The 62912-nt window shown below is 49.9% G+C and overlaps 1 protein-coding gene and 1 long non-coding RNA gene across 2 annotated transcripts in view; one reads left to right on the top strand and one right to left on the bottom strand.

The window, feature by feature from the left end:
• The first annotated feature begins 4780 nt into the window (after nt 1-4780).
• On the top strand, nt 4781-15713 carry CD34 (CD34 molecule). Its single transcript, XM_049770759.1, has 12 exons — nt 4781-4846; nt 7404-7595; nt 8563-8813; nt 9384-9497; nt 9915-9995; nt 10652-10750; nt 11696-11812; nt 11910-11969; nt 14088-14229; nt 14329-14381; nt 14483-14647; nt 14896-15713. The coding sequence occupies exons 1-12, from the start codon at nt 4786-4788 to the stop codon at nt 15052-15054; spliced, it is 1494 nt and encodes a 497-aa protein (XP_049626716.1). The 5' UTR covers nt 4781-4785; the 3' UTR covers nt 15055-15713.
• Nucleotides 15714-54902: 39189 nt separating this feature from the next.
• Nucleotides 54903-62912, bottom strand: part of LOC126003653 (uncharacterized) — a 12161-nt gene continuing 4151 nt past the window's right edge. The window contains exons 2-3 of the long non-coding RNA XR_007493822.1: nt 57932-57979; nt 54903-54941 (exon numbers count right to left, since the gene is read on the bottom strand). This is a non-coding gene — a long non-coding RNA (uncharacterized LOC126003653). The remainder of the gene's footprint in view (nt 54942-57931; nt 57980-62912) is intronic.

Here is a 62912-nt window from a genome sequence, read left to right as displayed (position 1 = left end):
AAGGGTAGAAGCCACCATCTCCATCTGGAAGTTTCTAGAGCAGCAACAGGTACTGGGGTGAGTGCTGGCATGAAGCCCTGAAACGTGAGGGTCGATTGAAGCCACAAGCCATTTAGAACGCTTAGCTAGTAATCCGGGTGCTTTGTGCAAACAATGTTCACTTGAGTTTACGCAAGATTCTACTAAAGGTGAAACAGATGAAGGGGCATATTTGAAATTCAGCTTAAGGCTCAGAACCCTATGGCCAGTTGGAAGGACCCACCATAGGAGAGGAGCAGTGGGCAAGAGAGGGGAGAGTCCCAGCCTGGGCACAGGTGAATGGGATACTGGCATCTGTCTGGGAGCTTCTGGAGTATCCAGGTACCAGAGCCTGGGAGGCTGGTACAGGGCAGTATCTGAGGGTGCCCCCTAGATCACAGGGACAGAGGGGACACTGGGCAGGGTCCATGGCCCAGAGAGAGAGGCCTCAGCCAAGTTGCCTGAGTTTGCAGGACGGAGAGCAGCCCCCAGGACACAAATGGGTAAAAGCAGATCCTGGAGACCTGCAACCTTAAGCTGCCCCACCCACACCAGGCACTGGCTCTCCCTGAGTTCCTGGGCTCCCCCCATCATGCTGACTACTGCCCTAGAGACCACCTTCCCATGCCCCCCCTTCCCGTACTCCATCCCTCAGCACTGCTGTGGGGATAGCTAGGAGCCAGCACATTCCTGTCTACTTTGATCCCATGTAGGAGAGAATGAAAAGAGAATGACCGGAAGGGACCGGCGGGGGCAGGGGTCCGGGCCCTCCAGAGCCGGGGGCAGCAGGAAGGAGCAGCACTATTCTTAGCCAGAGTGGGGGGTGGAGGGGTGCAGGCACTGCTCAGGACAGACAGGAACCCGCCACCCACTCGGCCGCTTCCTCAGGCTCTGCACAAGGAAACGACCGACCCCCACACATGGCCTAGTGGCGGCTGGGAGCAAGGTTGGCTCAGCTAGGTCACCAGTGCACAGGAAGCTATGCAGGCTCACCTGTGTGTCCCTGTCCCCTGTGCACAGGGCAGCTCTTTGCATGCTCACCTGTGTGCCTTGCTTCCTCAGGTACCTGCCCCTGCATACCTGTCCCCATCCCTGTGCTTCCAGGCTCTGACTAGGCCCATTCTACAGTTGGGAACACAGGATTCCTGAGTCTCAGGAAGTGTCTGCAAGAGGTCACCAGATGTTTGGAGTCTGTCCCCTGCTGCTCCTGGAGGAAGGGGCATGTTTCACCAGGGACTGGTCTATGGTGTCCCCTCCCCACAAGAACTTCTATTCTCACACACATGGTGTGAACCACACCATGAGAGTACAAGCACACTCAAACGTATGCGGACATGTGTGCAGCCATGTTCACATGCACATGTACATATATACAGACTTGAAGGCACATAGAACACATGTATCACACTGCTGTGTGTTCATAGGCAATTCTGTACAACAACATGCATACATAGATGAATATACACACAGACTCACATGTGCCCACACATTCATACACATGTCCCTTCGTGTGCAGGCAACAAAAAATTTATGCGTTTTTTTCTGAGAGGGTTGGATCACACAGTGATGCTCAGGGATTACTTCTGGCTCTGCGCTCAAGGATCACTCCTGATAGTGCTCAGGGGATACCGGGTATCTAACCCAGGTCAGTCTTTGTGCAAGGAACTGCACTCCCCACTGTGCTATGGCTCCAGCTCCTCCTACACATTCTCCAGCTGGCATCCATGTTCACACATATGCACACACATGCCCACACATTCATCTTCGACATGAGCACTCAGTGTATATGCACCTTTGCAGCAGACACATACACACTGAATGTGTGCGCCCTTTCACAGCAGACACTTGGACACGCATTCTGCACAGCACATGCCAGTCTCCTGGGGCCCCAAGTCTGGCTGCCATAAGGCAGAGGCCGAATTCACACAGGAGGTGGGATGGAGCGAAGCCAGGATGCCCAGCCCAGCCTCCACACAGGAGTCCTCAGAGCATCCCTGGCCAGACCCTCATCCCTTGGGGTTCCCTAGAGGAGTCCACATCTGGCAACCAGCTGCAGTTGTTCATCTCCAGCCTCCTCCATCCGCCCTGCAGCTGGGAGGGTGGCGCCCAGACAAAGCCGTGAAGTCTTTCCAAACCAACAGGCCAGGGCGCCACCCCATCTCTGGAAGCAGGCCTGAGGGCGGCCTCTGGGGTCTGAAGACCTTCCTCACTCTGCTGGCCTAAGGGCGGCCTCTGAGCCTGCAAGTGGCTTGGATTCCCCAGTCCAGCTCTGAAGGCCAGATATGCCCACAGCTGGGTGCCATTTGCTGCCCCGCCCCGGAGCTCAATAGAGTTTGCAGTTAGAGAGGTGAGGGGTGAGAGGAGCCACCCTTGGCTCCCAGGACCAGCGTGGGTACAAACCTCACTCCCATCACCAGGCTGAGTGTTGCACACGGCTCCCAGAGCTCCTGGCCTGGAAATTTCCAAAGGAAGCTCAATGCTTGGTTTCCCATTTCCGGCCCTCAGAGATGTTTTGTGGGTCGCCCAGACCTTGAGCCTCCTCTTTGCTCCCTGCTCCCTTGCTTCTCCACACCGGGGCCCAGCTTCCCACCCGGTCGGCAGTGGGAGCAGACCAGCAGGCCAGGGAGGGCCACGTGGCCAGCAGGGACGGGTGGTCCCCCTGAGCTCACACGCTTGGCACAGCCCAGACACATGAGTCTTGTGGGGCTGAGCCCTTGGCAGGGAAGGGGCCCGCCCGCCCTTCCTCCCAGGTCATTCTCTGAAACTCCCCACTCACTCAGAAAACAAAACTCTTCTGCTCCAACTGGGCTGGACCCAAGAAGAGGAGGGAGACTGGCACAGAGAGAGGCAGAGACAGAATGGAGAGAGACAGAGAAAGGGATGGAGATACAGTTATAGAGATAGAGAGAGAGACAGAGATGGGGAGAGACAGTTATAGAGACAGAGAGGCAGAGAGGGGCCTGGGGGCCACTGTGGAGGGCTCAGCAGCTCCTGTGAGGAGCTGGTGGCTTGGAGTAGAAGGCAGAAGTCTGGGGACAAGGGGTCCTGGGACTGTCCAGACACAGGCTTGCTGAGGGGCTGCTGCCTCCCGGCCAGGCGTGTGCAGGGCCTATTCCAGGGCACTGATTCCTCACACACAGAGTCAGTCAGAGGTGGGGTCGAGCTCAGCACATATGCACATGGGAATGGGAACACGGGGTTATGTGCACACACGGACTGTGTACAAGATGAGTGTGAGCACATGTGAACACACATGTGCATGCACAAACCCGTGTGTGAGCCCATGTGTGGTTGTGTTGTGTGTTACCTTTGAGCACATGTGCGTGCGTGTGGACCGTTCATGTATCACCCATCATCACTCCAAGTTCTTCCCACCCCTTCCCAGAGGCACTGGGTGGATTCCTGGCGGATCATCCCCAGGAATGAACCCCTAGCCAGAGATGTGAAGGCCAGGGGTGGGGCGCTGCCTACCCCCTGTAACTCCAGAGTAGGGGACAGGAGAGAGAGACAGAGACAGAGACAGGGAGAGACAGAGAACAGAGAGAGACAGAGACAGAGGAAGAGAGATCTTCTGGTCATGGATGCTGTCCTATGAGATCACCCCTGCCTCTCCCTCCCCCTCCCCTTCCTTTGCTCTGCCCCTCCTCTGTGCTTTTCTGCCTTCTCCCTCCACAACCTCTCCCTGCCTCTGCCTCTCTTATAACCTCCTTTTTCCTCTTCTCCTTCTCCCCTCTCTCCCTTCACCACCACCCCCAACCACCAACTTTGGCCTTACTGGGTCCAGAGCCCTGCAGAGGCTCCAGGGGCAGCAGCAGGTGATCAGAGTGAGATGAAGCCAGGGTACCCCTTTGAACCAGGGATGGTAGCCAGGGTTAGGGTAAACAGCCCAGTTGCAGGAAAGGGGGCACACAGAGAGACCCCAAAGCCAGTACCTGCTCAGCTGACAGCACTAGACTAAGTGGGATTGGGGTTGCTAGGAGGGGAAGGGAGGAGCCGGGGAGGGGAGAGAAGGGGAGAGGAAGGGAGTGGAGTGGAGGGGAGTGGAAGGAAGAGAGATGAGGGATTGGGGAGGAGAGGGAAGAAAAGATGAGGGATTGGGGAGGGGAGGGGAGTGAGTTGAGAGGTAGGGGAGAGGAGGGGAGAAGAGATGAGGGACTGGAGAGGGAAGAGGAGGGGAGAGGAGATGAGGGACTGGGGAGGGGAAGGGAGTGGAGGGGAGGGGAAATAAGATATTGAGGAGGGGAGAGGAGAGGAGGGACTGGGGAGGGAAGAGAAGGGGAGATGATTGGGGAGGGGAGAGGAGGGGAGTGAGGGACTGGGAAGGGGAGAGGTGGGGAGGGGAGATGAGAGATTGGGGAGGGGAGGAGAGAGAAGGAAGGGGAGAGGAGGGGAGATGAGAGATTGAGGAGGAGAGAGAAGGGGGAGGAGGGGAGAGGAGGGGAGGGACTGTGGAGGAGAGGGGAGGGGAGATGAGACCTGGGAAGGGGAGAGGAGGGGAGGGGAGGGGAGAGATTGGGAAGGAGAGAGGAGGGGAGAGGAAGGGATAGGAGGCGAGGGACTGAGGAGGAGAGGGGAGGGGAGGGGAGATGCAGGACTGGGAAGGGGAGAGGAGGGGAGAGGAGGGACTGGGGAGAAAAGGGGCGGCCCCGCCCGCTGCCCGCTAGGGGCGGTTCTGGGAGGCACGGCTCGAGGCGGGGCGCCTAGGAGCTGCTCGGCGGGCTGGCGGGCGTCCGGGCGCAGCGCTGGGGCCGGAGCGCAGCGGGCGAGATGCTGGGGCGCGCGGGGACCCGGGGCTGGACGGCGGCGCTGTGCTTGCTGGCGCTTCTGCGTGAGTAGCGAGGGGCCGGCCAGGGTGGAACGCGGGGCCCCGGAGCAAACTTGGGGCCGAGGGCGCAGCTCTGGGCGCGCGGGAAGGGGGTGGAAAGTTGGCACGCGAGGGGCCCAGCACTCTCGTCACTGGCTACTTTGGATCTGGTTTTGTTGATCTGTTTGGGGGCCACCCAGGGCGGTGCTCAAGAGGGGCTTACTCCTGGGATCTCCCCTGGCGAGGTTCTAGGGACCACGTGGGGGTGTTGGGGATGAAACCCTGCAAGGCAGGAGCCCTCCCCACAGGCTGTGCTATCGGTCTGGGCCCCTCACACAGGCTAATTTGGAGGTGTCCTCCCCCTCATCTTGGGGCCTCTTGGACAGTCTTCTTGGCCTACATCACTGAGCCTTCCTCATGGTCAGAGGAGCCCAAAAGCATACATCCCCTTCCCCCCGACCCCCTGTGCTACCCCACCTTCTCTGCTCCTCTAATCTTAAAGTTGTCTGGTAATGCTCCTGCCCAGTCTTTGGCCACTCTTGACTGCAGCCCCTTAGTGGGACGTTCCACTGAGGCACCTATTAGTCGGGCTGGGTCAGCCTCATTGGCAACCGGGCACCTCTTCCCAGACCTACAAGGCTGTGCCTATGCGCGGTGGGGGTGTGTGTGTGCTGGGGGCAGGTGGGCTGGGGTTCCACTCAGGGCTTGGTGATGATGGGCCCTAGACACTCTCACCAAAATCCCAGCACTTTTCCACAACGAAGCTACTTCTGCCCTGTTGATCTTGCACCTTGGGGGTGGAGGGGTGTCTTGGGTGTCTGAGAGATCTTAGGGGTTCTTGTGGAATCCTGGGGGATCTTGGAGTACATAGGTGACCTGGAGTGCCTGTTGAGAAACTGGGGTGCCAAGGAGTGCTTAGAGATGCCCTGTGGTCCCTTGTGGTCCCAGAGTCTCTGCGCCTTAAAATGCCAACTAGGGATTGGGGAGAAGGTCTGTGTTGTGATTCGACTGGGGGTTCATGGATCTGTGTTCCCATCACTCATGCCCTCAAGACTTTTTCTGTGTGAGGTGGGGGCTACAAAGCCAATCCAGAAGCCGTTTCAGGGCTAGAGACCCCCACTGACCCTCTGGAATCTGCCCAGCCTGCCCCAGCCTACCCCCACCCCCCTACATTCCTCCTCTTCCTCTGGGTCCTTCAGGCCCCACTGTCCCACGCCCATATCCTGTCTGGGCCCACATATCCGAGGGAGAAAAGAAAATGAAAAGGATTTTATCGGATCCTTTCCCGGGGCCCCACCCTTTGAAGCGCAGTGAGGGCACCTCTGCCCAGACCTTCTCAGGGCTCCCCTCAAGGCCCCGTGGCTGGGCAGTGCCTGGCACTGATGAAGTGGTATCTCTTGGCCCTTCCTCCTAGCCAGTGCTCCCTCCACCAGGCTGTGCTAATCAGCAGATAAAATTGCAGGAAAACAGAAGTTCCCTCTTACGTGCTGTGGTATGGGGCCAGAGGATGGAGCTGGGAGGGTTAAGGTTTGAGAACGGCTGTGCCAAGAGCCTGCCCCATCTCAGTTATGTCTGTCTGGGGGGGTTCTTTTGGGGGCTTTGGCCCTACAATCAGAAACCTCCGTTTCCTGAAGCTCTCCCGAAGCCCTCAGCATGGGACCACCTCCTTAAGGAGAAGTGAATCTGCTGCTCCATGGATTGGGGGAGCCCTGGGCCTCTTTAGGGCGTCCTCAGTCTTGAAGAAAAGCTGAGCAGCCAGTACCGGGTGTGGGTGGCCATGCACAGTCTGGGAGAGTCAGGGGGAGCCAGCGGAGAGCTGCGGCCAAGGCGGGAAACGGGCCGAGGGACCAAGTCCTGGGTGTGGACTAGGATCAGATGCAAATGCAGCCAGCCCTGGTGGAGACAGAGTGGGCCCTGCGCTGGGGTGCAACCATGGGAAAGGGGTGGGAGGGAGTAGAATGTGGGGTCCCTGAGAGCCAGGGAGACAATGCAGTGCCCAAGCACTCCGAGATCTCCACTCCGAGTCTCTGGAGCAGTGGCCAGACTTACAGTGCAGGCACTCCTAAAAGATCGGGCTCCTCTTTCCTGGTCCTCCTTGGTCTCCAGGACCTTTGACTTTCCTAGGCTTTCTGGTTTGCTCAGGCCGGGGTAAGACTCTGTAGTAATGGGGGCTCAGGGAAGGTTATACCCCTAAAGAATGGGGGTTCAGGGAGGGTACAGCACCAACCAGGAGCCTGTGTTCTCAGTACTTTCTCTCTCCCCCTTCTTCCCCATGGCTGTGGATATGAGAATCCCCTGAACCTGTGCCCCGCCAGGCCCTGAGCCTGGCGTAATTGAGATGGGCTGGGCTGGCTTCCTCACTGCCTCTTCCTGCAGAGGTGGTAGTGGGTGCCTGTTGCCTGCCCTCCTAGGTGGGGCTTCTCCATGCAGGATCCTGCTCTTTGCAGGGATAGGGGGTGGAGGGTCCTGTTCCTGCAGCAACAGCTTTGTGGTGGCTGTGCATAAACCAGCGTTCAGACCCAGGGCTCAAGGGCAGGTGCTGTGCTGAGTGTCCCCAAGCATGACTGGCCTGTCTCAACAGCTTCCAGGGGCGCCGAGATCAATCCCACCATGCCCGTGGCCAATGGGTCTTCTCTCCTGGAGGCATCTCCCACAGTACTGGTGCCAGAGCTGAAGTCCAGGCCCACAACCCTTTCTCCAACCAGCACTCCTGGGAGCACCAGCCTGCAGCCTGCTGTGGAGGACAGCAAAGGCACCACAGCTGCTCTCCCAGGTACAGGCATCCCGAACTGCTAGCTGGGCACTTCCCGCTCTCATGGGGATGACCCGGGAGTGGTGCCTTGTATGCGAGGGGGAGAAAGCTGATCACCAACTTGGAACTGAGAGGGGCTCAGACTCGGGGTCACCTAGACCCCTCTTAGCCCTTTCCAGACCCTCTCCTTGCTCTTCCCAGCCCCCTCTCTGTTCCTCCTAGGACACCCCTCTGGAGGGGGAGCAGGGTGAGGGGTGTCTAAGCTGCTCTGGGTTTCCAGGCACCTTTTGAAGTCATGCCCACACCTGAGGTTGTGAGTGCGTTCCTGAGTGTTAGCGCACATGTCAACCTGTTCCGGGTTGCCCCTCTGGCATATAGTATGTGGGCATGCACAGGGGCCTGTGCAGTTACAGATGATATGTGCGTGCCTGTGTGCTGCTGTATTGCAGTGTCAGGTTAGTGTGCTTGTACATGCGAGTGCATGTTACCTTTTGCACATGCATATGTAAGTGCTCGTGCATAAATATGAGTGTATGCATAGGCGTGAATGTGTGTATGAGTGTTCTGTTGCATGCATGTGAATGTGTACGCATGTGTGCATTACGTGTTTGAGTGCTATGCATTTGTACACGTGTGAGTATTTGCATGTGTATAGTATGTTTTGCGTGTGTGTGCATGTGTGAGTATGTGCAATTGTGTACACGGATGTGCATTGTGTGAGAGTGGATTTTGGATGTGCATCGTACGTGTGTACATGTGTACCTACTATATGTGTGTGAACATGTCTGTGTGCATGTACCTGATACATGGGAGTGTTGACACGTGCAGTGGTTTGCATGAACATCATAGATTGTGAATGCGTGAGATGTATGCCTGCTGCACTATGACAGTGTGCCGTGTGTGCCTGTACATGTGTGTCATTGTTACTGTAGCATGTAGGTGTGTCTGCACCTGTGTGGCATATGCACCTTTGTCTGATCGCCCTCAGAGCCTGCAGCCAACATCACTGCGGCCACCATGACCACTTCTACTCCTGGCAATGGGACAACTTTCCCTGCTGGGACCCCAGCCACTACCACACTCTCTCCCACCACACATGAGTCTGCAGCCCCAGAGACGAGCCCAACATCCAGCACAGCCCCCACTGATACCATGGTGCCCTCTGAAAATAGCACAAGCCCTGAGACACCCTCGCTGGAGACCCCAACGTCACCATCTCCTGCCACAAACATTATCCAGGTGGGTTGTAAATTATCTTCGCTGTTAAATCCTTTGTTGGGTATTTGTGAATCCAAGAACAGTCCCCAGAATGAGAAATTACTTCCCATCCCCTTGTCCCCTTTCGGGGGGGGGGGGAGACCTTGGTAATATTTATCCGCAGCAAATAATAATCCACACAGACAAGAAGGATAGGGTGTAAAAGATTGGGCAAAGAGAGCGAGAGAAGCCTCTTGCAGCCTGCAGCTTTCGCAAAAGGACCCTTCTCCCCTGCCCATCAAGCTATTTATTGCCAACTCCACAGCGCCCCCACCTGGAAGGGCTAGGTGGGGCAATAGTCACAGAACAATCCTAAGGAGATACTTTTATATACAACAATTCCAAGAATAATCTTATGGAAACTTTTTCATATACTACAGTGGGTAAGTGGTCAGGATGGTGCCTGGTCTCTGCCAGAACTGTCCACACCTCCCTGCAGTCCGCTGGATATGAAGCCTTGGTGCTGGTCTTGGTACAGGGGTCCTGCTGACCCCTCTGCTCTGCTGCTACTGAGAGCCCTCCACCTCCCTGTGCACTGTCTCTCTTGCATAGTTCACACTCGGCTTCCACCCCTCCTGCTGCACTGGCTCCTGTGTTGCCTTGGACTGGAGCAGTTGGATGGGCACTGGAGCCCTGAAGCTGCCCACAGTCCTATTGGGAGGCAGGGTATAGGGGGCGAGTTGGGGCAGGGGTGAGTTGGGGGCAAGGTAGATGGCAGGGTGGGGGCAGTGTAGGATGTGGGGGGAATGGAGGGAGGTTATGAGTGGAGTGTGGGCATCAGGTACCGGGTGGGACCACCTGGTCTACTCATCCCCCCGCCCCCTGGCATTGAGGTTTGGGTGTGGGTCAAGCCCTGGGTGAAATGGGACTAGCCTCAGGCCTGGTGTGGGGCCCTGTGGGTCACCTGAATGCAAGACACTGGGACATGCTGATACCTGTGTGAGTTGGGGTGGGGTATGTCTGTAATACAAACCCATGACAGCCAGCGGTCAGGGCTGCCGCAGCGGGGGAGTGGGGGGCCTCAGTGTGTGTGGGAGCTCCTTTCCTGTAGGGTGCCATGATTAAGCATGTCTGTCCCAGCAGGGAGAGATCAAATGTTCATCTGTGAAGGAAGTGAGAGTGAGCCAGAGCATCTGCCTGCGGCTGAACCAGACCTCCAGTTGTGTAAGACCTGCCCCTGCACACCCCTGTGCCCTACACTACCCCACTGTGCCCCACTGCACTCCACTCACACCTGCTGCTCCAGGGCTGAGACCTGGTCATTGTCCCTCTGGGGCAGAATGTGGTTTTTTGGAACCCCTGAGTCCTCCCAATTCCCTGCCCCAAAGTGCTCTGCTTACCTGGGTCAGGACAGAACCTGGGGTAAACCTCTCTGGGGTCTTGTCCCCTTCCACCTGCTGTAAATCTTGAATTTGGGGTTAATGACACTATGGGAGAAGGGTATAGAACCTCTACTCAGGGCCTTATTGGCTGACTGAGTGCCAGGACCCTTGTGAGGGGAACAGGAGGAGGCACATCCATTTGGAGTGGATGGGAAAGGCCTCCATCTACTGCTTGGTCCCTCTTGCTGTGTGTTCTGCAGCTCCCAGAGCCTCTGTAATGGCCCTGAGGGGTCCCATGATGGAGGGTCTGGCCACCCAGGGGTAAACACAGACGGTCTCCCTGTCACTTCCAGTCACTTCCAGAGTTCTGCAGTCGGGAGTCAGTGGCCCCTCACTCCCTTGCCTGTGGAGTTTGTGTTTCTGAGGATTCAGGAAGGGGAAGGTTAGCAGCTCTGGATCAGACCCAAGACCTGTGTATGGCCTGTGGCTCCTTGCCAGGTGCCCTTCCTCATACCCCAGGCTAAGAACCCAATTGAATCTTTCTGCTCCATCCTGATGGTCCTGTACACCTGTGAGGCATGTCAAGAGTGTCAGCAGGTCAGAGGTCTGGGACTAGCTCAGCTGCTGAGCATCAGGGGCCAGAGTGGCCAGCTTCCCCCTGGGCCTTACTGGTCCACGCACCATGCTCCGGTGCACATACACATGTACACAGACTAAGACATACATGCCTGTCTGAACCTATGTCACACACATGAGGGATGCCAGAATATCCCAGCATCTAGGCACCCTGGAGCAGAGCCCTCATTCCTCAGGAGCCTTGCAGATGCTGCTGAGATAGATACATTGGATGTCCACAGCTCTATTTTTCAGAAGGTTCCAGAACATGACATTGATGGATTTCTCCAGGCTATTCCCTTCGTTCAGCCAAAATCCTAAGGGTGGCTGAGCACCCGGCATGAGAAAATGACCCCTAGCCATGAAAGCCGGTGGGCTAAGGGGTGTGTGTGAGTCTGTGCATCCTGCTGAGCCCCTTAGCTGCATAGCTGTAGCTATACTCAGCCTCCCACCTGCCTGCAACCACCATCTTCTTCATCTGGGACCTTTACCCACCAATATTGCCTCGGGCTGGGTTCTTGTCCTGCTCAGGGCTAAGCAACAGTCCCCATTCCTCTGTCTACACTCATTGGAAGTTGGTGACTGGATTGCATGCCTGTAGTTGTCTCGTGGCCCTGCCCCAATGCACTAAGCCTCGGTGACAGCATCTTTCCAGAATTGCCATGACCTGGAGAGATGGGACTGGAGCAGCAAGCATCTTTGGGTTTGGGGAAAGCATAGCAGGGTGGGCATTGGTTTTGCACATGCTGACCTGACTTTACTCCCTGGCAGCCCATAACCATAGGGCTCCCAGGATTGATTTCTGAGTTCAGAGCCAGGAGTCAGATCTGAGCAATGCCGGGAACCTTTGGGCGGGTACTGACTGATGTTTTGGAGGATGGGGACTAGGACTGGGATCCTGGGACTTAGCAGGAACACCCTTTTTAGTGTCATACATCATCAACTCTGGGAGGGACCCTTGCCAAGCACGGCAAGTGCTTCCTGCTCACATCCGGGGCTAAGCCAAGTCCTTGGACCCTGCCCCCCGCCATGGCTGCTGTTCCAGTGAGCGCTGGACTGGCCTCATATCCAACCGGTCACTTCCGCTGACCTCAGCTTCCTGACACTCTGGGCTTTGTTCAGATGCACCTGGTCCCTTCAGCCTGTGGGCTCTGGTGGTGCCGGCTACAGCCTTGACCTTTGGCCAGCACTGGGCAGTGGGGTCAGCAACCTGTCTTGGATTTATGTCTTATGTCCTGTTGTGCCTCTGGAATCTGCCCCACCCCCCGGATTTGGCCATCAGAGAGAGGGGCTGGATACAACATGATTGTGCCAGGAGGGTGCCCACTGGGACTTCTTAGCCTCCCACACAGCTGCAGCACAAGCAAATATATGCCCATAAGGAACACTTGGCACACACACATGAACACATGACAGACACATGCCCACAAGGGACACATACATGTACATTGTGGCATATGCTCACAAAGACACACATGAACGCATGTCATATGAGTGCCCAAAGGGATGCATGGCATGTGACCACATGACACATGTGTGCCACAAGACACTGGTGTATGCGTGATACAATATACACAACACATGCATATCTACAAGGACATATCTAATAATACACATGGTGCCTACAAGACACCAAGGTACATATGACACACAATATACACATGTAATGCATGCATACCCACAAGGGGCAAATGGCATGAATACATGAACATACGATAAATGTATGCCCACAAGATATGAAGGTACATGTGATATGTTGTATTAAATATTAATTATAAAGTCCTAGTGATGCATGGAGTGGATGGATGGATGGGCCCTTTCTCGGCCCAGCCCAGCGCCTGCAGCCCCTATCGCCTGACAGGTCTGTAGGTATCAGGGTAACGGCGAATAAAATGACCGACAGCATTCAGATTTCAGGAGACATCCAGCTTTATTTACAAGGCCCTAACCACCATGTGCATATTTCACATGGCTTCTAAGCTAAACAGCCTCTGCATCCATGATCTCTCTTTACCTCCTGCTTCTCTCTTCCTGCTGCTTTTCTTTCACCCCTCCCCGAGGCCACTTCAATTACCAACCGCAGCCCCTTCCAGATGTGGGAGGGTCTCACTATTCAGGTAAGATAGGCAGGAAGTTGGGGAAAGGGTAACAGTGATACACATTTGCATGCTCACAAAGGACACATGCACACGAATGACACTGTGAACTGCACTTATGTGGGCAAAATACATGTTTAATAAATGTGCAATGGGCACACTCAAGTGGCACATGCCACTGTGCTTTGGCCCAGCACACTCATATGTGTCATATACAGGGTCCACGTGTGGCACAAGTGTGATACCACAAGTGCATGGTTGCCTGGCACACATGTTCCAATGATGCCTGTGTCGTATGACATGTGTGCAGGACAAATACATAAGTCTTGGGTTGACAATTCACCAGCACAGCAACCTTTGGTCAATGGGCACAGGGTTGTGACCTCATGCTTAGGGTAAGGTGTGTAGGTTCCTCTGCCACAGCTCTGGATGAGGGTATGGCTAGGACAAGTGTGGGGGGCTGGACAGCAGGGCCTAAGAAGGGGGTGGTCTGTGGCCCATGGCCTCATGATCCAGCTCAGCAAATAACCTTTCTCACTGAGCTTCCCATAGACACTGGCCTCCATCTGTGGCTTCTCCTGACTCTAGGTCAGGCACTTCATCCCAGATGGCCCAGGGACCTTTCTCAGCACTGAGTCCAGGCATGGCAGGAATCCGAGACAAGGCCACCTGGACCCTGTGTATAGGGGGACCAGTGGTGCTTTCCTGCCTGTCTGGGGGGAGGGAGGACCCTGATCCTGAGGATCTGGCAAAGCTGCTCACTGTGCACAGAAGCCTTGGGGTGAGAGGGCTACAGGGAGAAGGCCCCTGGGAGCATTTCCTCTGCCACATGCCACAACCTCACGTGTACCTGTGAAGAGCCTGATCTTGCAGTGAGGGATGGGTAGATGTGTAGACCCAAGTCAGGACAGGACATGGCTCTCCATCCGCTGCCATCACCCACAGTCTCTGATCTGTGTCCCTAATTTGCTAGTCTTGAGCACACCCAGTGTCTAGGTTGCCTTAGCCAACAGCTGGTGTTCACCAGCACCCCGATACCCCCAATCCCTTATGCCCCCATTGCCTATCTGCTTCTGGACAATCCTGCTGTTTCTTTCCAGTAAGATGAAGGCCCCATTCAGCATCAGAGAGAACAGGGCCTTCCAGGGGTTGGGGATCCCCAGCCCGAGCCTCGCTATGTGTGATCTGTCCACAGGAGGAATTGTGTGTCTGTCTGTTCACAGGAGGACTTTCTGAGGGACAATGGTGAGGCACTAGCCCGTGTGCTGTGTGCTGGGGAGCCTGAGGCTGGGCCCTGCTCCTGGCGACTGGCCCAGTCTGAGGTCGCCCCCCACTGCCTGCTTCTGCTTATGGCCAACCTGACAGGTGAGGGCTGGGGTCAGTGCGGGGCCTCTGAAGGACACCTGCATCCAGACGGACCTGGCCATCAGTGCCTTGTCCAATCCTGTCACATCTTCATTCCAGAACTTTCCAGCAAGCTCCAGTTCCTGAGACAGCATCAGTCTGAGCTGAGGAAGGTGAGTTCCCTGGGAAGGTGGGTGGGGTCCCACAACTCCGAGGCCACGGCTCTCCTATGCATGGGGTCAGGGTGTCTGAGCGCTGTCAGGGGTCCTTGCAGCTGGGGATCCACGAGCTCTCTGAGGAGGATGTGGCAAGACACCAGAGCTACTCCCGCAAGACGCTCATCGCCCTGGTCACCGCCGGGCTGCTGCTGGCCGTGTTGGGCATCGCTGGCTACTTCCTGATGAACCGGCGCAGCTGGAGCCCTGCTGGGGAGCGGCTGGTCAGTGGTGGGACCCACTGGGTGGATGGCAAGGGAAGAGAAGGGTGGAGGAAGCCGGCCCCATGCTAAAGCTCCCACACCCAACACTGAGCCCCTCCCACATGCCTCTGGGTCCCTTAGCACCCCTCCCTATACTCGGCTGCTCTGAGCTGTGGCAGGTGATCTCTGTGCTCTCCCCAGGAGCTGACCCAGCAGCCTGTGGGACCTCCGCCTGCCAGATAACGCCCCTTTCCTGACGCTCCGTCTAGGGTGAAGACCCCTACTTCAGCGAGAATGGGGGTGGCCCCAGAGCCTCCCCCGAGAGGCAGCCCAAGGCTGCCACCAGCCATGGGGCTCAAGAAAACGGCCGGGCCGCCCCCAGAAATGGTCACTCGGCGCCACACGCAGTGGCCGACACGGAACTGTGACAGGGCCCTGTTGGCCCGACCCTGGTCCCCCACACCTGACCCCATGCCTGACCTGCCTCACCTTCACGGTGAACAGTCCCAGACTCTGGTTCTGCTGGGGGGTCCCTTACTTCCTCCTTAACCTCAAGGTGACCAGCCTCAGGCCCTGGATCTGCTGGGGGCTCCCTGCTGCCCCATGTTCTTTCTGAGGGCGACGGTGGGCTTTCTGAGCTGGAGGAGGGGCAGCGGTGTGGAGGGAATGACTGAGGCCCTGTTGCCCCTGAACTCTACATCAACGTCTACTCCTTGAAGGGTGCTACACCCCTGCAGTCAGGACCCAAGTGTCCTCACACCTGTCACTGCCTTCTGACCTCTCCTGCATCCCCTCTCTGGGATGTAGAGCCCCATGAGTCTGGGCTCTCCCTATGTTGGCCAGGGTGGGTACAGGGATATCTGTACCCCCCCCAGACCCTGCGCAGCACACCAATCCCCATCCTGACTCCTGGACTGAGTCAGTGCTCAGACCAGTAGATTCCACTTGCCCTGGCCACCTACCCCAGGACACCACAGTGCCTCCAGAGTTGGCTTGTCCTGTTCCAATGACTGTTGGAAATTAGAACTTTCCAGACACAGGGCGATGGGGGATGTGTGTGAATAAAGAGCAGCGTGTAAGTGCTGTAGTTCATGTTTGAGACTCCACTCCTTTGTCAGATCAACCTGGTCAGGTGCTGTAGGGCTCCCCATCAGCCCACCCGCCCATCTGTGACATGGGGCATTTGTCTTGGGACCTCTCATTTCCTAAAGGGGAAAACAGGGACCAGGGCAGAGGGGGTGGCAGGAGAAGGCTGGAGGGTAGGGCCAGGCTGAGCTTCCAGCAGCCTAGCACCCAGGGACACAAAACCCAATTCCATGGGGTATCACAACTGAGGGGGCAGCTGCACCTGACCCCTCACCCCAACATCACATCTGATGTCCCCCTGACCTGTCACCCCCTAGTCACACAAATAGCAGCAGGAAGAAGAGGAGCTAATTTCTCGGTCACCTGGCTGTTTCCCCCTGCAGCCCTGGTGGGATTGAATGTGCATATATATGTGTCTGAGTACAGAAACGTGTTGTGGTAGGTGAATATGCGTGTGCACAAGAAATACAAGTCCGTAGCATATACACACAAGAAATGTGTGATGTACACTCAAGTTGTACACATGATTGGTAGGTATATGACCCTGTGTGTATGTATGTGGTGGGGTGGATCTGTGTGGATTATTATTTGCTGCGGATAAATATTACCAAGGTCTTCCCCCGAAAGGGAACAAGGGAATGGGAAGTAATTTCTCATTCTGGGGACTGTTCTTGGATTCACAAATACCCAGCAAAGTTAACAGCGAAGATACCTTACAAGGGCGGCACACATATGCCCATGCCTGCATGAGCACATGCTATTTCATGTGTATCCACAGCACAAAGATGTTGCCTGCTTGTGTTCATGAGCTAATGCATGTATGTAATCAAATGCTATCTGTGTGCCCATGTGCATGAGTGATGCTGTGTTTCATGTGTCTGTATGTCTGCATCAGTATATGCTGTCTTATGTGTATCTGCATGAGCAGATACTGTGTTTAATGTGTCTGCATAAGTGATGCTGTCCCGTGTGTGTGCATGAGCAGATGCTGTGTCCTGTGTGCACGAGAGATGCTGTATCCCATATGTCTACATAAGCAGATGCTATGTCCATGTGCCTGTGTGTTTGCATAAGTGATGCTGTGGCTGTGGTCTTGGATGTTTGATCTGCACACTATCCTGGACTATTCCTAGAAAAATCCCATCCAAGCAGAGCTGAGTGCAGCTCGGGCTCCCCCTGCAGGCCGGCTGCTTTGTGCTGTCCCTCCATCCATAATAGTTCTGCAACCCAGGCTCTTGTGCCCAGCACCTACAGCTCTGTGATCCTAGGCTCTGTTCCCTGTGCCCCATCTGCTCTGTCCCTCTGCACTCTGTCTGCTCTGTAACTACAGGCTTTGCCAAGTTCACTAGGTGACTGGCTTCTATGTCCAAGTCTGTCTCACGTCCAGGTCCCTTCTATCTATAATCCCTGCTGGCCTGGGCCAGGCTGACATCTCCCTGAGATTCCTGAGACAGAAGGTCCAACATTTGTTTGTTTGTTTGGTTTAATTTTTTTTTTTTTTTGGTTTTTGGGCCACACCCTGTGACGCTCAGGGGTTACTCCTGGCTATGCGCTCAGAAGTTCCTCCCGGCTTCTTGGGGGACCATATGGGTCCGTCCTAGGCTAGCGCAGGCAAGGCAGGCACCTTACCTCCAGCGCCACCGCCCGGCCCCCTGTTTGGTTTAATTTTGGGGAATGGGTCACACCCAGTGGTGCTCAGGAATCATGCCTGCCAGTGATTGGGAGGACTATAAGGGATACTGGGAATCAAACCTGGAGAGGTGGCACGAAAAGCAAGCGCCCTAGGCTCTGCATTTCTTTTATTTTCTTTACTTTTTCTTTTTTCTTTAGGCTCTGCATTTCATTTTATTCTTTTTTTCTTTCATTGGGGAAGGGAGTCAGACACACCTAGCAATGCTCAGAGGTTGCTCCTGCGCCCAGGAACCACTGGGGTAGTGCTCTGGGAACCATATGGGACTTCCAAAACAGAACCTGCCTTGGCCAAGTGCAAGGTGACTAGAGCTGTTCTGTTGCTCACTCCCATCTGGTAGCAGGTTTCTTGGGCAGCTGTGCGTGATGTCCCTTAAACAGAGATGGATGATGGAAAGGGCGGGGGAAGGTTGGGCTGCCATGACGATTTTTTGGAACTTGTTTTGGAATAAATTCCCTTTTGACACATTATCAATGATTCGCAGATGGACTTTAGGGACCCTCCTGCCTGGTGAGAGGGAGAAGGTGAAGGAGAGGGTGGACGTTGGTATCTTGCTGCCGGACAGCGAGCTCCTGGGCATAATCGGAGCCCTTGCTAGGCTAGTAAGTTTGGAAACGAGAGGCAGACCCGCAGGGGGCCTCACCAATCACCCCGACAGCAGGCCACAGCCACCGAGTACTCCCAAGGCCCCCTTCACTCTCTTCTCATCCCGGGGTCCACCCCGCAGGCGCAGAGACGGTGCCCGAGCCCAGGACCCTTGCAAGAGGTTCGAGACTTGGGACCGATGGTGGCACGGATTGCGCGTGCGCGGAGGCGGAACGGAGTGCGCTCGGGGGGTGTGGCCAGCAGTAAGGGCGAGGGGAGGGGATAGATAAGAGGAAGCGTGTTCTGAGGCGGGGCGTGTCCGGGGCGGGGCGTGATGGGGGCGTGGCCAGGCGATGCGGGGAGGGTATATAGGGAGTAGGCAAATGAGGGGGCGTGGCTGGCTTGCGCACTGCCGAGGTTATATAAGAAGGAGCGTAGAAGGGGCGGGGCGTGCTCAGGGTCGGAGCACGTGGGGGCGGGGCATATAAGAGGGAGTGTTCAGGGCGTACCCGAGGCGTGTCCGGGGGCGGAGCATGGCATGGATGGGCGTGGTCTAGGTGCCAGAGGCGGGGCGGGCGCCGCGCACCTATGGGCGGGGCTCTGTGTATCTTGGGGCGCGGGGTCCGACTGCGCATGTCTGGGGGGGTTACTCCGCGCACTGCTGCGGGGGGGCGGGCGGTGTAGGCGAGCCTAGGCGCATCTGGGGCGGCGTCGGTGCATCTCCTGGGTGGGCCTCTCGCGCACCTCGGGATCTCCCCGGAGCAGCGAGGTAAGTGGGACCTGCCCGGCTCTAACGGGGGTCCTTCGTGCAGGCAGGACCCTCACCCTTTGGCTGTCCCCCCCGCGTCACTCCACTGGGCCGGGGTGATCTTGGACATCGGGGGTGGGGGGCTCCTACCTGCTCCCCGCCGGGCACCTGCACAGTGGGTGTGGTGCCCTGAGCTCTGCTGCAGAGGGTGGCAGCGGCCTCGGAGACAGGTAGACACGAGGGGGAGGGGGTCTGTCAACCTGACCCAGAAGAAACGATAGCAGGAATCTGGGGGAAATCTGGGGGCTTCTTTCCCTGCAGAGATGTGAGGGGGAGGCTCAGCGTCAGAGGCGATGGCTGCTGCGGGGGCAGGCGGGTGGGATGGGACACTCGCCTTTTGCCCAAATTGTAGTGTCAGGCAGGGCATGAGGGGCCTGACCCATGCTTTGGGTCAATCTTCTCGCTTTCTTGCATGCATCATCCTGCAGAAGGTGGGCCTCCCCCCACACCACCCCCGTGCTGATATGCCTGTTCGCTGCCCTTCCAGCTCTTCTGCTCTGCTGGAGGGATGGCCAGGCCCCAGATCAGCAGACAGCAAGCAGCATCCTGGTGGCCCCAGCAGCCAAGTGGTGCCTGTGAACCCCGAGGACCATCAGCAGAGATGGGTTCTGGTGGAGACGTGCCTGCGAGTGGTAGGGGGGCAGCATAGAGGCAAGTGTGTGTGTCCTGGGTGGAAAGAAGGGGGTTGGGGGTAGGGGGCAGCAGGGACAGGGGCTGGCGCTGTGTTGGCATTGCTCGAAAGAGGGTCCTCTCCGCCCTGACCTGGCGCTGTGCCCCTCGCTCTCTGGCGCTGCGGATTGGTGCCACTGTTACATAACGCTTATGTAACTCTGGGCAGCCACCCCCCACGCGGGTCACCCCGACTGCGAGTCACGTGGGATGCATTTTGGGGGGAGCTTGTAGGCAAGCTGGACACCCTGACAGGCTTTGGAATGTCTTGGATAGGTGGCAGGTGGATTGGGGCTGATGCAGTTGTTCCCCACCCCCTATGTGGTTGGTGTGGCTGGAGGTCGGGGGCAGAGCAGGAAGGACAGAGGATGCTTCCAGAAGTCAGGGAGGGCAGGTTGCTGGGCAGATGCCCACAGGGACTCTCAGGGTGAGGCTCCTGCTGGGCTGTCCCTGGTTGCTGGGCAACTGGAGCAGTGATGAGAGTCAGCCCCCAGGCAGGAGAGAACTGGGGTCCCAGCTATGTCAGCAACTGGGCAGGGCTGAGGGAGAGACGAGGGCTTTCTGGCGTTTGAGGGACTGAGAGGGATGGGAATGGGGGTCTGTGTGGGATGTCAGAGGGTTCTGGTGGAAGTCCTGAGGTTTGCTGGGATGGGGAGACTTTAGGATGTGGAATGAATATGCATAGTCCGGGCCTTGGTGTGAAGTGGGGCCAGAAGGGCTGAGCCCTTCTGGCCCTGGTATCTCTTGGGCCCGTGGCTGGTGGAAGTGGCCATGACCTGCAGCACACAGAGGAGCCAAGAATGAGCTCTGTGCATGGAGCACCTCTGCTGGCCTGACTGGCCCCACCAGGACCCGTACCAGGGCACCAACTTGACTGTTTGCTGTCCTGATAACTGGGTTGGATGCACTGATGGACTTAGCAGTGGGCATATATCTCCTAGGTACATGTTGTCTACTGAGTAAACATACTCTCCTGGGCACAGGCACTCTCCTGGGTGTACACACGCTCCTGGGTACACACATTCCCCAGGTACACCCACCCTCCTGGGTATACACTCTCCCAGGTGCATGTACTTTCTGGTACATGCACTCTTCTGGGTACACGAGCTTTCCTGAGTACATGCATTCTCCTGGGTACACATACTCTCCGATATATACACTCTCCCAGGCACACTTCTCCTGGGTACACCACTCTCCAGGTCCACATACTCTCTCAGGTATACACTTTCCTGAGTATACACTCTCCTGGGCACACACTCTTCCAGATACACATAATTTCTCAATCATACACACTATCCTGGGTACTCACAGTTTCCCTGCTACATACTCTTCTAGGTGTACACACTCTTCCAGGTGCACACTCTCTCCCATCTGCCTCACTGCATTTTCCAGATGCTGAGAAAGCAAGCTCTCCTGGCAAAGGGGATTCCAGCCCAGGGTCCAGTCCACCTCACTCAAACATGCCCATATCGTGACTGACACCCCTCTGGTCCTAGGCAGGAACCAGAACAGCATGAAGGAGAGGGGGGAAGGTAGTGGGGAAGGCAGGGAGGGGAAAAGGGGAAGAAAGGGGGAAGAAGGGAGAAGAGGGGAGGGGGACGTGCAGAAGGGAGCGATGTGGACAGGGCTGGAAGGAGAAGAGAGATGGGGAGAGGAGGGAAGGAGAGAGGAGAGGAGAAAAAAGGGGGAGGGGGAGAGGAGATGAGGGGGGGCTGAGAAGAGGGAAGGGAGGAGGGGGAGGCCCTGCTTTTGCTTTCTCCTCCTTGTTCCCCCACAAACATTTCTGCTTCATCACGCCCAGCGCTCTATTGCGCTGTGGGTGTCCTGAGCAGACTGGGGCCCTTGGCCAGCAGTGTGGGCGTCCAGTGTCCTTGGGCTGAGGCGGTACCCGGCTCCTGGGACTAGTCCTTAGGTGCAGGTGAGAGGATAGAAAAATTGGCTGGGAAGGAAGCCACCCCCAGCTCACGGCTACTCCAGTGCTGGGCCACACCAAACGCAGGCCCAACTCAACTGACTTCACATCACATCATATTCATCGTGGATCTAGTTGAAGGCAATGCCCCGACTACCTTGGGCAACACTGGCCTCACCCTTGGAACTGTCCCGAAGTCTCTGGCTTTGCAGGTCCCTTGCTCCTGTGCTTTTTCTCCATGTCCCCTTGTGGGTTACTGGGTCGTACCCCAGCCATGGACCTACAGCAGGCCCAGGGATGCCCCATCCCCTGTGGTGACTGACTGAGGACATGTGTCCCTGATCACTGCCTCTTTCCCTGTGCCCAGCCCCTGTGGTCCTCTGCCTCCTGATGTGACCTTGTGTGTGGGGCTCAGGGTAGTGGGCAGCCCCTGATGGTGTGGCCCAATGAGCTGGGCTCTCTATGTGTGTGTGTGTGTGGGGGGGCACTATCTCAGGTACATCCCCCAGCCAGGAGGGGGAAGGGCTGCTTCTCAGGGGGGGCAGCCCTGCTTCTGCTCAGTTTGGCTTTTGTGAGTGGAGACTGGACCAGCTGTCCAGTTGCTCGGTCCCTGCTCTGTACCTAGTGGTACACTCTGGGCTTCGGGCTCTGTGCTCCGATCTTTGTGCTCTATGCTCTGTGCTCTGGGTCTGCTCTGTGTTCTGTGTTCTGTGCTCTGTCCTCTGTGCTCTGTGCTTGGTTCTGTGACGGCCCCTGGGGGAGGGATCTGCAGCCCATTTGTTCTCAGTGTTTGCTGTATCTGCATGGAAATAATAGGTCTCTGGCTTCTCCCACTGACAACTGACCACCACAGGTCAACATGGTTCATGTCAGTGAGCCCAGGGCAGACCGGCCAGAGGAAGATGGGCCAGGCCACTGTGCTTACAGCCTTTGGGAAGGCCTAGCACATGGTTTTGGCATCTCCAGGGCTTTGCTCACTGGTGCTCAGGATCCAAGTCACCCAGGCGGCATCTCCTAGCAGGTATGGGTTGAGGCCCTGGGTCAGGGATGCTGGAGCTTTGCCCTTAGTCTTGAGGCACCAAGTCAGGGGTCTCTGAATGCCCAGTGGATGCCAGTAGCCACACAGAAGTGCTACCATGGCCTCATGGCGCCTCACACAGGGTAGGGCATTGCCCTCACACCTGTGAAGCTCCCTGCTCTGGGAACTGAGAAGGCCAGGCCATGTGGGGGCTGGAAAATGCATGTGTCAGTCCAGCCAGCACAGAGTGCCTGGCCATCCTGGTAGGCCAGTGGGGTCTCCGAGAGGCCCTGAACCGTGCATTCAGGAGGTGCTTCCAGACAGGAGACAAGAGCAAGAGAACCCCTAAGTGGTAGGAAACGGGACTCCAAACATGTCTCGATTGGGTACATAGGGAACTGAGATGTGACCCCCAACCCAAGCCCCCTCCTCGCACTCCGAGCCCGAAGCCCATGGTAGGGCCTCATCACCCTGTTGGGCTTGGAATCCTGCTCATCACGGGGAGTTGCCTGGAGGCAGCAACCTCATGAGCTCTGGCTTGAAGCAGCCTTGAGGCAACACATCACATTCTCCTGTGACACGTCAGACCCTGCTTGGAGCTGACAAGGGTGCGGGTGTCCAGTGGCCAATACCTAGGCCCACAGGCCCTTGCCACCCCCAGAAACCCACTTGGGCCTCATCCTGCTCACTGCTTGGGAGGCCCTAGGCTTCTCTGTCCCAGCTGCACGGCCCGTGGCTGAGGCATTTGTCCGGCAGAGGCTTAGATGGGGCCTGTATGCAGTAAGCGGCTTAAGTGGGCAGCTTTGCTGCTGGTGTGCATCTCTTAGACAAGACCTGCCTTGGGCACCCACTCAGTACCCGTGTGACTGCACAGACAGCCCCGTGACCACACGGACAGCCCCTAGCATGCTGGGTCCCGTGTTTCTGTTAGGCCTCAGGGCAAACCTCCTGTCCCACATCTGGATATCCTTGGGGTGGGGCTGTCTGCATCACCCACCAATATCAAGGTGGCCCTGTCCTTGGGCACTGGTGTACCTTGTGGGGGTCTGGAAGCTCCTCAGGCCCCAGGACAGTGCAGGAGCGAGGAAGGTGGTGTATAGTGCCCCCTGCTGAGCCTTCCCTGGGCTGTCTCAGCCTGGCCCTGTCCAGCCAGAATAGCAGTGTCTGCTCAAAGGGTGATGCAGCTGAAACCTGGATCCTGGAGCCCCAGGCTCTGTCTCCCTACCCAGCAAAGGTCATGCTGGGGTCAAGTTCAAGGTCAACAGTGGTAGTGGTGCTGGGGCTAGGTTTATAGTGGCTGATTTTGAGTCTTTCTTCTTTTAATGGTTTTGGGACCACACCGAGCAGTACTTGGGGCTTACTCCTAGCTCTGTGCTCAGGAGTCCCATCTGGTAGGCTCAGGGGACCCTCTGTGATGCCAGGGATGAGCAATGTGTCTGCCTCATGGCTCTGGCCTTTCACCCTTTCCCTGCAGCCATAGTGGTGCCTCATGTACCCTGTGCACACTCTTTCCCTGCTCTGTCACCCAGTGATGCCTGCACACAGGGCTTTGTCTTGCTCACAGCCAGCTGGTGTCCGTGGGCGCACAGTGAGTGGGGCACCCGGTATGTGAGTGGCCTGATGTGCTCACCCAGGGGGCGCACACAGATGCCCCAGAGCTGCCTGCCTGCAGCTGTGGGGCTCGGCAGGCGCTGGCTAACTACGTCCCAAGAAGGAGCCTGCTGCCCACACAGGACACCCGGCAGCTCGTGGACCAGCCTATGCATGGAGTCAGGCCACCTCTGTCCTGGAAGGTCAGCAGGCCCCGCCACCAACCTCACTGGCTGGTATCAAGCTGGGTTCAGCAGAGGGAGTGTGGTACGCCCCTGCTCAGATGTCAGCAACCTCTTTCCAGTGGCCCGGAGCATCCTGGCTGGAACCTCGCAGAGGCCAGTCTGCTGACAGGGTCAATGTGGGCAGCTGAGCAGTCACTATACTGTCGTTCCCCCGTCCCCCTGTGTCCAGGCCTCCTGGGGACCTTGGGCCAATGGGAGTTGAACCCAGTGCCTGCCCCCACCTAGAGTACTCAATGCTCCTTCCAGAGTGCTCACTGCTGCCAGTGCCTGCTCTGTGGTGCCTCCCAGTGGGCTTAGGTTCGAAGCTGGTAGCTTTCACACTGTCACGTCAGGCCAGGGGGCAACTGCTCTGGAGACATGATTGTTTGCCAGGACTGCATAGCAGGATGGCGGGGACTGTGGAGGCTGGGGTCAGTGTACGTGGTAGGGACCATTTGGGCTGGGTTCAGTGTGTATGACAGGGATCATGTGGGTTTTGGGGTCAGTGTGTGTGACGGACTGTGGGGTGGGGTCAGTATGGTGGGGACCATGTGAGTTGGGGTTAGTGTATGTGATGGGGATTATATGGAGTTTGGGGTCAGTATGTGACAGAGATCATATGGGGTGGGGTTAGTATACTTTGTGGGGACTGTGTGATGTGGAGCCATTGAGCTTATGACAGTATCTTTGATCCCATGACCTGTGTCAGGGTGAGACACAGTCACTCAGGGCATAGCAGGGGCATTTAGGTTAGGAGGGCCCCACTGCGGCTGGACAAACCCCCCCCCAATCTCCTGTGCCCCACCTTCTTGCAGTAGATGACTTAGGCCCTGTCCCAGGGTGGGGCATAGGCAGTGGGGCCCATGTCATGGTCTGTACATCTCAGAATGTCCAGGTCCGGACAGTCTCGAGAGCGAGGGAGGCTGTTGTGTGCTGATCAAGGGGCTGGGCTCAGAATGAAGCCCCTTCCCATGGGCTTCTAGGGTGTGTGTGGGGATGGGCGCTGTGCCTGTTCCAGGGGTTCTTGCTGCCAGGCAGGGCCCTGGCGTACTCGGGTCTGGCCAGCCACGGCGCCCCAGGCTCTCTGGGAGCTGTAGTTCTGCTACCACAGCAGCAGGAGCAGAATTTAGATCTGCGTCACAGAGCTCAGAGTGAGTGAGAGAGAGAGAGCTATAGAGAGTGAGAGAGTGAGCAGGCGCTGGGGACAGGCTGAGACAGTCTTGTTGCTGGCCAGAGAGCTGCTCCGCCACTGCTCGCCCAACTGGCCCTGCCCTACCCTCCTGGGTGGCCACGTTCCATGCGGGTGGTGGTGTGGAGAGCTGGGGGGGGGGGGAGGGAGAGGGCTGGGCCACCAGGACCCATTTCTGGAACATTCTGGACTGCGGCAGGGTGTGGGGAGAGCCGGGCCGTGGCCGAGCGGTAGGTGCTGACTGGGTGCGTGTGGGGCTGGTCCCCTCCCTCCCCTGCACTGTCTCTCACTGTCCCTTTGGCTGTGCCCCACCCTGGCTTCCTCCTGCTGGACAGATGGAGGGCCGGAGGGACCGTCGGGCTCTTTGCCCCGGGCCCAGGTGGGGTGAGGCAGGACTGGCCAGGCGAGAACGGGCGCGGCCAGCGGGGTCCCTTGGGCGGGCCGGCCGGGCCGGGAGATGAAATGTCACCCTCGCCGCTCGGGAAGTTGTTTACCTCGCGGGCCGCGTCCGCGCTGGCTGCCGTCCAGCTCCCATGTGACGAGCCCTGATGCTGCATCACTGACCCAGGCGGGGCGGGCCGGAGCCGGGAGCGGCCGCTGATTGGCGCGCGCGCCGGTGGCAGGTGAAGGTCCGCCCGCGATTGGCTACAGCGGAGACTCGGGGAACCTGGAGCCTCCGCTTCCCTCCGCTTCCCTCTCGCTTCGCCGGCGGGGACCTTCCCACTCGCTGGCGGGGACCGGAGGAGCGGGGTGGGGTGGGGGGCCGGAGCCGAGCTGGGAGCCGGCAGCGGCCGCTGCCCTGTGCTACGTGTGCGGGTGTGTGACCCGCTGGTGACCCGCGCGCGCCCAGTCCCTGCCCAGCCAGCCCTAGGGCTGACATGACCTGCCTGACATGACAGCCTGCGGGCCAGACAAGCCCAGGGAAGAGCCTTCTGGAGTTTGGTGTCGGAACCCGAGACTTTCCAGCCGGCCACACCTTATTATCAGCTGCCCTGGTGAGTGAGGCCTCTTGGCCTTGTCTTGTGTCCTGTTCTGGGCCCGCAGCCCTGCTTCGTGGGTTCCCCACCCTGCAAGTTCCCAGCCCAGGTTGGCAGCTCCAGGTGGGACTGGGGTGTCCTCCCGGGTAGGGTAGCCAGGGTGGCAAAGTAGGGCAGCGGCTAGCAGGGTGGGGGGAAGCCTCTGGGTGGGTGCGGCATGCGGCCCTGGCCTCTGCGTCCTGTTACGTAAGGGGGACATGGCTGGCCTTGCCCTGCATGCCCTCGCCTCCCGTCCTTGGGGTGCGTCCCCTCTGAGCTCGGCCCCCCCCATCTTCCTCAAGCCTGATGTTGTCCAGTGCCCTGGGGCCATCTCTGGGGCCCCCTCGGCCTCCTGACAGGGCAGCTGCTGCGTAGTTGCCCAGTTCCGCAGTGGGGCGGCCCTGCGCCTGCGTAGCCCGAGCTCCAGCCTGCCCTGCGCCGTCCCTGCCGAAGGTCCTGCCATGAGTCTCCCAGATCCGGCTCCCAGATTGGGGGCATGTGGCTGAGGGTCAGGTCCGGCTTGGTCTCATGTGGCCTCTCAGCCCTGGTGGCCCCTGTGCAGCAGGCTGGGCCTGGGTGTCGCTGTGGCACCTGCTGGGCCTGTCCTCCTAACCTCAGATCTCTGGCACTGTCCTGACCCCAGAGCAGGAGGTAAGGAGACGCAGGTGGCTGATTGTGCCCGCAACTCTGAGTCCTTGTCAGCTCCCCTGTAGTGGCCCCTTCCCAGGGACATGCAGCCAGGTTCTGGGGGCTTCTGCGGGCACCCTGAGAGCGGCTCTGGTCCTGACTCATGTGGCGTCTCCACTGTCTCCAGGAGTGCATCCTGCATCACTGCCCTAGGCCCAGGTCCCCATGAGGGGTTTGCCGCTTTACTTTTGGCTGGGAGGTGTAGGCAACTGAGTGGGGGGATTGCCTGAGGTTGCACCTATCTCTGTGCCTCCCATCTGTGGGATGATGAGTCATATGCGGGAGACGGAGGGGGTGCTGTCTGCGCCTCGGTGGCCTCCTACTTGGAGCCAAGGCTGTTGGGGGCTCAAGGGGCTCCGTGTCTGCCTCTAGCCTCAGTTTCCTTTCTGTATGGACTTATGTCTCCCCAGGCCCCTGGAGCCCTGCAGCTCCCTTGCCAGATAACCCCAGATATCAGCACTCTGCCATCGTGGGCCTCCTGAGGAGATGTGGGTCCTCTCCTGGGGCTTCCCATCACTTCCTCTCTCAACCATGTGGTGGTGCCCTTGGGACGCCTGGGAGGGTGGGCAGAAGAGGGGCGCCCTGTGCCTCCTGTGGGCAGGCCCCGGAGGACTCTGGACAGCCTGCCCTACCGGCTTCTAGAAGGTTCCCTGCCAAGGTTCTCTGGCTGGTGGGAGTACCGCTATATTTAGCCCACGTCATTCCGGCACTTAGTGCTCCTCCTGGGGCCTGCTGGAGGGTGGCTGACACCGTGTGAGCACGGAGGTCAGCGGGAGTGTGAGGTGATGAGGGTGGGGTCAGTGGGTATGAATGCGGTGTGGTATTAATGGGGTTTGGGGGACATTGTGTGTAAGTGGGGGTTTGAGTGTGAGCGGGGACATGCTTGTGAGTGGGGCTGTGTGTATGTGAGTGGGGTGTGCGTGTACTTGAGAGTGAATGGTGTGTGTGTGGCCACTGTCCCTGACTCCTGCCAACCATGGTGCCCCCCCCCTCCCCATCCTTCCCTGTACTCTGGGGGAAGCCAGGTAGGGGCTGAAGGAGCTTGAGGGGTGCCCAGGTGTTGAGGTTTGCACAGGCTTTCCCTCCTTATAAGTCCTTGTGGTTTGTGGGTGTTCCAGCTGTCCCAGCCCAGGACTGGCTGCTGGGTGCCCAGTGGGGGGCAGTGACTCACTGTTCTGGAAGCAGGGCTTGGGGTGCTGACGCAGACTGAGGCTAGTTGCCATGGTGACGGGGGTGGGCCTATGGTTGGCTGGCTGGCCTGAGGGGCTGTGTCCTCCGGTCACTCACCTGTGGGCCCTTGTAGCAGGACAGCCCCTGAAGAGGTTGACTGATGGAGGGATGGAGAATGAGGCCCTTTTCTTCCAGCTCGGAGCACGTGTCTGCCACCCTGTCTAGCCCACGGTTCTGAGGTGAAACGGCGGGTAAACAGCTCGCAGACAATCAGTCTCGTGGAAATATTTGCTTTATTCGGATGGACAAAACTGAAGTCCAAAGACTCAGATTCAGTTCCAGCCAGCAAAAGCCCCCCGCCTTCCACAGACCCTTGCTCTTATAGTCCAGAGTCAGGTCCCACCCAATGGTGGGATCAGATACCAACCAATGGTGGAAGCAGAATCAGGTCCTACCCTAGGGTGGGGGCAGAATGCCAGGTCACATCCTAGGGTAGGGCACAATCACCTAATCAGATTAGGGTGAGCAACATAGTAATCCCCCAAAATATTTACATACACAACAGGCCCTCAGTCCAGGCTAGCAGGGCTACCCTAGACAAGAGTGGGATGGCAAAACCTGCTCTGGTGCTATTGGGCTCCTGGACATAGGGCCACTGCTGGGGCCAGCTCTCCTATGAGAATGGGGGGCCCTGGCCTCACTCTCCTGTGTGAATGAGGGTCCCTGGTTGGGCCCAGCGAGGGTGACTGGCTCTGGGGAATCAGCAGGCTGCTGTCCTGTGGATACCCTGGCTGTGTTGTGCTTGGAAGCTGCAGAGATGTGTGGGGTCGAACACATCTGGAACAAGCCAGCACTTCTGACCTCAGAGTTGCCCGACTCGCCTCCCTGGTGTTGGGAGGAGCTGGAGAACTGAGTCCTGGAGTGGAGCCAGGTGCTGGCTGCACAGGGTGGTCCCACTCCAGGTGAATGTCCCATCCTAGACTACACAAGACTGCACTAGGCTCTAAGGTGACCCGACTTCCCGATCTGCATTCCCCTCCCTCCTGCTGATAGGCCTCCCTGTCCTAGGAACAACCCTGAAACAAATAGAGACCCTCACCTTTGTGGAGGCTCTGAGACAGCAGAGCTGGGAGTAGCTCCCCAAATACCAGAGGATGATGCCTGATCCTGATCCTGTTGTAGGCCCCCTGCCCTCCTGCGGACCCCCACCCAGCCTCATTTCCTCTGATCTCACTGCAGACCCCCTGACCTTGCATAGGCTTTCCTGCCTGGAAAGCCACTGCAGCTCCATGCAGGAGGCCCAGTGAGCCTTGCTCCCAGTGGGCACTTGTGGGCTCACGAGAAGCTTCTGGAACATGGGCGGCGGGTCATTTCTGAGCTATGCACTGCTGGTGTGCAGGGTAGGATGTGGTATGGTGCAAGGGTCTATTCAGCCACAGGGAAGGTTGTGGGGAAAAGCTGTGCAGGAAGGCATGATCAGTTAGGTGTGTGGAAGGACGGGAGTGTAGGGAAGAGACTGGCTCATCCCTGCTGAAGGGTGGTTGCGAAGTTATACACGTAGCCATAGAGACAGACATAGGGGTCATACAAGCAGCCCTTGGGAGGACAATGGGGTCACAGGAGGCAGGCACAGGGTCACATAGTCCAGGGGAGGACATGGGGTTATGCATGCAGCCTATGGGAGGACTTGGAATTGCGCACACAGTTCAGGAGGTGAACATGGGCACTATCCAGGGGCTCTCTAAGGCCTGCAGATCTCTTTTGTGGACGCTCCCTATTTCTGGGCGTGGGGTCCCAAGCAGGCCCATTCCAGACTCAGAAAAGCTGAGTCTACCTCTTGGGAGATGAGCCATACCTAGGCAGGTCACTCCTGGGAGATGCCCTACAGCAGACCAGCCAATGGAACCTAATAGGTGTAGTGTTAGCAACCCTTCCCATGCTCTCCTTCTATTCCTCACCTATCCAGTGTCCCCTCGCTACATCTGCAGGGTCTGGATGCTGGAATGGTTCCTTTGGTCCGCTGGGTGCTAGCAGCTGTTCCTACGTGGGTGCAGGTAAGGCTTGTTCATCCTTCTCTACACAGGTGAGTTGAGAGCTGCCTGCCCTGCAGGAGTCATGCCCGTTTAGTGTTGCACATTCACTAACCCTGTCCCTATGCCCCCAGTCTCCAGGTACCTTTTTCCTGTCATCAGACCAAGAGACACACCAGGAGTGAAGCAGCATCAGATGTGACAGTATGGAATGTGCCTACCCCAAGCCCTGGCACCCACGAAGAGGGGGCAGCCAGGCAGGTGTCCAGCCAGAAGGGTCAGTCTAACAGGAAAGTGTCATGTCTCCCCTCCCTACCCCTCTTCCTCCATTCTCCCTCCACTCCTCTCCATCCTTCCTCTCTCCTGTTCCCTCCCTTGCTTCCCCTCCCTCCTTATTTTTCTTCCTCCTCTCCTCACCTTCTTTCCCTTCTTCCTCCCTTTCCTCTTCCCCAGTCTCTCTTCCCCTATCTCCTCCTTTTCCTCTTCCCTCTTTTCTCACCACTTTCCCTTCCCCAACCTCTTCCCCCCTCTCCCCTGCTCCCTCACTTCCTCCCCCACCCCTTGCTTACTCTTAACAGCAGAAGCTCACACACTGAGGTATGGAGTTCCCAGGAAACAGTGGGACAGGGGTGGGGGAGAGGGGTTGCTCTTGCTTAGATGCTGGCCTCCATCCACCCAGCCTCTCTGTTCCCATGGGGAAGTGGCCTGAGGTCCTGGGGTGGGCAGGCTTCTAGGTATAACCCTAGAGTGAACCCAAGTGCCCATAGCCCTGCCTTGAGTTGTCACCTTTGGCCTTGCTCTGTGGGGCCTTGTGCCACCTCTCAGTAAGCAGGTATATACCAGAGTAGGTACATGTGAGGGACTCTGCAGGGATGTCCTAGCCAGTGACTGTGGAGGGCAAGCTAAGTGGGGGCTCACACTTCCACCTCCTCCCACCCTGCTCCCAGACCCCCCCCCCAGGACTCCCCATGCTCCAAAGCCTCCTGCCTGCCCTGCCTCAGGGTATCAGACCATTCCTGCTCTAGACCCAGCAAAAGAGGGTACAGGCTCTGGATGCTGAGGCCTCCAGGAAGACTCTGCACTTGCTTGCACCAGGCTGACCCTGCAGGCAGACACATGACGAAGTCAGAGTATTCGGGGTGGCCAAGTGTCCACTTGGTGGCCTGCTGTGGGGTTTGCTCCGCCAACAGCCAGTCCGCCAGGGTGGGTGTTCCTCTGCCCTAGGATGGCAGCATGGTGGCGGCAGCATCCCCTAACTATCCATTTCCAGGAGCTGCAAGTGGAGGCCTGGGAGCTGACAGAGTCAGAGCTGACGACGAGGACCTGATTTCCTGGTGGTGGGGGCCAGAAATACTAGGGGTGGGATTGCTGAACTTAAGCTAACCAGGCTCAGAGCAGGAGGTGTGTAGGGACATGCCAAGAACAGGGGCCCTTGTGGTAGAGACAGTCTTGTGCCTGCTCATGTGTGCATGTCCCCAACAGGCCACAGGGTGGGCGTCGAGCACAGAGGGGCTAGGCGGACGGGGAGGTGCAGCTGCTCTGGGAAGCTCTGGCTCTTCATTTCGGCCTGAGTTTTGCTGTGGTCCACGCCAGCCTTGCCAGCCCCTGAACATCTCCCCCACGCCTCCTGCTGCGGATGGAGGATCTTTCAGAGCAGAAGCTCCCGCGGAGGCGGCCGTCCGGCCACATGGCCCGTCTCCGTGCCTCCAGTGACGCCTCTTCTTCTGGAAGCTGGTTTCACATGGTGGCTTAGATTTTACCATCTTTGTATCTAGCACCATTTGAAATCAGTGTTTTAGGAGTAAGAATTGCGGCGCAGGGAGCCAGCAGGGCAGCTGCGGGGTCACCGTGAGGATGCAGAAGGGGGCTGAGGGTGCACAGAAGGATGGGGGTTGTGTCACAGGGGCAGAACAGGGTGGCCTGGGTGGACTGCCGGTATAACTCGAGGGTCAAGCTGTGCCTCTGGGGGTCGCTGGGCCGTGCTACCTACACGTGTGCCAGGCAGGGCCAAGCACCAAGACTCTCTTACACAGGCTGACCGATCTCTCCTGGTGTTCAGAGTCTGTTTCTGTCTAGCACCATTTGAAATCGGTTATGATGTAGGGGGAAGAGCAGCGGCCTGCAGCCTCCTGCCAAGACCATGGCAACAGCCCGAGGTACCCGTGACGGAGGGGCAGAGTGGGGGAGCTCAGGCACCTGCCAGCTCTCGCTACTCACTAGCTCGGATGCTCTTGCTGTGGAGGTAAGAGTTCAAGGCGGATCTTCCAAAGCAGGCGCTGCATGACTTTCTGAACCCTGTGTGTGCAGGGATACTCAGTGCTCAACCCGAATAAAGAGCTTCTCTTCTCGGATCTGCCCATGCCTTCCTGTCGCCCACCTGATGCCACCTCTTTCTGCAGAAGTTCTCCTTAGCTCCCAGGGGTCTCTGGGGGATGATATGGAAAAGGGCCCAGAATGGGTGGGTGTTCTGGGGTGCTGGGGCTGTGAGAGTCTGCAGGCTGCTAGGCCTCAGATGAATTTCAAGAGCACCCCACTCCCCGCTCCATGCTGAAGCCTATCCCCGGGGGCAGCTGTAATGGACACTCCTCGCCAAGCTCTGGCAGCTTTAGTCTGGGTTCTGAGCCCCAGAGAGCTAGTGGGAGAGAACTGGATCTTTCCACTGTCCTGGGGCCAGGTCAGTGGTACCCCCAACTCTGATTCTGACAAGACCAGGCCCCTTGACCCCGAGTGAGGCCAGATCCTGGACCAGCTTTAGCTCCCCCAGTTTCCTGCTGACAAACGAGCAAGAAGTGGACCATGCTGCATTCTGGGCAGGGGGTATTTCTTCTGTTGGGGGCCTAGGTAGGGGAAATGCTGCCCTGCAACATAGCTAGCCAGCTCATCGCTGTGTCTGTGTATTGCGGCCTGTCCTTGACCTAACCGTGCTGCTGGTTGGCAATTGGGAAGCACAGTTGTTCCCCCGAGACTTCTGGAAGCTGGTTTTGAGGCCACAATTTTCACCTGGGCCCGTCCCAGATACAGTGCCCCCTGTGGCTGCAGGGCTGCCCCAATGAAGACACAGCCAGCTGGGTCCCAGGAGCCCCTTAACCTGGAGAGGCTGCCTGCCAAACCTCAACATGCAGCAGGCAGAGGACCAATCTCTGGGCCCATTTCGGAGGCACCCAGTACCAGTTTGCCCATCTTGGGGACAGCTGAAAAGATTTTCTTTAACAAAGGTTGGTTTTGGGGAGACTGCAGTGGGAACAAGTTCACCTTGTGTTAAGGCTTGCCAGGGGCTCGACCTTAAGCTGGGAAAGGGCCACAGCACTCGTTCTGTTTCCCCAGGAGAGTCTGATGAACAGCCCAAATGTGGCTGCCCCCACAGGGTAGGTTCTTGGGGGCACTAGTCTATCCTTGTGTACACTCAGAGTAGTTTGAGTGCAATATACTGGCTACAAACTCCCAATGCTCAGGAGCCACATGGTGCAGGGGATGGAACCATCATTTAAGGCAAGTGCCTTAACCCCTGTACTATCTCTCTGGACCCTGTTCTTATTGCTAATAAGAAGTTTAGACTTGGAAAGTGGGATCTCAGAGCAGGGAAACAGAAGAGCTAGCAAATGCCATTACCACAGCAAACCTGCTGTTTCTGGGAATCTGTGGAGCACACTTCAAAGCAGAGGGCTGTGTGCTGCTATGAACCCACAGAGGCAGCGGTTGCTTTAGGGTACCCATGCAATAGAGGACCTGGGAGCAAAACACATGTAGCTGAGTCCCCCCAGCTCGTGACTGGTTCCAGCACAGATGATGGTTCACCTGGGTTATAACAGCAGTCATCAGGCATCAGCTGCCTCCAATAGCTCAGAATTGCTCAATAAATTCAGTTTGTTTGACCAGGGCCTCTCAGATCGGTTCCATGGGAAATGGTGGGGATAGGAGCCCAGGTTCCCATTATGTCCCAGGTCAGAAAGACATCTGCTTGCTCTCAGTGGTCTCATATTAGTACATCCAAATATGCATGTGGACGTGCACACACAAGACCATATCAAGACTACATCAGGCTTCGCATAGATTGCTTGTATTGTTAAGAGTAGGTGTCTAGATCAATATCGGGCACAGATCTGACATGTGCTCACCAGGCTAGCCAGCACAGCTATGGAGCTGGTAAATCTAGAAGTCCATGGAAAGGGTAGCATAGCCTCAGTGTGGACAGCAGGCAGGCAGCTTTGGCTGTCCAGTGTCATTAGCAGCTCCCCTGTACACCGGAGGCACCCTCTGCCCCTTGGAACAGGGAATGTAGTGGCCAAGGAGGGAGCTGCTTTAGGCTGTGGAACAAGGGTAGATCAGAGCCTCTGAGAGCAGTGGTCACAGACGATGGACTCAATAAGAAATATTTTTATTTATACCATAATTGAAATTTTCCAGAAAAACTTCTTTACTAAGCATTCTCCTTTTATTGCAAAAACATTCAAATAGGCAACTTTATATCATTTAAACAAATATTTCATGGGAAAAATTGCTTCTCCATACATAAAACACATCATAATTTATATTTACATATATCTCAAGATCCTATAGGTATTATACTGAAAGATAAATTTGAAGTAGAAATGGTTATATGTCAATTTGGTAAGCAAAAGCAATATTTGAAGATGTGTCTATATAGCTAGAATACAAAACAGCACAATCATCCCTTGTTTCTAAGGTCACTTAATTTTTTTTTTGTTGTTTTATGGCCCACACAGTTAGTGCTTGTGGGGCCCTATTTGGTACTGGATATTAAACCTGGTGAGTTTGTGTAAGACAAATGCCCTACCCACTGTACTATGCCTCTAGCCCCAAGGATTAAATTCTTGGATAGGATGTGAAAAATGGGGAGTCAAACTGTAACTAAACTTAACTAGAACCCTTGCCTGCTTGCTTACATTCTCATCTTCCTGGGCAGAACCTGAGGGAGGCTGCTGAGGGCCAAGTCAAGCACTTCTCTCCACAGGACTCATCCTTCCTACAATCAGCAGTAATGAGTTTTCTTTAGGGAAGTGCCTAAGAGAAGACATGGATATTTCAAGGAGAGGGCTCTAAAGAACTTACTCCTTAGACAAGACCTCTACTTTCCAGGAGGGGAAAAGCAGACACTGCCCAGTCTGGCTGGCCACCAGTTCTTTGAGAGTAAACTTCTCTGAAAAAGACAGCTGCACTCCCAAGTCAGAGTCCTCTAGCCCTGAGCACAAATGCAATCTCCTCTGAATTCTTACCCACTCTTAATTAGACTGATTTCTTTTTTTTTTTGGGGGGGGGGGGAGGAAGGCACACCTGGCAGCGCTCAGGGATTACTCCTGGTTCTGGGTTCAGAAATTGCTCTTGGCAGGCTTGAGGGACCATATGGGATGCTGGGAATCAAACTCAGGTCTGTCCCAGGTCAGCCACATGCAAAACAAAGGCCCTACCACTCTGCTACTGTTCCAGCTCAAGACTGATTTCATGATACTCAGAAAAGGTAAGAACAAATGCCATATAAAACTTCACTGTCTTTAAATCATCAAGTAGTTAAAAAATGATTTGTACCATGTTAACTTTAAAAAATATGCTCCAGTAATATTATTTAAGTAAACCTTATTCTAATGGTCAGGTTTTAGTGTTCCTGATTTAATTTTTAAGGGCTAATAGTATACACCGATTTATAGAAGATTTTTACAATAAAAGTCTAAAACACTCAAGTTCTTTACACAATCTTGTGTCCACTTCCTTCCACCAATGTCCCTCTCACCTCCATTGGTCTCCCACCAGTTTATTTCTATAAGAAGCTCTTTTTATATATAAATATGGCTAACAGCACTGTAGCTGACAGGGTTTCATATGTAACACCTTAGTACCTTTTTCATTATCACCCCCTCCTAGTTGAATGCATCCCTCCATAGGCATTGCCCACCCTTCTGACATCCCGTTCTTCCGTTCTCTCAGGGGCTGGTTTACCCCAGTTCTTTTGTTTGTCTCTGGGTATTTGTTATCCCACCAGAATTCTTTATAAAGAAATGAGAGAGATCATTCCATGTTGGTCTTTCTCCCTCTGATTAAGTTCGCCCAGCATACAGCTCTCTAAATCTCTCCATATAGCAGCAAGTTGCATGATCTACTTTTATAGCTGAGTATCTGTGTAGTTTCTTTAGCTGATCATCTTTTCTTACTTGGGTTGTTTCCAAATTTTTGTCATTGTGGACAGTGGCTCACACATTTGACTTGCGAATTATGACCTCCTTGAAGACTCCCCAATACAAATGACAGCACTGACTACTGCTATTCATTTATTTCACTTTCCATTCGGACTTTCCTAGACCACCCCCCACCCCAAATGTCACTAGCTATGGTTTAGGGGTAACCAAAACCAGTGGGCCTGCAGGATTCCTCAACATGGCTAGCTGAGACCAGATCTCAAAGAGAGATTGTTCCTTTAATAAATGATTGCGGCATTTTCTCAAAGTTAGCTTATTGATCATTGCAAACATTTTATTTGGCCTAAATATGAATCTCCCTTATCCTGTACTACATATTTGAGCATTTGTCATGGCCATCTTGTTCTAGACACTTGTGGAATTCTTAGGGTCCCTTAGGGAAAGTGGGTAACACAAAGCTGGTGGAGCGAGAAAAATGACACAGGCATGAAATCTGAATTGTTGTTTACTGAATGCTATAATAGTATATTTAAACATGATTTTTTTCCTTTTTTTCCTTTTTTTTTTTTTTTTTTTTTTGGTTTTTGGGTCACACCCGGCAGCGCTTAGGGGTCACTCCTAGTTCTATGCTCAGAAATCACTCCTGGCAGGCTTGGAGGACCACATAGGATGCTGGGATTCGAACCTCCATCTTTTTGCATGCAAGGCAAACACCCTACCTCCATGCTATCTCTCTGGTCCCTAAACATGCTTTTTATGTGTGTGAAACACCTACATGTTTTCCTGCAAGGTTAGAAAAATTGGATTTTCTTTTTAGCAAAAAGCAGTAGATACTGTTGGATCTATAAGTTTCTTCAACAAACAATTCATAGGCCTTTATTGTGGGTTACAAACCTTCTGAAAGATAAGCTCCAATTAAAAGATGGAGTCTCTGAGCCAGAGGCTTCTCTGGGATCAAAAGGGCAAACCTCAAAGTTTTTCACTCCCAGGTCAGACCCTGGGTGTCAATTCCAATGTAAATTAAAAGATTAACAAGTTGCTAGGTGTTCCTATGAAGGGTTCCTTTCATCTGAGTGGACAGACTGATTAAAGATACCGAATGTTTTATTTATTTATTTACTTATTTATTTATTTATTTATTTTATGGTTTTGGGTCACACCCAGCAGTGCTCAGGGGTTACTCCTGGCTCCATGCTCAGAGGTTACTCCTGGCTCCATGCTCAGAAATTGCTCCTGGCAGGCACGGGGACCATATGGGACACCGGGATTCGAACCGATGACCTTCTGCATGAAAGGCAAATGCCTTCCCTCCATGCTATCTCTCCGGCCCCTGTTTTATTATTTTTAACATATAAACTATTTAAGCACCATGATTATAAGCATGATTGTAGTTGGGTTTCAGTCATAAACACAACACCTCCCTTTACTAATGCAGCATTCCCACCACCAATGCCCCTCTTCTCTCCTTCCCAACTTGCTCCTGACCAGAACATCATTTTTTAAAAAACTAACTTCATTTTTTTAGTATTTTTATATTTCTCTTGCTGATGATTATTTCAGGTAATGTGATATTTAAGCAAGGTCACATTTGCCTGTAATAATTCTTTCATCTGGAAGTAACTGCTCAAATATATTTAGAATACCAGGCGGGAGATTCGTATTAGGCCATATACATTTTTGCAACTATCACTGAACTAAGCTTGAGAAATACCACCCTCACTATCAGGGATATTGAGATCTTGTTTCAGCCATCCACACTGGGGGGCCCAGTTGGCCTTCTGATTTTACTTTTCTTTAAATTGTGGTCGTGACAAGCATTTACCTCTTTACCTGGAAAACCTAGCATCAAGAAGGAATATATTGAAGCTGAAATAACTAACAAGTATTGTTATTGCCCTGCTAGCTCTTTCCTCTCAGATGAAATGTTTGTTTTGGGACACTAAGGGACTCTGAGTGTCTTGCTTGAGCGTGGTTCTGTGTCCTCTCATCTACTTTCCTGGGGGACCCCTGAGAATCCCTTAGTGTCTGGACCAAGATGGCTCTGACACCCTCTCCCAGTACATATGACTCTTCTTATGAGCAGATCTGAGGTGAGTCAAGCTGTCTAGGCAGTGCCTAGGGGTTCATTCAGGTGCAGGAAGCTTGAGAGCTGTCTTGTTCTGTAGATGAAGAAGACTGATCTGTGTAAATGGAATTTATTGATGCTACTATTCTCTTATATTTTTATTTATTTTTTGGTTTTTGGGCCACACCCGGTGACACTCAGGAGTTGTTCCTCACCCTGCACTCAGAACTTGACCCTTGCAGGCTCAAGGGACCATATGGGATACTCAGAATCGAACCTGGGTCTATTCTGGATCAGCTGCGTGCAAGGCAAATGCTCTATCGCTGTGCTAAGTTTAGATAAGTTTATTATTTTACTACTCTTAAGTTTTTTTTTAATTTTTTTTATTTTTAATTATGAGAACAAAGATGCAAAGAAAGAGGACAAGGTAAAGTTACAGTGGAAGGGCAATCACCTATAACATAATTCTCAGAAGAAGTCCCCTTGCTAATATCTTAACTTTGAACTTTCAGCCAAAGAATATTAAAGTAAATAAAACAGAATCCATGTACAATTACTTTGTCCCTCAAGTCCCCAGATTGTAACACATTATAATATTTCTTAACAGCACACAAGGCAATCTAAAGCCATAAAACTTACGTAACTCCTTAAACATTAGAGGCATAGTATTTTTTAATTTTCATGAACATGCATATTAGCTTAAGTTAACCTCAAATTTTAAGTGCTTTTTTTTTTTTAAGGATTAGAGTCAAAGGAGCACAGTAAAAACGGTGTTAGAGTGGCAATTGTTGTTTGCATAGGCCCACCAAAATATGAGGGGAATGGAAAGGAATAACCTTGGCCTAAATACAAAGAGACCAGACCCCTGAAGTTTCCTGGCATAAGACCAACTCTAGGCTCCAGGCAAGCTAGATCGTCCAATCCAAGACATTGTCTGTAGTGCCAACACACTTTTATTTTTCACACAGTCTCTGTTGTTGGTATCATGTTTCTGTATTAAATATCCTGGAATCTGCATATCCTACATTGAATTCAGGATGTGGGTTGTCTTCTCGTTTTACCTCACCATTAAAGGGCAATGCAGAGAGCCCTGTCCTGTAAGCAGGTTGTTGTTGTTGTTGTTGTTATGTCTTCTCAGTGTTAAGGGAAGTCTCTGTTGAACAGGTCGATGTCTGAGCAGTGGTAGGGTCTTCCGTGGTAGAGGATTGCTTCCAGGTGATATTATAGACAAACCTGGATGTTTCGTGGATGGCTTCCCTGGTTCAGGGGTGAATGGAAAATGCCCTTTCTTCTGAGGTCTGTGCCAGGTCGTTATGTCAATGTTCAGGGTGTAAGGTCCCTTTGCACTACAAGATTTGTGTGTTCCAATTTCTATTAGATAGGATCTTATTTGTATGTATAGTATTTTCCCATTTTAATGTGCCTATGCAAAAAAGAAGCAATGCCACGTGGTGTTATTGGCAAACATGGGGGCCATAAGAACAAGTCCAAAAATCCCCCTGACATGGTTCAATCATAAGCATTAAACTGGGGGACTCTTTCACCAAAATTCCTTGTTGAACAGCTCATAAAGAGAAGATAAAAAAAAAAAGTGGTTAGAATCGTCACTGTATAAGAGAATATTTAGTAAGACTTATAGCTGTCAGAGAAAAAAATACAAAATATTCGAAAGAAATACGTGTCCATTTTATGTCTTTTGAAACAGTTTGGGGTTGTCACACACAATGCACGGCTTTGGTCTGTGATAAGGATTGTACAGTACTGAAGTTAAAGAGTAATGTTGGTTAGTGATGTTTGGGGGGCGGTGAGAGAGTTAAGGAGTAAAAATGAGCTTTGTAGGGGTGTGGGAAAGGGCAGAATACAAAATGGACATTCTGGATACGCAAAACATAACATAGAGATAAAGAATACATACAGTGCACGCGGGGACTAGCGCCCCCGAGCGGTTTTCCATATGTGGACTAGTCAGAAATTGCCCGTGACAAACAGCGCAACCGAATAAATCTCAGCACACCCTAAGTTAAGACCCACCATTTCTGGCCGCCTGGGCTGCCACCCCAGAAGGCCTGGAGGCCAGGGGAAGAAGAGGGGAAGGCTGGGGGCCTATCAAGGCTCCCAGCACACCCAAGTTAGGGAGAAGGCCTTCCACATGGGGTGTCCTCCAACCCCATGCCAGCTAGAGCTAGCCTCCAGCTCCAAGTTTTTTTTTTTTAACTAGTTATTTATTGATTGGATTTTGGGCCATATTAGGAGGTGCTCAGGTGTTACTCCTGGCTCTGTACTCAGAAATCACCCCTGGCAGGTTGAGAGACCATATGGAATGATGAGAATTGAACCAGGTCCCATCCAGGTTGGCCACATGCAAAGCAAAAGCCTTACTGCTGTGCTATCTCTCCAGTCCCTATTCTTAAATTTAGAGGCATCTTCCAAGTATTTTTCAAAGTGGCACAAATTAGGCTGAGTTGACCATTTTGTCCGATTCTTCTACTGCATTCTCGGACTTGCTCCGGTAAGTAGAAAAGGAAGCTTCTGAGACCTTTGATTCTCTATGAGGCAAGCCAAGGAACCAGCATTAGAGAAACTATTTTCTTAATGGTTTTTGGGACTCACTAATGGTGCTCAGGTGATACTCCGAGATCTGTACTCAGGAAGTACTGGTAGGCTCAGGGGATCATATGGTGTGACAGGGATTGAAACTGGGCTAGCCATGTGCAAAGCAAACATCCTATCTGTTGTACTATTGTTCCAGCCCACATTAGAGAGAAACTTAAGAAATTAAATTCCAGAAGCAATCTGAGAAAATACATTTTTTGGTTTTTGGTCCACACCTGGGGGTTACTCAGTGGTTACTCCTGGGTTCTACACTCAAGGATTTCTCCTGGACCCTGTGGGGTGCTGTGGATAGAACATAGGCCAGCTTGTATGCATGGCAAGTGTCCTTAACCCTGTTGGAACACTATTTTTACCCAAAACAAAGGCATTCCCCAGCTTCCTCTTTCCTTTCACCAATCCATCTGACATGTAAAAGTCCACCTAGACTAGATTAACTTTTGTCTCTCACTTGCCTTCCCTTTCTGGTTTTAGTTAAGGGGGCTGAAGTCCATAAGACAATAAGCCACCCAAGTCCATCATCCTCTTCCTCATGACTTATCTTGGTTTATTAATTTGCATGGTGTCCTGGAGATCTGCTCACCGGGATTGGAAATATGATGCATGTGAGACACTTTTACATAACCCTATGCTATTTCTCTGGCTTTACTATTTCCAAGACTTCCCCATTTGTAGTTTTTAAGACCTCCTATTTGAGAAAGAATTCTTAGAGAGAAATCTTAAATGTTCCCTGTACCTCATTTAGAAAACCGTCCTCTATTCCTGCATTTTTTTAATTCCCCAGAACATGGAAAAGAAAAGCTGTGCACATACTGTTAAGGGAAAATTTATGAAAATAGATGTTATAAGAACTCACATAGATGACAGCTGCCTGTTAAGCCTTTCTCCACCTCCACCTTGATCAGATATAAATGCCTGTTAAGCCTTTCTCCACCCCATCTTCTTGATCCCCTTGATCTAGAATTTCACCTTAAGATGTCAATGGCCTGCTGCCCTGGTAACCATCAGCTAATGCCCCTCCTAAGAGGAACTTGACATATTTGGGCAAAAGAATGGACTTCTGCTTGCCCCTAAGGTTCTCACCTTATTTGAAAAAGGACAAGCTCAACATCTGATTGGACATTGTGTTTAAACCTGAACTAGGTGGTGCATTCTAGAAGCCCTACTTTCCATATCAGCCCTCCTCCTAAGGTTCCTTATCCTATAAAACAACCCCCTAGATTGCCCAGGGCTTCCAGTTTCAGTCTTTATGACAGATTCCGGGTCCCCAGCTAGCTGGACAATAAACCTGATTTTGCTAACTGCATTCTCTGAAGATTTGTGGTCCTTATTTGAGGTGGTGGGCTTTCTCAGACCCTTACCAATGGGGCCAGAAGCCCCTCATGAGAGATCCCAAAAGCCCAGATACAGGTTTGTTCAGAAAGGTACCAAACATTGCCTAGGTTAAGGAGAGAGTCTTTGAAAGATAAGACTCTCAGGGGAGAAGTAGAGTTCTCTCATGGGTACCCAGTAGGTCTTTGAAAGATAAGACCCCAGGGACCGGTCTAGAGAGGAGGTAACATCCTGAAAAGCTCACAGACTCCCCAAAAGCAGGGGTGACTCCCCTGAAAGGCTCCCCAGGAGCGGGGGGGGGGGGTGGGTGACTCCCCTGAGATGCTCCTTAGGAGGGCTTGAGTCCCTCCATTCGGCAGTGTTGAATGGGGGGTTCCAGTCCCTCTGACCTGCAAGAGTTTGGAAGGCATAAGGTGAGTGCCCTGGGCAGATCAATACTTTTAGGCTAACAGGTAATCTAATTTTTGACCTTTTAAAATTTCTACTAAAAATAAAGAAAAGGTTTTTCCAACTTTGAAATTTCAAGGAATTGGGTGGGTGGATAAAGATTGGTTGTAAGATAATAAAGGACACTGTTCTTCAAATGCCTTTAATATCCTTGCAACTGGAAAGAACCTGTCAGTGGCCATTTTTTCCCCAAGTAAAATTGGATGCCTTAAAACAGATAATGGAAAAAGCACCACCTGCCCCTAAGGTATTTCAGAGCAAGGATTATCAGTTATAAAAAACTTTTGCCATTTTACAACAGGTTACAATATTATCATAATGTGGGTCACTTATATTTCTATTAGAAAATTTATTTTAATTTTAGAGGCCAAAAACTGTGAAAAATGATATGGTTAGTTTTTAAAATAATATCGTTAATTCTGTGAGTGCTTAATATTGATTGCAAAGATTACTAAGTTTAGATAGCTAAATTTCATAACTGTATTGTGGCCAGGTATCTAATACAGTCTTAAAATCTAAAATGTGAAAATGCTTAAAATGTCTTTATAAGTATAACAGAGGACAACTTGGTCCTGTCAGATGGAAGTAATTCTGGCAATTTGTTTTAAATTGAAAAAAAAAAAAAAAAGGAAATAGAAGTTTTAAGTATCTGAAACAAATGCAGACCTTTTTAAAATTGAAGTAAAATCAGTCATAATCAATAACTCTGAGGTTTTATGATTTAAGTTATTCTAGTGCTTGGATTGAAAAAGCAGTAGTTATCCTTGATTGCACAGTGCCTATTTCTCATTTGCTAAAGTTGCATAATTAATCTTGTAAAGCCTAGGTGACTTGGTAATTGATATTTAAAAAGATAATATGGGCACTATCATAAAATTTGGTATTTGGATTTTTATTGAGAAAGAGAAATCAACAGGTTTTTTTTTTATAGTAAACTCGTTTGGACCTATAATTAGCAATAGAGCAGTAAGAGATTATGAGGAAAATCTTTAGAAACTGCTAAATGATATGCCTGAAATAGTTAAAGAAAAGAACTATTTGGATACTGTTCTAAATTATTAAGGAGAACCAAGCAATTAATAATATGTCTGTGGTAAGGTCATACCTTGAAGTTTATAATTTCTTGAGATTACAAATTTGAAAATCTTTTAATAGAATTTATGTATCTGATACTGGTCTAAGAATTTTGTTAATCTGGCATATAGAATTTTAACATGAAATACTTAAACACAGTAAGAGACGAGAGCTTTCCAATTTATTTAATTGTGGTTCAATAATTTAGGATTTTCTTTTCAAAATATGATTTATATGAATTAAAAGGAAATATCCATTAGTTTTGGGTAATTCAAAACAGACCAAACTCACCTTAAAGGAAAACAATGATTCTCTGGTAATTTACAAATTATCAACTTAAGGTTTTCAAAAGAAAAGACAATTTGTTTCTTAAGTCAGTTTTGGGCATTTTAAGAAATTATTACAGCTGTCTTACTATTCTACTATGGGGTTATCGTACATTGCATGTTGTAAACAGAGAAGAAAAGGTTAGAAAGGAAACAGGAAAGTAGGTAAATGCAGAAAGTTTGAAAGTGTGTAAAAGGGATTGAGGAGGTGTACTAAGAAAGAAACTGTATGATCACACTGGATGATTATTATTAATATGTCTCTAATTCAGAACTTAGCTAATGTTTTATATAAAAGGAGTTTATGTATACTGTGAATTTACATGTTTTAGTGTTCTTATGCTACTGAGTGAAAATGGGTTAATAATGAGGTCTTATAAACACCTAAAAGATAAAGGTTTTTCAAAGGAATAACTGAGAATTTAAGAAAAATCATTGAGGTTCAGTTTAAAATATTTTGGAAAATTGGTGATTGTTGATTAAAAAAAATTTTTTTTTTGGTTTTTGGGCCACACCCAGCATTGCTCAGGGGTTACTCCTGGCTGTCTGCCAGAAATAGCTCCTGGCAGGCACGGGGGACCATATGGGACACCGGGATTCGAACCAACCACCTTTGGTCTTGGATTGGCTGCTTGCAAGGCAAACGCCACTGTGCTATCTCTCCGGGCCCGATTAACAAAATTTTAAAGTATGAAGTCTGCCAAAAATAGTGAGCTCACTATTCAAAATTAATTTTTGTTCAAATTACGGGTATAATTTTGCATATAAATGGTAATTTGTGTAATGTGGATTGCTGGTGTCTAGTATGTCTTCTGCCTGTAAACTGAGGCCAGGAGAATGAGTAAATTACTTTCTGTATGATATTTAGGAATAAGCATATTAAAATTCTTTTGTATTTGCTACAATACCACTTACCAGATTTATCATTATTTTCTGCCAATGACATTAATAAGTGTATCACAAGAAGCTTTATGAATATGGTCATGGTTTAAAGAGTTAAAAATTTGGGAAATCTTATTGTAAGTAGCCCCTAGACAATAATCAAATGGTTTTATGGTTTTCTGTATAAATTTGAGAAATGTTATTTTTTCCTCTCTCCTTAGCATCTTTAGCACCTTTTATGTTTGATGGCATTTTGTTGATTTGCATAAATACAAACAGGAAGCTTTCCTCTCTGTAGTGGGGATCACTCCTCATGCCGACAGGAAGTCTTAAAAAAATCGGTGAGGGGGCCCAGAGTACTCTTTCAGGGGAATACGGTAAAAGAGATTGAGGTTGTGTGACAAAAAGGTACCTTTAAGCACGTGGCTGACGAGACTGGGAAGCAACCAAGGTGAATGGCCTGAGTGAGGAAATTGGAAGATTTTCTAGGAGTTTCTGGACCTAAACTGACTGGCCACAGCCTGGGCCTTGCTCTCACCCTCCATTCTCAGTCTCAAGAAAAGGAAAAGAGAATCGAGGTCAGGGTCCCTCCCAACCCTGAAGGAGTGGGACAGGCAACCTCTAGGAAAATCCTGAAGAGAGTGAGATGCCCACGGCCACCCATCAGATCATCATGCTGAACTGAGCAGCTCATCTCTATATCAGTCACCCTGAGTGACCGTGACCTGACAGGTAAAATTTTGGTGCCATCATTGGTGTACCACCTGCTCTGTCCTCAACTAATCTTCAGGAATTCTCTGTAAATAATGGGGCTCCCAGGTGGAGATTTCTCCAGTATTGCTGTGTTTATGCAAATGAACAAGCCAAAATTTATTCAGATATCTGGCAAGGTACAAGGATGAAGATGGAAAGAAAAATCATTTTTCTGTAGCTGATTAAATTAAGTGCATTCTAGTAGCCTAATATAAAGTCTACTTTTGGGTAATCTATGTGAAAATCTTCTTACTAACTGTAAACTAAAGCAGTAAATGCAATCATTAGTCTGGCTAAAACTATACCAGTAAAAAGCTTATCCTAAAAATAAAAATTCAGATGTAGTTCTTGATAATGCTATGATACTTTGATTTCTATTGTTAAACTTCTGTGTTATCGTTACAGATAACAAGGATAGAGCTTTACCATTTACTGCTCCAACACCTGATTGGTTTAAATAATAGTCCCCAGTCTAATTGATCTGATCCTTTTCAGGTGTTGAGACTGTAGAACTGAACCAATTAGCTGCCCATTTAGGGTAATATGAGACTTGTCCTCTATTTAGAGAGAAACTACAGTCCCTTGCCAGCTTGAAGAAGTTACACAAAATTGACAGTCGGTCACACTGATTACTTCTAAGGTGGAGAAATCTCTTGAAAAAGTATGAGGCAGGAAGGTCATCAGGAAAAGCTTACAGGGGGAATAAGGGAAAGAAGGTTCATGGGAATCCAATGAGCTAAGGTCACTGACAATTGGAAATTATATTATGTCTATCTATCCCAGAGGTTAAATCAAGTAACAAGTAGAGTCAAGCAGAGGCCCAGATGCCATATTCCAGTTTAGGATTCTCCTTCCTCTACTAGGACCAGTGATGTCCTTCCTAGGCATTAATCTCCCCTCCCCAGTGATCCTCTAATCTGGGCACCTCCTTCACTCACAGAAAGAGGGCCATGTCATTCCTGGTCTTTCATAATCTGAGAATTTGTTTGCTGTCTTTTCCTTCAGTAAAATGTTAAAAATGCTTTGAAAGGGGAGATAGCCTTAGAGGGTTATTGACAGGCTGAAGTTGAGCATGTTCACAAAATGAAGGAATACATATTCTGGTTTCTGTGAGGGGCATGCACCTTTAGGGGCAGGCTCAAATTCTTCCCTGTTATTCAGAGTTGAAGCAGCTGGGAGGTACAGGAATTTGGCCTGTGTGATAAAAGGATGTTGGAATTCTCTCTCTCCGAGCTAGTACCAAGTACAAGCAGCCTATGATTAAGAGAGATACCAGAATCTCCCACCCCAAGTATACACATCTCAGGCAAACAATAATGGCAAGCATCAGCAGTATCCAAAATCAAGGAGGGTTCTGGAAACATAGCTTTGAGCAGGTAGTGTTGAATGGCAGAAGCTAATCTTTCTCCTTAAAGAAAAGCACTTTCCTTCCCTATGGCTCTCCCCAATTAATAGATGTTGAGCAGAGAAGTTTGAATCACAAAGCCAAAGATTGCTGGCATGGGAGAAAAGCCAGCAAAAGAAGGAATACTGAGAGTCAGGCTCCAAAACAAACTTCTGATCCCCACATGGACTTGAAATGTGAATTCTATACAAGAAGTTCCCTTAAAGTATCAATGACCCAGCAGATAAGAGGATTCTTTTTTTTTTTGGGGGGGGGGGTTTGGTTTTGGGTCATACCCGACAGCACTCAGGGGTTACTCCTGGCTCTATGTTCAGAAATTGCCCCTGGTAGGCACAGGGGACCATATGGGATGCCAGGATTCGAACCACCATCCTGCAGGATGAAAGGCAAATGCCTTACCTCCATGCTATCTCTTCGGCCCCAGATAATCTATTCACCTATGAAATCATTAGGCAAATGTGAACAATTATATGTTAATAGCAGACAGTGTAGAGCAAGCCTTGTTCTTAAGTCCCTAAGATCTGAGAGGATAATGTGGATGGCTTTTGAGCTGAGGAACCATTCATTCTGGCATGCTGGTCTCAGAGAAGTTCCACAGCATGCAAGATCTGCTCTGTCTTTAGTCTGCAGATCTGTCTTTAGTATGAGTTTGTTAGATGTCTTTCCCCCATCCCAACTTCTGGGCTAGGTTGGAATCTCAAAAAAAAAAAAAAAAAAAAAAGAAATGTGTGAATTACAAAGTTCATTGAAGGGTCTGTGTGACATGCAGACCCAGAGAGAGAGGTGAATAGGTTCTTTCAGTTTTACCTGGCATCACTCAGGCCCCCTGATCCCTCAACCAGCCAAATGGCTCTTTGGAGGGAACCCTAACCTTCTGTCACCCTGCTCTTTAAGTTTGCATTATCGAGCAAGCACTGACAGTAAGTTTAAGTTGAACCAAGTAATAAATATCCTATTAAGAAAAACTTTTATCACAGGTAAATTCATGGTGCAAATTGTGCCAACAATTCATATGAACTTAGTTACCTTGTTTAGGGGCCACACCCAGCCAGCAGTGCTCAGGACTTACATCTGGCTGTGCTCAGGGATCTCTCCTGGAAGGCTCAGGAGACTGTATGGGGTGCCTGGGATTGAACCCAGATTGACCACATGCAATGCAGGTACCCTACCTCCTGTCCTAGCAGTCGAGCAACCCTCTCTTGCCTCCCCTGCCCCCAGGATGATTTAACTTGTATAAAGGAAATCACACACTAATGGAAAATGTCATGACTCCCAGCATGACACACAGGCATGTCAAATATAGCCAAGGTAGAATAAGGCTATGATCTCAGTGAGAGAGCAGGAGGGTAATACACCGAGAAGGACAGTAGCTCAGGCTAGCTCAGAATTTTGCTGTCAATGACCTGACAGACAACTACTCGTACACTCATACTGCGTTTCCTTAAAGCCAGAGGTCCAAGGACATCGGGTCTCCAAACCATAAAACATGTTTATAACCATCTATTCTGGACTTAGATAAGCATCACACCACACACTTTACAAAAAAAATTATGTGTATAAGTCCAATAAGAATTTGCCAATAAATTAGATGTGTTTCTTCAACTAAAGAAGATGAGCTTCTAAAAGGCTGCCTGGACACATCAGTGTGGTTGGTCAACAGTGGAACCATGTGATTTGCCCTCAGGACTCAAGCTCTTGTTTTAAAAATATGGTGGGCATGTATAAGAAAGTCATAGAAACACTCTTCAGTCTACCACCCTATCAAAACCTTGCTTCTTAAACAGGTGGGATATGACTCCATGTCATCTAACTTAAATGAATTTATTTCATTTGTGTACCTACTGCATATATTTAAAAACTGTCACATTTCTTGGTGAAAAGGGGGGTTGTGAGTAGTAAAATTTAAGAAGCTTAATTATATTGGGTACGACTAATGAAATTTGAGTCATGAACGGTTAAGATATCAAAGACTTAAAGCCAAACAAGCCACAAAGAGAACCAAAATTGGGTTTCAATTAAGCTAATCTGTAACAATTTCTGAATATGAATGCTCTTAATTATGAAAGAAGAGAATATAAACCTAGATTCTGACACATTTTCTACTTTTGTTTCAATACAACTGTTAACCCTCTTAAACCAGTCAACTTTTCAAAATTTCCTAATAATTCTACTAAATACTGGGTAATGTGCCATTGGATAAGGATGCATATACTCCCCAAACTTAAAATATTTAATTGGCAGTCTTCTGTTTTCATTGAGAAAAATATATGGTCCCCTATGCTATAATGTACAGGCTTCTAACACACACACACCTTTTGTTAGTTTAGAGCAGTGGTCGGCAAGTGGTGGCTTGCGAGCCACATGCGGCTCTTTACACTTTTTAATGTGGCTCTTCTGTGTACCGGGCGGTGGCTCCAGGAGTCAAAACTCTGCTCCTACCCTACACACAACCTGTGTGGCTCTCAAAATAAATCTCAATCGTGGTTTTGGCAAGATTTTTTTTTTTTTTTTTTTTTTTTTTTTTTTTTTTTTTTTTTGTGGTTTTTGGGTCACACCCGGCAGTGCTCAGGGGTTACTCCTGGCTCCATGCTCAGAAATTGCTCCTGGCAGGCACGGGGGACCATATGGGACGCTGGGATTCGAACCGATGACCTCTTGCATGAAAGGCAAACGCCTTACCTCCATGCTATCTCTCCAGCCCCGGTTTTGGCAAGATTTGGCTCAGTTGAAAAAAAAAGGCTGCCCACCACTGGTTAGAGGTACAATTATCAGAAAATTGTAAAGTTCTACAAGGCTCATGAACTTATGTAGATTTCTCTGCAAGGATCCGCAGAGTATTTTGGCACAGTAATACAAGCAGAAGCAAAATGCTTTTTATTTGGGGGGTGGTCTCACACCCAGCTGTATTCAGCACTTACTTCTGTCTTTGTGCTTGGGGATCACTTCTGTTGGTGGCTCAGGGGACCAAATGGGGTGTTGGGAATTGAAGTCAGGTCAGCCACATATAATTGTCCTACCTCTTCGGTTACACAAATTCCTATAGCCCCTGGACAGCTATAAAAAGGGGGCTGTCCCTTTAAGGACTGAGAAATCAGTTAGAAAGGACCCCCTGGTAAGTGTCATTTAGATGTAGTTGTTGTTGGAGGGGAGATGTATAAACCCCCCCAGCTAAAGTGCAGGGGTGGCAGTTTCTCCAAGATGATGTTTGCATTTCCCAGATGGCTTCCCTGAAAGGTTGCTGCTAGACTACTGGAAAAATTGTTGACTGGATTCACTGTTTATATTACCCTGTTGCTCCTACCTTTCACTCTCCTCTTGTCTTCTCTCTGACTGCCTTAGTGCCAATCTCAGCGCTCTCTCTCTTCTCTCTTCTCTCTTCTCTCTTCTCTCTCCTCTCTCTCTCTCTCTCTCTCTCTCTCTCTCTCTCTCTCTCTCTCTCTCTCTCTCTCTCTCTCTCTCTCTCTCTCCCCCCCCCCTTCTCTCCCTCTCTCTGCCTAGGGGTTGGCTGTAAGGCCCATGGCTTCCCTACCTTGCCCGTTCCCCTATTAAACCCAGTCTCCAGAGAAACCTTGTCTTGTCAGAGTTGTGCATGCTAAGCCTCTGGCACTACCCACCGCACTATCTGTGGCCCCAAAGAGAGTATTTTTTTCTTTCTAAATAATTTGTATAACTTTAAAGTTGAAATATGCCAATAGGGCTGGAGAGAAGATAGCTGGTAAGGTACATGTCCTGCACATAGCTAATAAAGGTGTGATCCCTGGCACCACATACGGTCTTCTGAGGACAGCCTGCTAGGGGATGTTCCTGAGCACAGAGCCAGGGAGAAAACCCTAAATACCGATGAGTGTGGCCCAAAACCTACTACCATAATAAATAAACAAACAAAAAACAAATTAAGTGGTATTAAAGGGTGATGAGAATATTACAGAGAAAAATGTATTTTGGGGGAGGTCAATTTTTGGACCACATCAGGCTATGCTCAAAACTTATTCTGGTTCTATACTCAGGTATTATTCCTGGAAGGGTTTTGGGACCATCTGGGGTGATACGGCTAAGATCCAAGTAGACAATGTGCCAGGCAAGCTAATAAAAAAAAAGTACTTTTATTAGAAAGTACACCAAGTTGATTAATATAAAAGAAAGATATGCTATACAATAAGATAATGAATATTAAAACATTTTACTTATTTATTTGCTTTTTGGGAATACTTGGTGGTACTTAGTGCTTAGGTGACTGCACTCAGGAATCCTCTTAGTGGTGTACAGTGAACCATATGGAATGCGAGGAATAGAACCTAGATCAGCAATGGGAAACGCAATTGCCTTTCCCGCAATACTATGGCTCCAGCCCCTGAATATTTTTTTTGGGGGGGGGGTCACACCCGGCAGCACTGAGGGGATACTCCTGGCTCTACACTCAGAAATCGCTCCTGGCAGGCCCAGGAGACCATATGGCATGCCGGGATTCGAACCACCAATCTTCTGCATGCAAGGCAAATGAACTACCTCCATGTTATCTCTCCGGCCCCCTCTGAATATTTAAAAGTTTATAAATGAACTTTGGTTTTCAAAGTTACTGCCAAATCTACAAAGGGCAAAACAAACAAACAATCCCAAAGTACCCAATCCCAACCTAGGCCCTGGGACTCATTCTGTCTTTCATTGAGTTATTAAAATATTTTATTATCAACTTAAGTTTAATTATCACTTAAGATTGAGTAAAGACCTCACTCTCCTTAGATGACATTTTATTTGTGATTACCTACTTTCTAAGTCCCTCTCTGGTCACTCTAGTCTTATACACAAAGTGACTTGAGATACTTGGTAAACAATACACCTCACCTTCCCTTTGAACCTCACTGCATTGTAATTGAGTGAATCAAAAGAACATGGTAAATGCAAGACTGAAGTTTACTGAGTATAAAAGACAAAAGCATTCAAATGGGCTATGTCAAAGAGACTCCAACATAGCTCCTACAATTAGAGAAGTTCAAAAGACAAAGGAAAAGGTTGATAAAATTTTTCCAGTAGGTGCAACTATCATTGCCTATGGGGGACTAATTTATATTATTGGTCTTGGCCTCTAGTCCAGCATAGGGAATTAGGTATGGCTGGAAGAGGTGGGGGTCCAGTAGAGGTGCTCCTAACAGATTTTAAAACTAGATTTCAAGCTTCACAGGAATTTTTAAGACAGAATAAGCTGAAGCAACACTGTAGGTTATTTTCTGATTTACTAAAGGAAAGCTGGACACATACTGGAAACAGGAGTGCACACAAAAGCAGGCAGTTTATAACAGACAGAACACAACATAGTGAGCAGCCACAGATGCAGATCCATCAGGTGAGAGGAAAAGGAGGTTAGAACAGACATGCTTTAATATTTTACCTTTTATTTCTGTTCCAACGCTTGTACAAAAAGAAACCAACCAGTGCAATAACACCTACAAGAGACCAAGAAAATAGTGACTTGAAATTCAGAAAACCAACTATGGATTCCAAATTTAGCTAAAGAACTAAAGAAAATTTTTATCTTTTATTTTAATTTAATTTATTTATTTTGCTTTTTTTTTTTTTGGTTTTTGGTTTTTGGGCCGCACCCAGTAACGCTCAGGGGTTACTCCTGGCTATGTGCTCAGAAGTTGCTCCTGGCTTGGGGGACCATATGGGACACCGGGGGATCGAACCGCAGTCCGTCCAAGGCTAGCGCAGGCAAGGCAGGCACCTTACCTTTAGTGCCACCGCCCGGCCCCTTATTTTGCTTTTTGGGGGCACACCCAATGATGCTCAGGGCTATTCCTGGCTTATGCTCAGAAATCACTCTTGGCTTGGGGGACCATATGGGACACCAGGGGAATCGAGCTGGGGTCCATCCTAAGTTAGTGCACGCAAGGCAAATGCCCTACCACTTGTGCTTCCACTCTGGCCAGAAATTTTTATTTAAGCAAAAACATATATGCATTCCATATGCATTCACATTATTGAGAGCCCCACCTTAATTTTAATCTAGCAAAAACCCAGAGGATGGACAGTCTTCTACAAGTGGTCACCAGAACAGAAAATCCCAACACTGGGAGCAGGATCAAATCAGTTTTTCCTAGATGGTTTTACCTATGTTCCTGCCAGATGCTACAGAAACTGAAAAAAAAAATCATTACAGGATAGTGCACCACTATCCTGGGGCACTGTTCCACACACGTATTGTGTCAGGTATTCAACTGAGGGCCTCCCCATTCCAGGCTTACTCTAATTTGGGTGAAAAGTTCCATTAATATTGATAATTAGGGATGATGTGGATGGGTCCCTCACCTCATCAATAGAAATATCTACTGTTCTTGACCTTATGTTATTACAGTCCTCCTCTGCATCTGCCCAACTGCTTCCCACTTCCTAGGTAGTAATACTTTTTTTATTTTTGTTTTTGGCCTACACCTGGCTGTGTTCAGAGGTTTGCTCCTGGCTCTGTGTTTAGGAATCACTCTTGGCAGACTCAGGAGACTATACAGGATGCTGAGTATTGAACCTGGCTGGGCATATGCAAGGCAAACACCCTATGTACTGTACTATTGCTCTGGCCCCAAAGTTAATATTTTTAAGTTGTTGTACACCTCTTTACCTTGTTTGTTGTTGGTTTTTTGGTTTGTTTTTTTTTTTTGAAAAAAAAATTGCTCTGAGAAGTGCTTAGTGAAAACTCCTGACTGTTGTCAGAGATCACTCTTGGAGTCACTCAGGAAACCATCTGCATTGGTGGGAAAGAAACCCTCCTGGTCATGTGGAAGGCAGGCACCATATCCTATTTTCCCTAGCTCTGGCCCCTTCACTGCACTAGGTTATTGTTGCTGCCATGGCCCACCCACATCCATGGTGCTTGCACACTCAGTCGGAGCTTGTAAAGGTTCCAATTTCTGTGGTTGGGCTGCTGCCACAGGAGCTTGCCAGGGGTCACACATTCCACTAGAGCTCACAGGTCATTAGGTGCTGCTCACCTGGCTACTGTGCTCACACATACTCTTCAGGGGGTTCCACTTCCCTGGTGTGGTTTTGCCAAAGGCTACACCCAATTTTGTGGAACTTCGTCACGGTCTGCTGTAGTATGTTTGGAAATATAAAGAGACTGCAGGATCGTGCTTAATTATTTGGGGCACCAGGTTGCCTCACCATCCACATCAATCATTGAACCCTTTTTCTAGACCTTCAGGAGTCTTAAGAGATGTACAGGGTAGGGTATAGAGATAGCACAGCAGGTTGGGCACTTTTGTTGTACATGGCTGACTGGTTTCAATTTCTGGCACTCTCCATGGTCCCAGAAGCCTTACCAGGAGTGATTTCTCAGCACAGAGCCAGGTATAGGCCATGAGGACAGATGGGTGTGGCCCCAAAACCAAAAAGAAAAAAAAAATGTACAGGGGCAAAACCTAGTTGTGCTCAGAGACAACCATATTATGATGCCCTGGACATACACAAGCAGGGCCTTCCCAGGCCAGGCATGTGTTATCTGTACCATAAGTACTACCCTTAGCTCGAATATCTGATCTAAAGGCATCAAAGTTTGAGATACTTGCCTGTAATTAAAACAATGATCACCACAATGATCCATGTAGCTGTAAAAAGAAAATAATTGGAAGAAAATGAGTATATAAGGATCCAGACAGCACATGCATTGAATTACTCTACCTCTCATCTAAATCATACAGCAGAGCACACAGCAGCTGGAGTGTGAGTTGTGGGTCCCAGGCCACCTGGTTCACAACCTTCTCAAAGGTCCAAGTGCTATGAAACTCTTCATGGGACCCCTGTGCGACAGCTAAAACCCTCGGCTAAGGTGAGGTTAGAAAACTGCTTTAAAAATGTATTTTTCAGTTTAGCAGGTTTGTTTCATTGATATTTGAAGCATGTATTCATCAAAAGTAGATTTTGGACTGAGTCGTATGTACAGTTCCACTAGTCTTTTCCAGACCTGCCATTTAAATATTAGCCTCAAAACTATCCCTATAAATCACTGCCTATTGCTTCCATTGTCTCAAAAAAGAAAATCCTCATTACCAAGGAGATGATAAAGTGTCAATGAAACATCGGAGCACACAGATAAAAATGCTGCACATAAACCAAATCAGGTATTTTGACGTCAGAGAACCAAATTAAGTTTCAACATCTAACCTTTCAGTAGGATGTCTGCGTCTAAACTACCATTATTTGTACCAAAAGTATTAAGTAAAAGGCTAACTGCAAGTCCCATCACATGGTACTCTTTTGGGAATAGACTATGACCCTGCGTGTGGATATCCCAAGGCTGGTGGAGTTTCTGGCACCCAGTCTGTGCCCTGTGAGTACAATAAAGCATATGAATCTGACCCCTGCTTGTAAAGCCTGAGCACACTAAACCACTCAATGAAAAGACAGATCACAAATCTTTGTTGGGTGGCTGGGGAAGATTAGAGAGGACTATACTGAATAATGTTGAAGGGAAGCTGACATTGGTGGAGGATGTGGTCCTGGAATGTTTTACTCATGAAACTCTGACATGATCATTTTAATTACTGTGTCTGAAAAAGAAAAAGAAAAACCACAAGAAACAAATTATAACAGATAAAGCAAGTGTGTGTGACAGTATATAAAGCATACTGCTTCATTTTGTGCAGTCCTTGATTCTGAACAGAAAGGATGCCATTTTGTAAAGGCCACATGGCAGGCTTCTTTTAGGTTCTGAACAACGAGGGATGGCATTTTGTAAGGATTACATGATGTAAGCCACATGACAGGTTTCCTCAAGCCTATTTCCTCAAGCCTTTTTCACAAGATATCTGGCAATACCAGGTAGTCTATTGGGGAAGGACAAAAGGGAGCAATAGGAAGGTACCCCTAGACAAAAGCCAATCATTTTAATGATCATCAGAAAGCTAGAACCTCCTTATATCCCTTCCCTATACAATCCTATTCATGACCTTAGGTGGTGTTCTTCTCCTTTTAGAAATGAACCTGAAAAGAATGTTTTGGGCTGTTCATAAGTGGATCAAAGTTTTGTTCACTTTACTCCAATTGTGTGGTCTCATCCTTTGACTCGGGACTCTAACATCTGGGGGCTTGTCTGGGATCAAACGACAATGACTCAGTCACCAACAAAGCTGCCTAGGTCCTGCGGACATACACTGGGACCCCCTCAAGGTAGGTGAAAGCCTAAGGGATTGAGCTGGGGGGGGGGGACTGGATGTGGTAATGTTCCCAAGAGCCAGAGGTGTGGGGACACCCTGACCTCCCAAGGGAGGGTCACTACCGGGGAACATTCATGTGGGTTTGAGTCCCACCAGGGTTTCCAATGTCTTTGTGTCTGGCACCAGGGGTAATATGTGAATTTAAGTCCGCCATGGGACCTTGTGTATTCAAATCCCACCAGGGTTTCCAGTCATTGCTTTTATGTCTGTCATTCTGTGTTTTCTCTGTCTTGTTGGACAGACATGGAGAGAAATTCTAGGGAGAATGCCACCCCCTTAGGGTGTTGAAATTTTGTTTTAAGTTCAGAAGAATCGTGTGTTGTGTGAGCCTACAGACATGCCAGGGAGCAGCAGGAGAAGATGGAAAACTCTGGACAGTTCTCCAATGGTTATTGGGAATTAAATATGTCCTGGACAATATCTGGACTTCTCTATAAATCTCAGCAGCTTTTCTGCCTCTGGACAATTCTCCAATGGTTATCAGGATTTAAATATGTCCTGGAGAAAGTTTGGACTTTCCTATTAATCTCAGCAGCTTTCCTGCCTTTCGTAGATGGGGAGGGCAGAGGAAGATCAACTGAGGTTCTCTGCATGTGTACAAAGAGAGGGGGAGGGTAGTATCAAGAAATCATGGAAACTCTCAGGAGCTCAGTGCCAGGCATGCCTGGTGTCTATGGTGAAAATTGGCTGGAGAAAAGAAAAGGTGGCTGCTTTAAAACCCAATCCAAGTGGGTTGTAGAGTATGTGATTTTGAAAACATTGTGAACTGAACCCTATCAATGATTAAGAGTGGAATTAGTTACTTGAGCAGGGAAACTTTCCTTGTCCTTTCCCCCTAAAGAGTTGTCTGGGCCAGAGCGATAGCACAGCAGTAGGGCACTTGCCTTGCATGCAGCTGACCCAGGACGGGCCTTGGTTCGATCCCTAGCATCCCATATTGTCCTCCAAGCTAGGAGCGATTTGGACTCAAGTCCATAACAATTGATAATAACTAACACACACATACCTATATAGATGTCAAAGAAGTCTTGTGAATGTTAAACATCAAAGTCAAGCCTCTTATATTAAAACATAAGCTTTATCCTTTAAGAAATCTACCTCACCACTGTTATACATATATTTTAAACTACATGTACTACCAGTTCAGAAAGTTATTTCCCCTTGCAGAAATACAATTTGGGACACAATGAATTATTATATTATCTGCCCTTGTCTAAATGGCCATCTATCATCAGATCCAAAAGACTGAACTCTGCAAATACAATTATTACATTGGCATGTGACATGTTGCTTTCTGTGTTAATGATGAAAGTGAAAATATAGTATTTCCATGTAGAACTCTAGGGTCTTGTATTGTGGCTTATTAAAACTTAAAATAATACCTAAAGAACCGGAGCTTTCAGGTGGTGTGTCACTGGGTCTGGCATCACCTGGGGAAATAAGAAAAAACAATATATATTTAGGAAATTAGTGGCGGGGGGACTGTAAAGCTCCAAGACCTCTAACTTCATAGGTTTTTTTTTTTTTTTTTTTGGCCACACCCGGCGGTGCTCAGGGGTTACTCCTGGCTGTCTGCTCAGAAATAGCTCCTGGCAGGCTCGGGGGACCATATGGGACACCGGGATTCAAACCAACCACCTTTGGTCCTGGATCGGCTGCTTGCAAGGCAAACGCCACTGTGCTATCTCTCCGGGCCCAACTTCATAGGTTTTGATTTCTGCCTGTTAACAAAATTTCTCACAACTCCATAGTTCCTTGAATTATGTCAATATTTTCCAACAAAATTAGTATCAGGAAACAAATTTATATTCAATGTCATGAACATTCTATTTCCTTGCAGTATTAAACATTACAAGATACAGGCCCAAAGCTGCACTGAGGAAGAATAACTGTCGCTGTACTGCTGGGGATGGTAGCGGGAGTTAGCTATTTAGATGCCACTTAAAAGTCCTTTCCAGTCTGGGGATTTTGTCTTTAGAATCCATGTCACATTCTAGCCGTATACAGTTTGCCCATTTCAAAGTGTAACAGAAGATAGGAGATTTGGGGAAAAATGGCAGAAAAAATAGCAGCAGCAGTAGAGCAACAGTACAAAGGAGCTTGAAGACACATAGAGCAACTTGTGTCTGGGAGATTGGAACATGAAATTCTCAAAACCCCTGAGCCCAGGGGCCAGAGAGATAGCATGGAGGTAGAATGTTTGCCTTCATGCAGAAGGACGGTGGTTCAAATCCCGGTATTCCATATGGTTTTCCGAGCCTGCCAGGAGTGATTTCTGAGTATAGAGCCAGAGTGTAACCCATGAGCACTGCCAGGTGTGATCCCAAAACAAAAAACAAACAAACAAAAAACCCTGAGCCCAGCAACAGGATCAGACACTTGGAGAAGCAGCAAAAGCAGATCACTAGATCAAATATCAAGCACCAAGGTTGATTTCCAGAAAATACAATGGTGGCAGAGCTGCTCTAGAGCAGTGTTTTTCAAACACTGTGCCACAGCACACTAGTGTACCATGAGATATTGTCTGGTGTGCTCTGGGAAAAATTCCAATTTCATCTGTAACATGGGGCTTTGGAATGATTGGTCTATTTGCTAGCTGAAGCGCACATTACAAACTATAAAAACTAAAGACAGAGAGAGACTGAGAGCTGTTGACAAAGATATGTATGTCTTTCTTCAATTTCTGCCAGAATATTAGCTTTGTGTTCAGCCAAACAGGCCCAGGTTTTACAATAAGTAAACAGAAATATGAACAATTATAAAATACATTATTATTTCATAATAAAATAATTTCTTTATGTTTATTTGATTTCTACTCAAGAGAATTACTTTATTTTTACCATTTTCTAATGGTAGTGTGCCTTGTGATTTTTTTTTTTAAAGCCTACAGCACCCGGTATTCCTAAGCGGCTTCCCATCCAAGTACTAACCAGGTGTGATTTTTTTTTTTTTTTGAGAAAAGTGTGCCTTTGCACAAAAAGGTTGAAAAACACTGCCCTAGAGAACAAGCTGAGCTGGAAGCAGTGACTGTGGATGCAGTGTTCCCAAAGTCACAGTGAGTGTATCCCTGAGCTGGCTGGCAGGACAGGGAATTGTGGAATGTGGAAGACCCATCATCATGGCTGAGCTTAGATTGCAGAAATTAGCTCAGAGGGAGGGAGCAGAAGTCAGGCTACATCAGGTAGGCACTGATTAAGCCAAACAGAAATGGTGCTACTAGACTGCTGATAGTGGGAAGTGGCCATGATATGAAGCTACTGTTGCTAAGAGACTAGGAGTGCCACCCTTAATCACTCATAAGGGTGGACTCAGCAGTAGGATTCTGAGCTGTCAGGTGGCCCAGACCCATTCACCCAAAGGACATAGACATTAGCACTGAGGCTAAGTGCAACATGAGGGCCCTGCAGTAGCAGGGCTGTGAGACAGCTAACCACTGCTATGAGACGGGAATGAGGCTGATTTGTTTCATGGCCTCACACTGCTCCTAACCAAGGAGTCACACCATAACACATATAAAAACACCACAAACTGTAAAAGTCACAACGGGAAGACAACGCAGAACCACACCACATACAGTGAATGAAGATGGTAGTTCTGAGGTTTCATCAATGTCAGCAACCTATATAACTTCTCTTATAAAGACATTGGAGAGAAAATATGGAGAATGTTCAAAGAACTCAAACAAACCATGGAATAAACTGAAAAAAAAAAAAACAGCAAATAAGACTCAAGAGAATATTAAAGTAAAAATGAGTAAACTTCAAACTAAAATAACAGGTCTGAAAAACTTGCTAGGCGAAATAAAAAAACTCACTGGAAAGACTCACCAGCAGAGTAAAAGCTGCTGAGGACAGAATATGTACGATGGAAGATGAGCTGCATAACACCTTCAAGCTACAGAATAAATTGGAAAAGAACCTTAAAACAAATTACCAAAAGATGGAAACAGTCCTCAAAACAAGCAAACAGACAATAAAGTCCTTTGGGATAAATTCAACAGGAACAACTTAAGAATCATTGGAGTTCCAGATAACCAAGGAAAAAACCCCAAGGAGAAGCAACAAAGGCACCACTGCTGCTAAGTATCCAGAACTGAAGAGTACTTGTACCCACATACTGGGTGCCTGTTAAAAAAAGACCCAAATAAAAATATTCCATTGTGACATTCTAGTCAAAATAAAAACCTCACATAGGGATAGAATACTGAAAATATTAAGATCAAAAGGAATATTATATACAAAGAAGCATCCATAAGATTTATAGCATGAGGTCAGAGCAATAGCACCTCAAGGAGGGCATTTGCCTTGCATGTGGCTGATCAGGTTCAATCCCTATCGTCCCATACAGTCCCATAAGGTTGTCAGGAGCAAAACTTTGATTACAGAACCAGGAGTAACCCCTGAGTGCCACCTGAGTGCCACCAAAACAACCCAAAACAACAATACCACCAAAACAACAAAAAAGATTTACAGCAGATTTATCACAAGCAACTCCCCAAAAGGCATGGTGTGATATAATGAGAAAACTCAATAAAATAAACACCTCGCCAAAACTACTTCACACAGCCAGATTTTCATTCAGGTTTGAAGGAAGGATATACTGCTTCATGGATGAACAACAGCTCAGAAACTTTATAGATTCAAACCTACCCTTAAAAAAAACAACTGAGACGTCTACTTTAAGGCAGATAGGCCTCAGAGAAACTCCAAACTTTTACAAAATGATGGCACAAAACCCCATGACAAACATTGATCAACTTGTCTCTCAATGGTAATGGACTTAATATACCAATTAACAGACACAGAGTGACAAAGGGAACCAGAAAACTGAATCCAACATTTTGCTGCCTACAAGAAACATATTTTAATATTTAGAGAAAAGACAGACTAAAAATCAAAGATTGGAGGACAATCATTCAAGCAAACAACTCCCTTAAAAAGACTGGGATGACCATACTAATATCAGACGACACAGATTTTAAAAGGTTATAAAAAGACATAAATGGACATTTCTTAATAATCAAGGGATATGTACACTAGTAAGCAATCACATTCCTAAACATAAAAGGATCCAATGAGGGCCCAGCAAAATACTGAAAAAATTTGCTGATAGATTAGAAGAAAGACATCAAAATAGCAGCAACTAATACGACCACACCCTGACACCCCTTGATAGGTCAACCAAGATAATACTTAGCAAGTATATAATAGCTCTGAGGAAGAAATGGATGAATGGCTTAATGAGTGTGTGTATTATGCTGAGTGAAGTAAGTCAGAGGGAGAGAGAAAGACGCAGAATGGTTTCACTCATCTATGGGCTTTAAGAAAAATGAAGGACATTTTTAACAGTATCTCAGAGACAAGAGAGATGAGGGCTGGTAGGTGCAGCTCAGGACATGCAGCTCATCACATAGAGTGATGAGTGCAGTTGCAGAGATGACTACACTGAAAACTATCATAACAATGTGAATGAATGAGGGAAGTAGAAAGCCTGTCTCGTGTACAGGTGTAGGGGGGTGGGGCGGAGGGAGATCTGGGAAATTGGTGGTGGGAATGTTGCACTGGTGAAGGGGGGTGCTCTTTACATGACTGTAATCATACAACTATAATCATGTTTGTAATCACGGTGTTTAAATAAAGATAAAGGAAAAAAAAAGAGTGAAAAAAAATGTGTGTGTGTATATATATGTATATAAACAGGTCTCTCCATATCTCCAGAAAGCTGGATACACATTCTTCTCCAATGCACGTGGGATATTCTCCAAGACAGACCACATGTTGGGCCATAAAGCATACCTCCATAAAATCAAGAGGAAAGAAACTGTAACAAATAACTAACATATGCAAAACATCATCACCCCACCAAATTTACTACTAGTACAGATCAAAAGTTTAAAAAAAATTGAGCAAAGAAACATGAATATAAACAACACATATACAGCATCATAGAAATAAAAGTAAATAGGGACCGGTGAGGTGGCGCTAGAGGTAAGGTGTCTGCCTTGCAAGCGCTAGCCAAGGAAGGACCACAGTTTGATCCCCCGGCATCCCATATGGTCCCCCAAGCCAGGGGCAATTTCTGAGCGCTTAGCCAGGAGTAACCCCTGAGCATCAAATGGGTGTGCCCCCCCAAAAAAGAAATAAAAGTAAATAAACATAAAGCATCACTTAAACAGTTCCTAACTATATAATTATGATTATGAGTTACTAAACTGGGATCTCTTGAGGTGATGTCATAACAGAAGGTTAAAAACATCTCTGGAGCTGATGTAGTAACAGGTTTGGAACCTAGAAAATTACATTTCTCAGCCTTATCAACAAAAAATGATGAACAAATTTAGCATTTTACTCAAGAATAACAGCT

This window comes from Suncus etruscus, chromosome 3, assembly GCF_024139225.1.
Source record: "Suncus etruscus isolate mSunEtr1 chromosome 3, mSunEtr1.pri.cur, whole genome shotgun sequence".
NCBI classification, from domain to species: Eukaryota; Metazoa; Chordata; class Mammalia; order Eulipotyphla; family Soricidae; genus Suncus; species Suncus etruscus.
Note: the sequence above shows the minus strand (reverse complement) of the source record. Positions and strands in the feature narration are given on the sequence as shown.

Bases quoted from the DNA above. Each gene is read 5' to 3' on its own strand.
- CD34 (XM_049770759.1), top strand. From the start codon at position 4,786: ATGCTGGGGCGCGCGGGGACCCGGGGCTGGACGGCGGCGCTGTGCTTG. The intron at 8,814-9,383 runs GTGGGTTGTAAA...TCTCTTGCATAG, and splicing joins CTGCCACAAACATTATCCAG to TTCACACTCGGCTTCCACCC. The intron at 9,996-10,651 runs GTAAGACCTGCC...GCTCCTTGCCAG, and splicing joins TGAACCAGACCTCCAGTTGT to GTGCCCTTCCTCATACCCCA.